The sequence below is a fragment of the Lontra canadensis genome, unplaced genomic scaffold (assembly GCF_010015895.1).
Source record: "Lontra canadensis isolate GAN:19392208 unplaced genomic scaffold, GSC_riverotter_1.0 scaffold2, whole genome shotgun sequence".
Lineage (NCBI taxonomy): Eukaryota > Metazoa > Chordata > Mammalia > Carnivora > Mustelidae > Lontra > Lontra canadensis.
In genome coordinates, this window is record NW_022630996.1 from 8,453,426 (window position 1) to 8,525,514 (window position 72,089).

The 72,089-nt window shown below is 37.1% G+C and overlaps 1 protein-coding gene across 1 annotated transcript; it reads right to left on the bottom strand.

Annotated features, from left to right (window-relative positions):
* Positions 1 to 13,866: 13,866 nt before the first annotated feature.
* On the bottom strand, positions 13,867 to 56,901 carry AKR1D1 (aldo-keto reductase family 1 member D1). The gene is made up of 9 exons (XM_032868341.1): positions 56,735 to 56,901; positions 43,385 to 43,552; positions 39,993 to 40,109; positions 34,080 to 34,157; positions 30,504 to 30,626; positions 25,484 to 25,593; positions 24,472 to 24,637; positions 16,311 to 16,393; positions 13,867 to 14,148 (listed from the first exon to the last, which is right to left on the bottom strand). Exons 1-9 carry the CDS (start codon positions 56,825 to 56,827, stop codon positions 14,106 to 14,108), a joined length of 981 nt encoding a protein of 326 aa, XP_032724232.1. The 5' UTR covers positions 56,828 to 56,901; the 3' UTR covers positions 13,867 to 14,105.
* Between the last annotated feature and the right edge of the window lie 15,188 nt (positions 56,902 to 72,089).

Sequence of the window (72,089 nt, forward strand, 5' to 3'; positions counted from 1 at the left end):
TACATACAATAGCTGTTTCTGTGTAATGTCTGCTTGGGTCATTCTGTTAGCCCTACCCTTAGTTAGGCCAGGGAGGTACCACTTGGCTCGGAGGAATTTCTCAACTCCCACTTTGAGTCAAATAGGTTCCAAATGGACCAGGTTTGGCTAGAAGGGGTTAGTTAGTCTCTTCTTCATACATTCTTATGGATGTCAGCTTGGGATAATGGAATGCCTGTGGAGTAACATCTTGGCGCCTGGCTATCAGGCAGTGGGGAAGGACACAAAAGTATGAGGACAACCGTAAATATTAAGAGAAAATTGGGAACCCGTGGTTTGGCAAGAAAAGTAGCTTTCCTGAGTTTAAATAAACCATTTTATGTGTGCCTTAATGGACTGGTTTTTTATTTGGTTCATCATTAGAACTAACTTATGGATCACAGATTTGAAACTTCTCATCAGAGTAGAATCTTTGTAGAAAACAGTGAAATCTAGAGTCTTAGATCCTTTTTGATAAGTTTTGATGTTAGGCTTTGTTTTAAATACTTGGGAAGGCTGAAAATAAATTCAACAATTGGAAATTGATAGTGGTGCCCATGCTAAAAAGGGAAGAAAGGAAGAAAAAAAGTGAGTTGAGATAACAAATAGAACACAAGCTCAAACGTGAATCTTATATTCTGATTATGAATTATGATTTGAAGCTCTTGGCAGGATGATGTCATCTTGAGTCACATATTCTTGAATTAAAGAATTCACAGGAAGCTGTCTCCTTTGTTGGTGATCTGTTTTGGGGGCCTTTTAGTTGACCTCAGGGTCAATGTCTCTAGCCAGTTTGTATGGCCAGGTTGTAGACTTAAGTTCTTTTCTCCCCTTCTCCTTTCTGTGGCATATATAATGTGAAATCTATCATTTTAACCATTTTTATGTGTACAGTTCAGTGACATTAAGTACAGTCACATTGTTGGGCAACTGTCTTCGCCATCTCCAAAACTTTTGCATCTTTCCATACTGAAACTCCATACCCATTAAACGCTAACTCTCCATCCTCTCACTCCTCCTAGTGCTTTGCAACCACAATTCTACTTTTTCTTGTGTGAATTTGACTACTCTAGGAATGTCCTGTAAATGGAATCATACAGTATTTGTCTTTTGTGACTAGCTTATTTAACTTAACAGAATGTCCTCAAGGTTCATCCAAACTGTAGTACATCTAGACTAGCTACTCTGTGGAGGAGTATTGCTTGTGTCCCTTTTGCATATGTGGCTGACATCTGCTGTATATAATGAACTACATAAATAAGTTAATACTCAGTGAGATGAATTTCTCATCTCATCTCATCGAATATTCAATTTCTTCTTAGAGCTTTGGGAATGATGTGAGCTTTTCAGTTTAACATGAGTACTTTGCATACATTAAAAAATTTTATCTATAAGTAAGTTTTCATCATTGATTATTGAAGATATTTCTGCGCAGGAAAACAAAATCCACTAAATTTTTGTATTAGCATGTAAGTCTTTTGGCAGGAGACTACTTTAATTCAACCACAACATTTTTTTAAAAAGATTTTATTTATTTATTTGACGGAGAGACAGAGTGAGAGAGGGAACACAAGCAGGAGGAGTGGGAGAGGGAGAAGCAGGCTTCCGCCGAGCAAGGAGCCCGATGCGGGGCTTGATCCCACAACCCTGGGATCATGACTTGAGCTGAAGGCAGACCCTGAACATCTGAGGCACCCAGGTGTCCCAACAACAACATTTATTTATAAATAATGATTAAAAGATATATCAAAGCTTGGAATAATAAAATGAAATTCATTTGTGTGTGTTCAAATGATTCTTTAGGTAGGTTTCAGTTCTTGCTTACAGCTTCAGTTTTTTAGGGGTTTATAAAAATTATGAATAAGGCAAAATTCTGACAATAATTAAGGTGTTTTTTTTTTTTTTTCTTACAGAATCTAGATTAGGTAATTGCCTTTCTATTGACCATAAAGCTTTACTTTCTGTTTGGTACAAACTAGTGGGAGTCAAATAATGCATTTTCCTCACTGGTTTTAAGCTTAAAAATGAGATTTCTTTTGGTGATGGTAGATTATCTTCAATTTTATTTGATTTCACAGAGAAATTGGGAAAGTCCTTGATTTTCATAGCATGGCAACTTCATATACAACTTTGAAGACACAATATCTGCTATTAAGTATAGATGTTAATTCTTAAGCCTCTGATCACATGGCATGCTTTGGTGTCAGGTAACTATATCTGAACAGAAGTGTTTATGAACAGTGAAAGAGGTTCAGCATTGTTACAAATTGCCAGAGGTTGGGGTTATGGTTATATCTGTTAAGGAAGGAAAAGATCTATTTAGGACCTGGCTTCTAAGTGATGGCTTTTGCAATCTTCATCTATAGCAACCAACTTTTGTATCCTTCTGAGAGAGAGAAGATTAAAAGGCAGAGAAGTAAGACCTATCTAGTTATGTTTGTTCATGAGTACTAATTATCTGTCATCTTATCAAGTTTATCTTGGCAAAAATAGACCTCATTACCATTTAAAGGCATTTTCATCTTTTAATCTGCTAATTGATGACCCTACTACAGTTTTTGTAAGAAAAAGAAGGGCAAATTAAAGTGATGTTTAGTGACCAATGTGTTGTGCTTTATTTTAGGGAAAAAAAAAAACAAAATTCAAGAAGAATATTTTAAAGATTTTATTGGCTTTATTCAACTATTCATGAGTCAGGCAGCATCCAGTCTAGCAGATGGAAAGGGAGCCAGCCGAGTAGCTGCACAAGATGAAAAACTTTTATAGGCAGAAGGGAACAGGAACAGGGAAGTTGTAGTAGGCAAAAAAGTGGATTGGTTGGGTTTGGCAGGGGTGTGTGAGGCAGATTACCTAACTAGTGCTGATCAGATGATTCCTGACTGACCGGTTTAAGATTTCATTTCGGAGAGAGCCGAAACTATAATTAAGTCTTGGTTTGGTGAGGTGAGGCTTGGCATCAGAGACTCCATTTTGGGCCTGCTGTCTTGGTTTTAACACTTACTTGGAAAATTTCTGGGTATTCAAAGATAACTCAATAATTAATTTAATATTAGTTTAAAGTTTTATAAGTAAGGATTTGGGTGTTATAATTTATGCTGGCATAGTAAGTCTGTATGATTTATAGTATTGTAAGGATCCTTCTTATAAAAATTATCTATTATAATTTAGTTTGACATGTAATTTTAATATTTTATAATCTTATATGAATTAGCTTATTTGACCATTAAAATCAGTAGAGGAAATTTAGAAAACTCAAATTCATTATCCTTTTTATTAGAAAATAAATCCAAGAAAATATGCTAAATCATTTTATACTAGTAAAATCAATGAAGTGACAGGTACTTCTGAGCCAAAAGTATTAAAACAGTCTAACTTATCCAAGGAATCATTTTGCTTATTATAAAAAACTTTTCCCTATATAACTATGTGTCAGATAGTAAAATTTTAAAATGTTTAAAAATAATTTTTGCTGGGGCGCCTGGGTGGCTCGGTAGGTTAAGCCTCTGTGCCTTCAGCTCAGGTCATGATCTCAGGGTCCTGGGATAGAGCCCTGCATCCTGCTCTCTGCTTAGCAGGGAGCCTTCTTCCCTCTCTCTCTCTGCCTGCCTCTCTGCCTACTTGTGATCTCTCTCTCTCTCTCTCCGTGTCAAATAAATAAATAAAATCTTAAAAAAAATAATTTTTGCTTTCGACATGTTTCCAACTAACCAACTAGTTAACTGCTGAACTCATAGTTAAACTTTTAAAAAAAAACTTTTCCTGTTATCGCTTTATCAAAACATTTGTTTCTTAGACTCAGTTCATTTAAAGCATAAAAAAGAAAAACATTCCTGGAAATCTTTGAGTTTCTCTTGATGTTTATATTAATATTGTTTCTATTAGATAATTAGAATAAGAACTTGCTCCATTAAATTTCAATAAATCTTATAATTTCATTTATTTTTCCTAGAGGTAGCTAAGATACGTGTTTGCCTGAAAAAAAAATTACATTTGTAAAGTGGGAAATTTTATCAACTCTTGGGCAAGTTGGAGTTGGGATGGTGATAAGGCAGCAGAACAGAGACAGAGATGTTGGTATTTATAAAAATATTGATCCATTAAAGAAACAAAGACATATAATTTTATATCATAAGGACCCTCAGGGAAAAATTATTATTGAAATGTAAGGAATTTTATGAGTTTCTTCTGAACACAGCAGCATAATCTCTCCTTTTTCCAGTCTCTTAAGTCCCTTACAATAACGATCTCCTTTCTTTAGTGTCTTGTGTAGGGCAACACCAAAACAAAAGGGCTCAGGTAATTGCAGCAGGAATAATGTTCCTTTCTGCTTCTATAGAGCCGCTGCTATGATTCTGCTAGGCTACTCTTTTTTTTTTTTTTAAAGATTTTATTTATTTATTTGACAGAGACAGATCACAAGTAGGCAGAGAGGCAGGCAGAGAGAGAGAGGGAAGCAGGCTCCCTGCTGAGTAGAGAGCCCAATGTGGGACACAATCCCAGGACCCTGAGATCATGACCTGAGCCGAAGGCAGCGGCTTAAACCACTGAGCCACCCAGGCGCCCGGCTAAGCTACTCGTAAGCCTGTAGCTGTACCTTGATGAGATGAGACAGAGAGCCTCATGCCACATCAGAACCTGGGAGGAGGTTTCTTCATCTCAGCCTCCTAGGGAAGTGAGTGACATGGCCTTCTAGCTGTTTTTTGCAAGCCTCCTATGCACTCATGTTTTGGGAGGATCCAGGATGTTCAGCCAAGACTTGGATCAGCTGTGGTTCAAGCTTTGTCTCTGTGGCCTATGTGGATACATGCAGGGTCAATAGGTATCAGCATGTTGCTGTTCTTTTACATTACATAGTAAAAAATCTGTCTTCAGGGACTTATTCTGTGGGACATATGAAGTATTCTAAAGAGATCTACTACCAGGGCAGAATGCGGTTCCCTGTTAAAAGAGCCTGGGAAGAGAGGTGGAAAGTGATGGTGCTAATATAGTTAGATGCAGGTGTATACCTGTGCCTGAGGGCAGACCTCTTCAGGCCACACACCTCTGAAGAATGTTCCTAGAATTCTGGGTGTCATCTGTGCATTTGGAGCCTCTATTCATTTGGTCCTGCTTCCTACACTCTGAATCACCCAAGGCCATTGTAGGCAAAACCCTGTTGCTGTCTTCCTTGCCACTGGCTGGTAGAACCTATGTGTCATTCTTGTTTCTTAGCCTTCTATAGTTGGTCCTGGTGTTTAAATTTCCTTTCAGAGACTCCTTGCCCAGATGGTCCAGAGTTGGCAAGAAATGTGGTTTATGGTTTTGATGATGACATTCACATATTTGGCTTCCTTGTCTCTCCCAGGGAGATGTTAGAGGATACTATTAGTTCATACGTGACATAGTCACCTATGGGAAGAAAAATCTCTTCCTCTACCCATCTTAGATTCTCAGGCTAGGGCATGCAAATTGGACTGACAAAGGATAGAACAACAAGAAAAAAATGAACAAGTTAATTCATGTGTGTTGTGCCCATAACACATGGGAGTACCCAGAAATAAGTAATGCAAAGGTTTGGTTAGAATTTGGGCTTATATTTCTTCTTTGCAAAGGAACAATAAATTTTTGGAGACATGACATGACAAAGGGAAAGAATCCTGAGTCTCTAGAGGGGCAGCAAATTGTGGAATGGCAAATATATGGGAGACTAATGGAAGGTAAAGTCTGGTTAGTAAGGTATTATGTAAATTCCTCTGGTGCCATCTCGAGGCTGATAAAGATCTAAAGTTGTCTCCAGTGATTAACTTTGGTCTTTCTTGGTAGAGAGGGAGGACACCTTTGTAAATTGATGTTTCCTTTTAGGGAGCAGGAGGGCAAAGAGTTTTCCTTCTATCTGTTTCTTCTCAGTTGCCTTTGGCTTAAAATAATTCTTAGTCAAAGTGGGATCTTACGGAGTAACAAATTCTGGTGTCCTTCAGTCATAATACACTGGTCCTTATAGAGCCACAGGACTTGATGTGCCCTCTTATTTCCTCCTTCTGTTGTCAACTTCTCTTCCCCTGCCCCACTCCATAGTTTTATCCCAGGAGTAAATGCCAGAATTGGCTTTGCGCTTGCCTGCCTCTCCCCCTCCTTCTTCCCTTCCCTCCTTTCCTCCCTTCCTTCCTTCCATCCTTCTCTCTTTCCCTCTCTCTCTCTTTCCTTCTTTTCTTCCTTCCTCTCCCTCTGTCTGTCTGTCTGTTGTGTGGTTCTTTGAAGTTACCCCAGACTGTGATCTGTTTTTCTCTCCAGTCTCAATACTGTGTTACTATCTACCCTTTTCTGAACTAGTATTCACTTAAATTAGAAAGAAGTGGGTTTTAGCTTGAAGAACAATATAGCTGTTGTCTGCCCTGGGGAACCATGTATACGGAGGGAATGGCTCTAATGGAATGTGAGGTCATTAGAACCTCCAATTTTTCTTTTTCTCTCTCTCTCTCTTTCTTTCTTTCTTTCTTTTTTTTTTTATTGACTAAGTTTAAGGTATATCTGAAATTGCTGTTGTGCAAGTCCTTTGGGCTACAGTTTCTGTTCTTATTTGTCAGTCCAATTATTTTTGCTTTCTATCCTCACAGATTCTTCTTCACTGATGGTACCCAGTTTTTATTCTAGAGATGCTGTGGATTTGAGCTATCTAACTGGATCTCTGCTTAGTTATTTCAAGAAATTTAGGGCAGGAAGGAAATTAGATTACTATTAAATCTAATCTTTCAGATTGCTTCTATTTCTTAATAGCTATCTGTTATTTATCAGAGCAAAGTTCTCTTGACTCATGCCATAGAAATAATTTAAAATTTCTGTTTCCTGCATTAACTCATTTTCACTGGGACTCATTTCCCCCATGTACTTTAAAATACTGAAAGCATGAAAGCTGTTACTAGTTTAACAATCCGAGGGAAGATAAAATGCAAAAGAAAAGGTATGGATGAACTGTAAAGGGTGAGTGGTTTACTATAAGTGCTGTAAAAAATGAACCTGAGTGGATTAACTTTAATTTATGTACAATGAGCTGAAATTATGGCATTAGGAATCAGCACATCATAACATCTAGCAAGAAAGACTCGTGTTAGCAAGGTTTCTCAGCCTGGGCACTACCGACATTTTGGCTCAGGTAATTCTTTGTTGTGGGGGCTGCCCTATGCAGAATGTTTAGCAGCCTCCTTAGCCTCTACCTACTAAATGGTTATCACCTCCATTCACTTCCTACTAGTTGTGACAACCATAAATGTCTCCAGATGTTCCCTAGGGGAGGATGGGATGAAACTGCCTCCAGTTATGAACCTCTGTGTTAAAAGAAAGAACCACTACTCAAAATAGCTTTTCTAATACTAGATGATAAAAATGTGTAACACAGAATTGTATGTCCATTATATCCAATTCAGTACTTTAAAATAGAATGTATCTTGTCATAATCCCATGAATTATTTAAAACATTGATTGATGATATCTGAGCTCAGCATGATTAAAAGTGGAACGTGAAAGCCAGGGGAAAAAGTTCTAACACTAGAACTTGCAATAAGACAGGAACTCTTATAAATAAGACTAAATCAAGGAAGAAATAAAAACCAAAATTCAGAATCCCTAGAAAAATATAAAAATGGATTTATCAAATTTTAACTAAAGCAGTTAGTTGCTCAGAGTAAAGTTCATTATATTTAATGTTTACAATGGTTAATATTTATATTACTAACCAAAATAAACAACAACAACAAAAAAAAAACCAAACCAAAAATCAATGAAATAAGTATTCAACTTAAGAAGTTAGAAATCTATGGACAAGGGGAGAAAAATAGATGAGAGATCAGTAAAAGAAAATAAGAGATTAATAAATCAGGAAACCGAAAAACAGCAAAACTAATGAATTTTCTTTTCCTTTGGGAAATTTGCTTTAAGTGAAATTCTGAAGAAAGCAGAAATAACTTGATAGACCACTAATTAGGTAACAGGAAAAATAAAAAAGATAGACATACAAAATAAGAATGGAAAGGGGGAAGTAAGCACGTATTTTTAAAAATTAAAGGGAGCAGAAGAGTCTAAGAGTGTAAGGGCAGAGTTGAGGGACTTTTGTTTACTGATGTATCCCATCTGCCTAGGATAGAGCCCAGCAGAATGGCACGCAAAAACCTTTGTTAACTAAATGAACAAATATATTTACACTTGCTGTTGACGTTGACTTGAACTTGATGTTGATAAGTTTTGAGAAGATGAATTTGCAAATTGATCCTAGAAGAAATAGAGAATGTGCGGTCTCCCTATGGACACAGCTGAAATTCTCAGGTAAATTCCACCAACACTTGAGGAACAAATAATAATTTTTTATTTATTTTTTTGAAGTTTTATTTAAATCCCAGTTAGTTAACATAGTGTTATCTTAGTTTCAGGCATACAGTATAGTGATTCAACACTTCATGCAACACCGGGTGCTCATCACAAGTGCCCTCCTTCATTCCCATTACCTAATTCGCCCGTCTTCCCACCCACCTCCCCTCTGGTAACCATCAGGTTGTTCTCTATAATTGAGAGTCTGTTTCTTGCTTTGTCTCTCTCTCTCTCTTTCCCTTTGCTCACTTGTTTTGTTTCTTAAATTCCACATAAGTGAAATCACATGGTATTTGTCTTTCTCTGACTAATTTCACTTAGCATAATACGCTCTAGCTCCATCTATGTTTTTGCAAATGGCAAGTTTTCATTCTTTGTCATGGCTGAATAATAGTCCATTGTATATGTATACCACATCTCTATCTGTTCATTAATTGATGGTACTACAACTGCTTCTATATCTTGGCTACTGTAAATAATGCTGCTATAAACATAGGGGTGCATGTGTCCCTTTGAATTAGTGTTTTTGTGTTCTTTGGGGAATTACCCAGTAGTGTGATTGCTGGATTGTAGGGTAGTTCTATTTTTAACTTTCTGAGGAAATTCCATACTGTTTTTCACAGGGGCTGTACCAATTTGCATTCCTACTAACAGTGCATAGGTGTTCCTTTTTTCCTACATCCTTCCTAACACCTATTGTTAAGTTTTTGAGTTTAGCCATTCTGATAGTTGTGAGGTGATATCTCATTGTATTTTTGATTTGTATTTCCCTGATGGTAAGTGATGCTAAGTATCTTTTCACCTGTCCCTAGACTATCTGTATGGCTTCCTTTTTTTTTTTTTTAATTTCAAGTTTTTATTTAAATTCCAGCTAGTTAACATACAGTGTAACATTAGTTTCGGTTATAGGATTCAGTGATTCATCACTTACATACAACACCTAGTGCTCATCACAAGTGCCTTCCTTAATACTGATCACCCATTTAACCCATCCCCCCAGCACCTTCCCTCCATTAACTCTGTTCTCTATAGTTAAGAGTGCTTCCTGGTTTGCCTCTCTTCCCACCACCCTGCCATGTTCATTTGTTTTGTTTATTAAATTCCACATGTGAGTGTAATCATATAGTATTTGCTTTTTCCGACTGACTTATTTCACTTTGAATACTTTCTAGCTCAATCCATGTTGTTGTAAATGGCAAGATTTCATTCTTTTTTTATGGCTGAGAAATATTCCATTGTATACAAATGTATATTGTATATATATGTATATTGTATATTGTGTATATATATATATATATATACTATATGTATATTGTATATATGTGTATATTGTGTGTGTGCATATATATATATACATATATATATATATATAAAATATATTATATATATATATGCCACATCTTATTTTGCCATTCATCAGTGGATGGATATTTGGGCTCTCCATAATTTGGTTATTGGTTTTTTTGGGGGGAGGAGGCTGGCTATTGTTGATAATGCTACAATAAATATGGCCTTTATGATAGTGAGATACGTTCCCTCTTTCCCTACTTGTTGAGGGTTTTTATCCAGAATGGATGTTGTACCTTTCATCAAATGCTTTTTCTGCAATTAAGAGGATCATATGGTTCATATGCTTCCTTTTATTAATGTGGTATATCATGTTGATTGATTTGTGAATATTCAACTGTATTTGCAGCACAGGAATAAATTCCACTCAATTGTAGTGGATGATTGTTTTAATGTACTGCTGGATTTGATTTGCTAGTATTTTCTTGAGAATTTTTGCAGCCATGTTCATCAGTGATAATGCCTATAGTTCTCTCTCTCTCTCTCCCTTTTTTTTTTTTTTTAAGATTTTACTTATTTATTTGACACAGAGAGAGAGAGAGCACAAGTAGGCAGAGCAGTAGGCAGAGGGAGAGGGAGAAGCAGGCTCCCTATTGAGCAGGGACTTGATCCCAGGACCCTGCTTGACCTGGGCCAAAGGCAGTCGCTTAACCAACTGAGCCACACAGATGCCCCTACAGTTCTCTTTTTTAGTGGAGTCTTTGTCTGGTTTTGGAATGGGAATAAGGCTGGCCTCATAGAATGAATTTGGAAGTTTTCCTTATATTTCTATTTTTTGAAATGGTTTGAGAAGGATAGGTATCAACTCTTCTTTAAATGTTTGGTCTAATTCCCCTGTGAAGCTATCTGGTTCTGAACTTTGGTTTTTTGAGAGATTTTTGATTACTGATTCAATTTCTTTGCTGGCTATCAGTCTGTTCAAGTTTTCTATTTCTTTCTGTTTCAGTTTTGGAAGTTTATATGTTTCTAGGAATTTATCCATTTCTTCCAGGTTATCTAATTTGTTGGCAGGAAATTTCCATAACATTTTCTTTCTCTCTTTTTTTTTTTTATTTTTTTTAAAGATTTTATTTATTAGAGAGAGAGAGCATGCAAGCAGGCAGAGAGGCAGACAGAGAGCGAGGGAGAGGGAGAAGCGTGTTCCCCAGTGAGCCGAGAGCTTGATGTGGGTGGACCTTGATCCCAGGGCCCTGGGATCATGACCTGACCTAAGGCAGACACTTAACTGACTGAGTCACCCAGATACCCCAGTTTTCTTGATACTTTCTTATAATTATTTGTACCTCTGTGGTGTTGGTTGTTATTTTTCCTCTCTCATTTGTGATTTTGTTTATTTGGGTACTTTCTCTTTTCTTATTGATTAGTCTAGCTAGGAGTTTATAAATTTTACTAATTTTTTTCAAAGAATCAGCTCTTGGTTTCATTGATCTCTTCTATGGTTTTTGTTTGTTTTTATATTATTTTTTTCTGCTTGAATCTTTATTATTTCCCTTCTGCTGGCTTTAGGCTTAGTTTGCTGTTCTTTTTCTAGCTCCTTGAGGTGTAAAGTTTGGTGGTTTATATGAGGTTTTTCTTCCTTCTTGAAGTAGGCCTGTATTGCCATATACTTCCCTCTTAGGACTGCTTTTGCTGCTTCCCAAAGGTTTTGAACTATCATGTTCCTGTTTTCATTTGTTTCCATGTATTTTTTAAAAAAAACTTCTTCTTTAATTTCCTAATTGACTCATTCATTCTTTAGCAGGATGTTCTTTAACCTCCATGTATTTGTGGTCTTTCCAAATTTTTTCTTGTGGTTGATTTCAAGTTTCATAGTGCTGTGGTCAGAAAAGATGCATGGTATGATCTTAATCTTTTTGTACTTGTTAAGACCTGATTTGTGACCTAGTACTTGACCTATTCTGGAGAATATCCCATGTGCACTTGAAAAGAATGTGTATTTTGCTGCTTTAGGAGACAGTGTTCCAAATATATCTGTTAAGCCTCTTTGGTCCGGTGTGTCATTCAAAGTCATTATTTCCTTGTTGACTGTCTGCTTAGATGATCTATCCATTGATGTAAGTAGGGTATTACATTCTCCTACTATTATTGCATTATTATCGATGAGTTACTTTATATTTGTTGTTTTATATAAGGAACAAATAATTTAAAGCATCATTTTATCTTTGTCTTGATCTGTACATGGTGTTTTCCCTGTAGGTTGTTTGTGTCCAAATTTTCTCTTTTTATAAGGCACCTGTCTTACTGGATTGGGAGCCACCCTACTCCATTATGAGCTCGTCTTAATGAATTATATATGCCATGACCTGCAGTGACCCTATTTCCAAATAAGGTTACATTCTGAGGTGCTAAGGGCTAGGAATTTAAGGTTTGAATTTGGTGGGGAGGACATCATTCATCCCCAAATAGATGGGAAGCTTGTGAAGGGTGAGAGCAGAGGGAGAGGGGACATGCAGAAGCTCATATCAGACCGTTACTCTTTCCTGGACTTCCTGTTTTCTGTCTTCAACTCCTCCCCCCTCATCTCTGTATAACTAAGATAGGGTTCCCCTCCTCTAATCTTTACAACTATTTTTTCCCTTGAGAAGTGGTAGGACTCTTTCCAAGTGCCTGTCTTTTAAAAATGGTTTGAAAGGTATGGTCGCTCCTCCACACTGGCCTCCTGAAATATTTTGAAGAAGTTTGATAACAGGGAATAGGGCTTAAGTTTCTGTTCTTATACTATGATACCCCTTTTTCTTCCCTTTTCCCAATGCTAAGTGTACAGTAAGAACTTAATCAAAACTCTTTTAGTTGAATTGAATTCAGATGATTCTTCTCTTTCCCTGCCTTTAGCAACTAAATGGAGATTCACGTGGTTCAACAAATCATCACACTTTATTACTTCTGGTAAACAAAATATTTTCCAACGAACAGCATTACATTAGAAGCAGTGGATACAGTGAGTAGAGATCGAATTAAAGTGCTGATTTCTCAGAAGTGTATGCTTTCAGGTCACTGAAGGTTATCTGGAAACAATTGGTCTTGGAAAGACAAAATTTTTGAAGAACTCTCTTGCCCTATGAGAGCGACTTAACATGAATGAAAAAAAAAAACACATTGCTCTAGTTGAATTGACAATTGGTATATCTCTATTGCAGAATTCTAATAACCTTCTTTTTCAAAAATTAAAAATTTACATACAGTAAAATTACCAGTGTTCTTCAAACTTGCTACTTTCTTGAAATTCACATAGTTATCCTAATGACACTTTCAAAGTCCTAAGTATGATAATTTTAGGAAGTGTCTTTTTAATTTTAACTTTATTTTTTAAAAGATTTTATTTTTAAGTAATCTCTGTACCCAACACAGGGCTTGAACTCACAACCCCAAGATTAAGAGTCATATGTTCCACCGAATGAGCCAGCCAGGGACTGGCTTCCTTTTTAAATGCCTTCTTTTAAAATAGTCATCTTTGGGGGCACCTGGGTGGCTCAGTCAGTTAAACATCTGACTCTTGATTTCCGTTCAGGTCTTGATCTCAGAGTCATGAGTTCTGGTTTCCCAGCATGGAGGATATTTTAAAAAATAGTCATTTTTGAATTTTTTTTTTTTTTTATGATTCAGGGTTTTATTTGTGTCTGTTGATTGTCTCAAGCTACTTGACATAATGGTGGATATATGATGAGTAGGGCAAGAGTGATAGAGAGTGGAAAAATGGCTCGCCAGTTATGTTCATTCTCAGGCCCTTGAAAGCATGCAAGAGAGAACCAGCAATTAGCCATCTCTCAAAAGCTAAATGAACACACACTGGATGGAACCAAACAACAACCAAATCATTATGTCTTTGCTGACCACTGTGGTGTTTAATTAGCTCTATTTTATGACTTTTCTATGCTTAGCTCTTTCTCCTTACACAAGGTGTAGCAAATCACTTCCTTGTTAATAATGCTTGTGAGGATCTTATCTTGGCTGTGTCTGTGTTACAATCAATGGTCCAAATCATCAAAGTCACTGACAGCACTTGCATGCACTAGCTTACCACCTTCTTTGTCGCCCTGTTAACTGCTCAAGTAAGGACCTCAGACTGCCAATGGCAGGACTCACATTCATGAGTTATTTGTCTTTTATATTGCCTCTGCTATCTTTTCTAAAGCCTAATTTTTTTTTGTCTGGAAATCAGAAGACCTTGATCCAATAAAATATTAGCTTATAATTTACAAATAATTATTTCAACAGATTTAAACATATTTTTTTCTTCATATACCTAAGCCAAAGTCATTTACTCTGCACAAAACTTAAGCATGTAACATCACCACTTTATCTAAAGATAGGAAAACTTTTAAAATTTCTTCATCTGGGGAGCTACCCGGCCCAAGGTTCTGACATTCATGGGAGGGAAAAATCAGTTCAGGAGCATTCTGAAGTCAGTATTCATCATGAAATGGGTATTCAGGATGATCACACCACCTGTCAAAACAATTCCCGGAAGGGAAAAAGTTCACTGCAAGCATTGCACAGTTGTATGTGTTACTAGCCTCCTTCGACAATTTCACTGACCCCTCCCTCTCTCCCTTATTCATTTCCTCTCTGTTCCTCTGTTTTCCCTCAAGCCAGCATCTTTTACTGAAACCCTGGGTAAGTACATGTGCATGTGTGTGTGTGTGTGTGTGTGTGTGCGCGTGTGTGTGTGTTGGAAGGCTGGCTGCCTCCCCCTCAACACTTTGCTCAGAAAAAGAGCACAGGAGATGAGTAATGCCTGCCTATAGTTTTTCATGCATCTTCTCAATTCCTTCTTCTCCTCTGCTGTTTGGACACAGGCTGCCTTCCATGTTAAATATCCACATAAACATTTCTCTTTAAATTTCTATGACCCATCAGTACCACTCTCTTCTCAGAGTTATTACCTGCCCTTCTCACTGGACCTCCTGAGAACTGAAAATTTGAGACCTAGAAAGGTGATCAGTGAAGTAAGTTTCCACAGTAGTGATGATGATAATGAACCTATCCCTTAAACAACAGTGATGGAACAGTCAATAAAAAAGGACTGGCGTGTATTGTGCCTGTCATGGACCATGTCTAAGATTCAGTTCTCTGCAAGTACATGAGCTTTAAGTTAAAATATAAAATACATAAAAGCTCTTCAATGTCAATGATCAACTGGATGAAACACAGAGAAGAATCATGGCCTAGCATCCCTAAATGGTTCAGTTTTTTGATCAGTGTGGCCTACTGTTTGTTTCTTCTTGCTGATCTTTCTAGTTATTTCATGAGTTATTTTCCCAGTGTTGTGGGAATTAGGTATTAGATATGTCAAATGTCAAACTAAATAATGTCACCAACTAACTGTAAAAATACAACAACAACAGGGGTGCCTGCGTGGCTCAGTGGGTTAAGCCTCTGCCTTTGGCTCAGGTCATGATCCCAGGTTCCCAGGATCGAGCCCCGTATGGGGCTCTCTGCTGAGGGAGCCTGCTTCCCCCTACCCCCCCCATCCCACCGCCTGCCTGTCTGCCTACTTGTGATCTCTCTCTCTGTCAAATAAAAATATAAAATCTTAAAAACAACAACAACAACAACAACAACAACAGTATATTGGTGGATTGGCTATCTCTTACTATCTCTTAATTTAATGATATTTATTCAATAGAAATAATTCATCTTCAAGAGCTATTAATTAACTAATAAGTATTTGGTTTGGTCTGTGTTTGTGTTTACCTTTTTGTTCCCAAGGCTAGGTGGTACCTTTTGATGCCAAATAATGTTTTTCCTTGGCAAATTCACATTAGGAGGCTGTTTTATTAATTCAGAAATTGGTTCAGAAATTTGATATTAGCATAGTCAGTATACTTTCTGACTCATGAGAAATAGGGGACCAGTAAGATTAGTGTTCAAACTGTATGAACCACCCTAATGAGCATTTTCCAAATGCTCACTTAGAGAGATTACAAACAGATTACTATCCAGGTGATTCCAAGAACTGGAAATAGTAATGAAAAAAAGAAAAAAATGTGTATACATACATATGTATATGATAATCATATCTGTATGAACTGTAGTCTTTTGTTATTTTAAAGGCCCTGTACTATTTAGAGAATAAAGGGCTACTTCAGTTGATTAGCTGAATTTAGCAACATTTTGAGGGAGTGTAAGGAGTTTTGCTTGTGGGAAGTCCGCTAATAGGTGGGGTTAGAAGCTACACATCTTACAGGCAAGCATTTGCTTAAAACCTTAGGTTCTTATCTTCTAATGTGGTACTCTTTCTACTATGCTCCCATGTCTCTTTTTTGTTGATAATTTTGCTCTAAATTGTGCATCACTTTGATTTTTAGGAAAAATTAGATAGGTTCTATATTTGTATTAATATATATATATATATACTATGACTTAATTCTCATCAAGTGATTCAGCCTGTCATTCCCTAACATAAGTCATGGGATGTCATAAATGTCAGAAATCTTTTAAATAAACCTTGTACCTTGTAGGAACTTCCTAGAATAAATGTAATTGACCTGGACCTGTTTAATATTCAGAACATGCTGCCCACTGGCCTTTATCCTTGTGATTTCTATGGACCTAGGATAATCCAGTACCACTGGGCAGTACTTGATGAATGGTCCCTCCATACTCACATGAGCATCTCCACGAAGCGGACATTTTTATTCAAGGCTTCAATGTCCTTCATTTCTTCTTCAGTGAGAGAAAAGTCAAAGATCTGAAATAACAGAAGTAGAAGACATTATTGAAGGTAGAGAGTGGGTCAAGCCTGGGATCAGGGAATGGGGCCAACAGCAGAAGCCCTTCAAAAATTTATAAGCATCCTTTTTTTTTCTTTTTAATGAACATGTTTAAAAGAATTATTCACCATGACCAAGTGAGATTTACCCCTGGGCTGCAAGGGTAGTTCACATATTCACAAATCAATCAGCATGATATACCATATTAATAAAACAAAAGATAAGAACCATATGATCCTTTTGATAGAAGCAGAAAAAGCATTTGACAAAGTATAGCATCCATTCCTAAAAAAACCCCTCAACAAAGTAGGGATAGAGGGAACATACAACTCAATATCATAAAGGCTATATACAAAAACCCCACAGTTAAAATCATCCTCAATGGGGAAAAACTGAGAGCTTTTCCTCTACAGTTAGGAACAAAGACAGGGATGTCCACTCTCATCACTATTATTTAAAATAGTAGTGGAAGTCCTAGCCTCAGCAATCAGATAACAAAAAGGAATAAAAAGACACCCAAACTGTCAAGGAAGATATCAAACTTTCACTATTCACAGACAATATGATACTCTGTGTAGAATACCCAAAAGACTCCACCAAAATATTGCTAGAACTGGTACACGAATTCAGCAGTTGCAGGCTACAAAATCAATGTTCAGAAATCTGTTAGGTTTCTTTTTTCTTTTTACTTTATTTTTAAGATTTTATTTAAAAGAGAGAGTGTGTTAGTGGGGGAAGAGCAGAGGGAGAGGGATAAGCAGACTGCGCTAAGTGAGGAGCCCAATGCATGGCTCTATCTCAGAACCCTGAGATCACGACCTGAGCCAAAACCAAGAGTTGGCCATTTAACCGACTGAGCCATCCAAGCACCCCAGAAATCTATTGCAGTATTATACACCAATAATGAAGCAGCAGAAAGAGAAATCAAGGAATCAATCCCATTTACAATTGCATCAAAAACCATACCTAGGAATAAACCTAACCAAACAAGGAAAAGAACTGTATTCTGAAAACTAGAGAACACTTAGAAAAGAAGTTGAAGATGACACAAAGAAATGGAAGAACATTCTGTGTTCATGAATCGGAAAAAGTAATATTATTAAAATGTTAAATCCACCCAAAGCAATTGATACATTCAATGCAATCCCTATTAATATACAATTTTTCACAGAGCTGGAACAAAAAATACTTAAATTTGTACAGAACCACAAAAGACCCCATATTTAAAAAAAAAAAAAAAAGACCCCAAATAGCCAAAGCAGTCTTGAAAAAGAAAAACAAAGCTAGGAACATCATAATTTGGGACTTCAAATATATTACAAGGCTGTAGTAATCAAGACAGTATGGTACTGGCATAAAAATACATGCATAAATCAATGAAACAGAATAGAAAACACAGAAATGAACCCACAACTATATGGTCAACTAATCTTCAACAAAGCGGGAAGGAATATCCAATGGAAAAAGAGCATCTCTTTAACAAATGGTGTCTTGCTGGACAACTTTCTTACACCATACACAAAACAAATTCAAAATGGATGAAATACCTAAGTGTGAGACAGGAAACCATCAAAATCTTAGAACACAGTCAGTAACTTTTCTGACATTGGCCATAGCAACTTCTTATGAAACATGTTGCCAGAGGCAAGGGAAACAAAAGCAAAAATGAACTATTAGACTTTATCAGGATAAAAAGCTTCTGCACATTGAAGAAAACAATCAATAAAACGAAAAGGCAGCCTATGAAATGGAGGAAGATATTTGCAAATGACATATATGATAGAGGGTTAGTATCCAAAATATATAAAGGCCTTGACACCTAAAAAACAAATAATCCAGTTAAAAAATGGGCAGAAGACATGAATGACATTTTTCCAAAGAAGACATACAGATGGCCAACAGACACATGAAAAGATGCCCAACATCATTCTATCATCAGGGAAATACAAATAAAAACCATGATGAGATTCCACTTCATATCTGTCAGAATGACTAAAATTAACAACACAGGAAACAACAGGTGTTGGCAAGAATATGGAGAAAGGGAAACCTTCTTACACTGTTTGTGGGAGTGCAAGCTGGTAGTAAAGCCACTCAACACAGCCATGGAAAACGGTATGGAGTTTCCTCAAAAAGTTAAAAATAGAATTACTCTATGATCCAGCAATTACACTCTTAGATATTTACCTAAAGGATACAAAAATAGTGATTTGAAGGGATACATGCACACAGATGTTTATAGCAGGATTATCAACAATAGCCAAATTATGGAAGGAGCACATATGTCCACCAACTGATGAATGGAAAAAGAAGATGTGATACATATATACAATGGAATATTACTCAGCCATAATTAATGGTGAAATCTCTCCATTTGCAATAACATGTATGGAGCTAGAGAATATTATGCAAAGCAAAATGTTAGAGAAAGACAAATACCAAATGATTCTACTCATGTGTGGAATTTAAGAAACAAAATAGATGAGTATAGGGGATGGAAAAGAAAAAGAGAGAGGGAACTAAACCATAAGAGAGTCTTAACCATAGAGAACAAAGTTGTTGGACGGGAGGGGGTGGGGATGGGCTAAATGGGTGATGGGCATTAAGGAAGGCACTTTTTGTAGTAAACACTGGGTGTTATATGAGTGATGAGTCCCTAAATTCTACTCCTGAAACCAATATTATACTGTATGTTAACCAATTAGAATGTAAATAAAAAATGGATACAAAAAATAATTGTTAGTTTTTTTCTTTCAGTTGTCAGGTATTTTGTTTTAATTCTTCATTTATGTTGAAGCTCTGTAATTAGTGACATACACATAAAAGATTTTCATGCCAAAAATTTATGAATGTAAATTATGTACTATTTGTTGGTTAATTGAATATAAATAAATACATTTAAAAATAAATAAGTAAAAAAATAAAAATAAAATTATGAATATCTGCAAATGTGAGAGAAGTTAGGCTGGTGCTGGGGAGCCATATCCCCATGCAGAGTCAGGGTTCTGTTCTGCTCTTTGTCTTTGAGATACTCCTGGTGGGGCCATCTTGCAGGACATTCCAAATAACCTATAACAACCTATGTTCAGGACATCTACAAATCCCAGAGTGAGGAATTGTTTATTGTTGCTGGATGAGATGCTAAATTTTTGACTTTGGACTATGGCCTTTGTGCACTTGTTTTTATTTTTTTTTATTTTATTTTTTTAAAGATTTTATTTATTTATTAGTCAGAGAGAGAGGGGGAGAGCGAGCACAGGCAGACAGAGTGGCAGGCAGAGGCAGAGAGAGAAGCAGGCTCCCCGCTGAGCAAGGAGCTCGATGTGGGACTCGATCCCAGGACGCTGGATCATGACCTGAGGCGAAGGCAGACGCTTAACCAACTGAGCCACCTAGGCGTCCCTGTGCACTTGTTTTTAAAAACATTCCCTAGTCTCTAAGTTTGCTTATGCATATTTTTAACTTTTAATTTGCTTTGTTTTATCCTCTTAATCTTTTCTCTCCTTATATTTAATATATCTGCTATCTTTTAAATCTGTTGCATTTTCATTGTTTTATTTTTTCTTAGCTTGTACATTTTATACTCTGGTTTTATAATTGTCCTTTATTAACATTTTAATATTTTATTTTAGCTTATTTACAGTTTTAACACTTGGTTTATTTATAATGATCTTCTCTTACTTCATTGTTTTAATTTGCTATCCCTTAAATTTTATTTTAGTAATTTATATTTATCAATTTTAATTATATAAGTGATACATAAATATATGCTTTTTTGTGAGAATTAAAACACTACAGAAGTATGTAGACATGCATGGAATAAGAAATGAAAGGTCCTCTTGTTACCCACCACTCCAGTATTTTTCTTCTTCCCAAACATTCCTTCTAAACGTCCAACACACTAAGAGCAAAATACAATAATTGTATCATATCTTTATTATTCTGCAACTTACTTTCATTCACATAATATGTCTCGGTGATCTTTTCTATCAAAATAGGTAGACTGACTTTAATTTAACCACTGCATTCATAGTATAGATGTAACATGATTTACCTAACCATACCCCCATGGATTGCTTCCAAGTGCTCTTTTCAGGGAATGCTTTTCTTTGATTATTATCTAAGTATTGAGTTTTTGAGATTGTGTCATGAATCAAACGTCTGCATTACATAAAAACAGTCATGAATGACCAATGACTTATAAAATAAAACCTTACTCAAACTTTCTTTTTGCTTAACATTAGGTCCACTTTTTGAGTGTTGTTGAGTCATTTTCTGTCTTCAGTGAATATATAATACAAAGTGAAGTTGCAAATCTTGGCAAAGATGCAGGATTCCATGAAATCAATGAAAGTGATCTTAGTTTGCCTTAATTACAGGCAAAATGTTTTTCAAGTAGGAATCTGATGCAGTTAAAGTCTAGTTGATACATCAAAAGAGTGTTATTTGGAAAAAAAAAATCAAACTATGTATAATCTTCAGATGAAGCCCTGTGAAACTTTACCATAATTATTCTTTTTATGATCACTTACAAAAATCTTTGTGAAGTAGAGAATGCCACATTCTGTTATCACATAATTTTGTCAAGCATATTTTAAAATTTCTTCTAAGATTTAGTACACATATACAATTGTAACTTAAATTTTGTTGAATATGAAATAATTAAAATTATTTCATAATTTTCTGTTTTAATTTCTTTTAAATAGGCTCCACACCCAACATAGAGCCCAACACAGGGCTTGAACTCATGACCCTGAGATCAAGAACTCTTGAGCTGAGATCAAGAATTAGATGCTCAACTGACAGAGCCACCTAGGCACCCCTTCAGTTTTCATTTTAAGGTAAACTTCCAAATTCTCCCTCCATTCTTTTTATGCAATGTTTTTCTTTATTTTATGTGGATTGATTTTCATTTTTTTATGACCAAAATTATCCAAAGTTATTCACTTATTCAGGATCTCACAAACTTAGTTCCTGATATTTTGCTTCCCCCACTCCCCAAACTGCTTCTCCTATAGTAGAGACTCAAGAAAGAGAAAGTGTTAACTGTATTAAATGCTGTTGAAAGATCTACTAAGACAAGGACAGAGAAGTGATTATAGGATCTAGCAAGGTGGAAGTCATTGGTGAACTTGACAAGAAAGCTTGGTTTCAATGGGTTTAAGGGAGAATGGGGGAAAGAGGCTTATAGGTAATGAGAATAGAATTCTCTTTTAAGGGTTTGCTGTAAACAGAAAGAAAGAACTGGATAATAGCTGTAGAGGAACATGAGTCTAGATTGGAATATACCTTCCAAGACTGGAGATCACAGCATATTTGTATGTTGATAGGAGTTATGCAGTGGAGAGATAATGCAGGAGAGAGAGGGGTATTTTTGAGGGGTATGAAGGAGTTATTAGGTATTGGTAACTGCAGTTCCCAAGGAATAACAATGGGAACTAGTAGCTGGAACATATAGGACGAGATCATTGTGGGCGAGGAGGTTAAAAAACTATCAGGCCGTGTTATTGGAAGGACTATCCATATGTATGTTGAATTCACTAAGAATGTGATGGGAGTAGTTTCAGAGAGAGGGATAGTGAATCAAGAGATAAAACCTTCAAGGAATGGGGGTCAGTGGATGATGGCAACAAGGCAGAAGGTGGGTGGTAAAATTTGATTTCTTGCTGTTTTAATGTTAAAAATATCCTGCTTTTTAATTTTCTTCATTCTTACCTTTAATTTGATATAGTTTTTGTTTTTAATTTATGATTTAACTTTTTATTGCACAATTTTTATTTCTATAACTTTTTCTTCTTTTATTGTAAACATATTTAATTTTCCCTTTTCCCTTTATGTTCTGTGGTTATTTCCCATTCTTTTAAAATATTACTTTAACTCAGTTCTAAAAGAGAATAATTTTCTATTTTGTCAATTCTTGGTTGTACTACCCAACAAAATTTCTGGTTACAGGGCAAGTATAAACCCTATAGAGTGGAAATTGGCTGTGATTTCCACTGCCATTTTCCTTGTAGATCTGTATCTCTTTCATATTTTCTTGTGGTATGTGAACCTCTGAACTCCATTTCCTTATCATTAGGGTTATGGAAATATATCGGCTATCACAGAAATAGTTGCAATAAATTTTTTAAAGAGAATGATAGTACTTTTACTACAAAATTGTGATTTACTTAATAACATAAAGTCCAGAGGCTTTAATCTTCCATTACACAGAACACTAGTAACCACTCTCATTTTCTGAATAATAAACTTTTGAATCCATGAAAATATTTGTTTCTGATGCCTCAAAACTTCTTTTAATTTTTGATGAACTAACACATTAGCCATCTAGATATTTTATTCTTTTAAGATGGCTAAAAACAGTGTCAACCCCTTTTGGTAAGAAGTATTTTCTTACATGTTAAAACACTGTCAGTAGTGATATAACTATTAATCATTCTTTCCTCTTTTTGCTAATAACAGAATCCCCTTTTTCCTTTTATGAACTTCTCTTCCATCACCTAGTAGGGCTGTTTGTCACATGAATCCATTTCTAGTACAGGATTAGGGATGTAGCCCAGGGGGCCAATCAAAGTATCTTACTCACTGGATACGGTGATTAATATGGGAGTGGTGCATATCCCACAAAGGGATAATCAAGGATTGATAGAGATCATTATAGGAGCCTTTTCCTGTGATCATCTTCACTGACTATTAGTTATAGATTAGCCTAGAGCTGTCATGTTGACATGTTGTGTTACCATATGGAGAGAGAGAAGGTTGGGTAGAGGTAGTGTAGAGGGAGAAAGGGAACTCAGTCCTTTCATAAATCATTTGAATATGCCTGCCCAGTCATGCCTGATTTATCCATGGACTTTCCAGTTATGTGGCCCAATAAATCATGTCTCCCTTTAGTAAGTTTGAGTTGCATTCTGTCATGTGGTAGCAAAAACTCTGAAGATAAATTGTCTAATATCATGAATATTTTTCCATGGCAGTACTTAAATTTTCACTCTATTATTTTAAAAAGGCTATAGTATAATATATCATTGTACAAATATAATTTGTTTTACATTCTACTAATGATTGTTTCCAGTTTTTTAAAAAAGTAATAAACCATGCTGTAGTAAATATCCATATATGTGTGCATGAATGTGTAAATACAGTATCAAGATTGTTGGGTCAAATGGATATGTGGGCTTGAATTTTGATAGATCTGGAAAAGTGACATCCTGCTACTTCAAATTGTATACCAATTAATATTTTTAACAGGAGTATATGAAAGTGTCTGTTTTTATATACATTCAATGTTCTGATTATTTTCCTATCTGAGGGGATAAATCTTGTCTCATTTTTATCAACTTACTTATTGGGGTTATTAAATTTATTATTATTAAACTTATTAAACTACTTATTTATTTTATTTAGTAAACTTTTTAATACCGAGATTATGAAACTTATAAATTGAGACAAAAACAACTTATTTTTTGAGATTATTAACTGATGAGTAATTAATTAATTTTGCATGGTACTTTTCTATGGCTGTATTTACCTAGCAGTTTAACCTTGAGTACTAGCAGAGTAAACAATCACTCCCTTGTCTAGTGGCTTCTTCTCACCTGTAAGTTATGATGCTGATACAGATTATTTATAGAGGAAATAAAGGCAATGAGCATTCTTGAAGTCTAACGATCCTTTTCAATAATTTCCAAATTTGTCCCTAACTTTTACCAGGGACATTAAGAATGTGGAAAGTTTACTATTATGAATTTCAAATTTTATACCTTCCATTCCTGCTGTGCTGGTGGAGAAGTGAGTAGGTAGTGCCAAGAGTCAATAGGTAAGGAAACAGAAGACATAAGGGACTAGGTAATATACAAGCAGTAAAGCAATCCCCAAAGTGCTGGGAACTGTCTCAGATTCAGCTAAAGTTAATTCATATCTACAGAGTGTGGGTTAGGGAGCAGGTGTAAAATAAAATATGAAGGCATTGCAAGTTTCTTATTAATCTGAACAGAAAGTTCTAAAAAAAACCAAACAACTCCACTTTCTACATTTCCAGAAGCAGTTCTCTTACTTGAAAGTTTTCTTTGATCCTTTCAGGGTTAAAACTTTTAGGAATAACAACCACTCCTCTCTGGATGTTGAAACGTAAAACAACTTGAGCTGCTGTCTTACTGTACTTTTTTCCCAGTGCGTTTAGAAGTTCATCCTTTAGCAAAGGTGGGGAGGATACATTCACCCTTGGAAAAAAAAAAAAATCAAAACCTGCATCATATTTAGCTCAAGTAATGAGAACATCATCTTCAATCACCCTCCTTCTTTGTCTCCCCACCCACCTGGTCCCCTACCAGGACACTTCAAGTCTCTGTCACCAATTTCTCCCAGAGCAAAGCACTCAGTGAAGAGTTGCTTTTAGCATGAGAATATCAAGAGAGGCAAATTGATAGAGCTGTCTCTTTCAGAGGGTAAATAGTATTTCTTTGATGGGTCTCAGAGAGAGAACTGATTTGGAAGAAGGCACAGGGGAGGCAGGAAGACCAAAGTGGAAGAAACAGAGTTACATACAACTCTTAGAGTCATCCTCATGTAAAAAATTTCTACTTAAATCTGTGGAACATATCACATCAGAAGTGCTACCTTTGAATCCAGAGATCAAAAAATCCTAAATTTTGAGGATATGGTCATGGAGACTCTTTGTCAAATAATAATACCTAAACTAACACTTACTGAACATTTCTATATTTCGGGCACTGTTACGTGATATGTAATATATTTATATATAAGTATATTATATAATTTATATATAAGTATATTATATATAATATACTTATATATAAATATATATAAATGTATTAATATATTAAGATATTTAATAGGTTATACATACAGTATAATCAATTCTTATACCACATTTGTGAGGAAGGTTTTATTAGCTCCAACTTGTATATACAGAGAATGGCTTGAAGAGATTAACTTACTTTCTTAAAATCACAGAGCCATATAGTTATGCCAATCAAGTAATTCATATTAGTCTCATACTCTACATTGAAGGAAACACTGCTGAAGAGACATACAGCATTGCTTACCAGCTTGGATTCCTGGAGGTACCCAGAGGGCTGTATGCAATAATGACAATATCATGTTGTTGGCAAAATTTCAAGAGTTTTGGCTGGGTGAAATATGGGTGGCACTCGACCTGCACGGTTGCATTGGAAAGCAGGACACGAAATTAAAATCTTGTAGTGAACGCAGTTTTACACAGTTTTTAAAAAGTTTTTCAATAAAACCCACTTATGAGTATTATGGATAATGAGGCAACTGCTAAATACTTTTCCTAACAAGGAAGTTTACACTGTTTCTTTGTGAGATTAATTAAAACGAGGTTAGTGAGGTCACCATCTGTGGAATAATTCTAAAGTAAGTGAGTGGGGAACAAATTCAATTTTGTAAAGTTATCATAGTTTAAAACTTTGAGGGAACAGACTTAATTATTTACAGTCACCATTCCAGCAAATACAATTTTCTGTAACCAAAAAAAAAAAAAACAGTCTCAAGGTTCAGATTACAGTCTTGGTAGTAGAAGTGACATGTTGCAGAAGCCCTCTCCCTGTAGCTCTCAAGCATCTAAGAATATTTTCACAAGGGGTAAAGTATGTATAAAATGAAATCTAAAGATGAATTTTGTCGTTTTGGCCAAGAGTTCTTTACACCACCCTGTGCAGGCCTATGTTCATCTTTAGTATCTTACTGGCAAGATTCCTGCACTAAAAATACTGTGTCAGAAAGTTCTTCTCAAAATTTCTTCTTAACCACCATGATAATTTTTGACCTATTCTTTTTTTTTCCTTTTTAAATTAAAATCAACCAAGGTTGAATTGAAATAATTGAAGCATATATTTATTATCTTCATTGTCTGGAATAGTGAGTATTTGGCAAGTTTTATTTCTAGAAGGTACAAGTAGATGCTGCTTATGAAATGGCAAAAGTAAACTGGGCCTCTTCGTGGTGGGTCTCCTCTTTCTGTTCTCTAATTTGATTAACTTTTTTTTTCCCTCTGACATAATCTTGTTCCCTTACCCTAAGAAACACTTGTGGGATTTCTCCCCTTTGGAACATTTCTTAAATAATTCTACAAAGTAACACACAGACTAAAATAAGGCAGGAATCACACTTCTTAGTGTTTCCTTCCTTTACCCTCTCCGACTTCCAACATCGCTCCCTACTTTTTCAATTCCAATCTTGTCTATTATTGGTAGACTGGTCTTTCCAAAACACGTATATCACATCATTCCACTGCTTAGAAACTAAGTATGAGTTCCTTAACTTAATGGCCACCTGCTCATTCCAAACACAACATTTCATTTTCTCACAAGGACTCCTTTCTAATCAAATTGGTGTGCTGTTGCTTGTCTTTGGCCTATTAAATATGTAGAAGTATGTATGCATATATATATGTATGTATATATGTGTGTGCTTACATACACATCAAACAGTTTTATAACCTACCCTTTTAAAAAGGACCGCATACGGCTTGTGGCAGAAGCTATGGGTAATAAGGCTATTACAGTTAGAAGTAAAACAGGTATGCACATTTCGGATCTGTGACTGAACTGAATCTGTGAACTGAAGCTTGGGACTACACAGAGAGTTGTGTTGGGCAACATACTAGAAACTTCTGCTCAACAAAAGCTTTTGAGTTAACATAGAAACTCAACAACATAACTTAAAATAATATATAAATCTTTGGATTGATAGTTGTCAGGTAAAAATTTGACAGCATATCACTAAAGGGACAACCAGTAAGGGAAATGCTGGGGGTTGGAGTGGATAAACTACGATCCAAGGGCTTATGAATTCACAGAGAACCATATTCCTTCTTCTCAGAGTGTTTATCTCAGTTTCTAATTATTGATAACCTTTGTGATTGTTTGATTAATGTGTGCTCCCCACTAGACAGCTAGTGTTCCAAGAAGAAGGGCTTTATCTGTCTTTTGTCACTTATGCGTGCCTAGAACCTAGGAAAGTGCCTGGCCTAGGGCAGGTGCTCAATGACTGTTGAATGAAAATGTTATGATACAGAGAGGACCAAGTTAGCACCTTAGGAAGTATTACTGATGCTGGGGACTGTTACAGGAGGGGCTTTGTCAGGACTGCGGCTTGGTGTGGTCATTTCAGGCCAGTGAATAATCCTTGTTTTGAATGCTGGCATGGGATGTTCAGTTTAAGGTAGAAGGTAGTAATGGTTTCTGTTGTCACAGTGCCTTGATGTCGTCATTGCCCTGGAACTTGCTCATTTCCAAGGAGAAGCATATCTAAGCACACTTGCTTCCTTCTTTGCTACAGACAGGTTATAGCAAGATATCCTTTGTGGATGGGCCAATGGAGATGCAGTCTTTACTTTTTCTTGCATACTATGTAAAATTGATGTCACATGTCAGTGTCTTGACAGATCTGGGGCTTTTACCACACTATTTGGTAGTACAGAACTTCAGATATCAAAATCTCACATGGTGAAGTTAAGCTGGACAGAACCTGTGAAGGAAGACATTAACCCCATCCTGTGTCTTCCTGTAAAAATTGGTGTTGCGTTTTCCATTTCATTAAGTCACTCAAAAAGTGTTTATTGATTCCTATCAGAACATCTGTGATTTCAGCATAATGAATAGGGTTAGGAAAAACTGAAGAACTTGGAGATCCTACTGTTCTCCCCACCTCCCTCCCTTCGTTTGTTAGTAGAGTTAGGTGTGTGAGATTAAATGGCCTGAGGTAGATCCACAGTCTACTTTGAATTAGACTGGGAGAATGCTGCATGACAAATTGTCCACCAGGAAGCCTTTCAGAGAGACTAAGCCAGGGATGGAGCCTGGAGACACATTTGTTTGGATAGACACCATGGATAGTACTAAGGAAGCTTGGAATGCTCAGGCTCTGAGAATGAGTATAGAGTAAGGTCATATTCTATGGGCCCTTGTTCATAAAGTCTATGAAAAAATATAAAAATTTGCAAATTATACTTCAGATTTATTCTAATGGGAAATTTAGTTTCCTCTTCCTTAGCACGAGGAGACACACTGTCAATTCTTACTCCATTTTTCATTCTGAGGTCAAAAATCACCATCTTTCTTAGTATATTTGTAAGAAGAAACATGTATCATTTTAACCTTTTATAACAAAATATTATTCTTGTAGGGTGCAGGAGGGAGACGTGCTAGTGAGGGTTAGAGTAGGAACAAAGGGATAGATGGAGATCAGTTACGAAATCAAGGTTTGTTGCTCTTGGCTCCTTAGAGCACGTGGTATAGTGTTGGCTTAAGTGTCATAGGAAGTGATACTTCTAAACACAGCAATACCTGTCTTTTAGCTGGTAATTGTCATGATAGGTAATAATTCATTCTTTCTGTTATGAACTCAAGACTGTTTCGAGTTTCTAAAAACAATGAATCAAGAAAACAAGTCAACCATAACTCCAGTATGTGAATATTTACCCAAAGAATGTTTTTTAGATGTAGCTTCTTAGTGTTCTATGAAGTAGGGTGAAGAGAGTATCTTTATCCCCATTTAACTAGTGGGTAACAGTATTTTGTTGTGATTATAAAAGTAACATATGCGCCCTACAGAAGACTTGGAAAATATAGAAAAGCATAAAGAAGAAAACAAAATTCCCTTGTAATTCTCAGCCAGAGATAACTACAGTTAGTATTTTGATATATTTCTTTCCAATATTTTTTCTATGCATGTTTTTAAATAATATATTCACATCAATATTGAATTACACTTTGTATCCTGGTTTTTCTCCTTAATATCATGGCCATTACTCTTCCACTCAAAAATGATTCGAGAACATCTTTAATTAAGATTTTACATTATATGAGTTTTATAATTTAAATATTATCCTAATTTTTCATATTTCTGTTGTTTCCTTTCCATTTTTTTTTTTGGCCTTTAAAAACAGTGCTGTGACAAACACACCTAAAGGCTTTCAGATTTTCTTTTTCACAAGGGTAAATTCTTAGGAATATAAGACTATGAACATTTTTTAAGGCTCTTTACACTTATTGCCAAATAGCTTTCCAGTAAGGACAAACAAATTTGTACTTGCCAGCAGCACTTTATCACTTGCTTATATGGAACATTACATTAAAAAATAAAAGCTTTTCTAATTTGATATATGATACAAAATAATACTTGTAATTACTAGCGCAGTTGAACATTTTTTATATGTTTACTAGTCTTGAAATTTGTCTTCTCGAATTTCTATTCACAGTTCTTTTGCTCACTTTTCTGTTGAGTTTTAGTGTTTTTGATTAGTTTTGATTTTATTGTTTTTGATTTAGTTAATTTTTTCATTAATTTTTATTAAGCTTTAATTCATAAGGATATGATCTCCCTTTCTACTATATTTAAAAATATAATTATCCATTTTTTATTCTTTGTTTACAATATTTTTAGAGTTTGTTTTTATACTATTCAATATGTCAGTTTCTTTTATAATTTTCCAATGGCTTCGTTTCTACCTATAGCTCTAGAAAACTAAAATCATTTTGTAGTGTTCATAAGTGACTTCCTGTTTCATCTTTAACTCCTGATTGAAGAGATACTAGGAGTATGACATGAGGCAAAGATTTGTATTTGTTTCTATACAATTAGCCATTTCCTCCAAACTATTTACTGAAAACTTCATCTCTTTGCCATTGACATTAGTTTGTGTTACTGTTTCTACATTAAGTTTTTATTATACTTGGGCCTGTTTTTAAGGTATTGCTTATTTTCTATTAATTTGGTTATCTGTTGGCTCTTACACTAATCTTACATAATTTTAAGTACTCTGCATGTCTTAGTAGCTGGCAGATCTAGTTTCTCCTCATTACTTTTCCTCAAAAATATTTTTGGATTATTTTTGCCTGGATCTGAACTTGCAAATCTTTTTTTAAGAGACATAAATTGAGAGAAATAAAAAGACTTGTTCTCAGGGTCTTATGATGAGATATATGTAGAGTGACCACAAGATTTCTGACTCCTAGTCCAGGGTTCTCCTGGTAAATAAATATTGGAATCTTCTCCCACCCCTCACTCCCCCCTCACCTCCCACCTCCTAGCAAACTATACCTGGTTGCTGACTGGCTTATGTTTGAGTCCTGGTTTGTTCAAGATGAGTTCCAGCTGCCTGCGGTTAAAATTGGATACTCCAAGAGATTTCACCAAGCCAGCATCTTTGCAAGCTTCCAAAGCCTGTTGAGTAAAGGTCAATGTGTTAAGAAAAAAGCCTCAAAACAAATGAGAATGTTTATGAGAGTGACGATGAATTCTTTAAGAAAGAAAGTCCTTGGGTATGTTAATACACATTCTGTGAAGAAAAAAAAAGGTGGGAGAGACAGGCAGGAATTCTATACTTGAATTAGTTTCAGAAATACTGTACAGCATATCTTTCCCTTGAATTTCACAATGTATACTAGTCCATTAAGAATGATTTTACTTCTTGAAATCTGTTGAGATTTGCTTTATGGCATGGTACCTGATCCATTTTTAAAAAGGTCTGGTGTGTGTGAAAATGTATAGTCTCCTTTTATTAGATATAAATCTCTCCCCTCTTGCTCTGTCTCTCTCATACACACACACACACACACACACACTCACTATATACAAAATTAGGTCTAGCTTTTCTTGGCTTCTCAATAATTTAAAGGGACATGTAAGAAATTTCCCACTATATTAGAAGCATTTATCAATGTCTTCTTACAGTTTATCAACTTTTGCTTTATATATTTTAAAGATATTTTATATGGTACATATGTGTTTAAAAACTGGTATATTTTCTTGGTAAATTGAATCTTTTATCTTCATGCTATTTACATTTCCCTATAAATTTTAGAATCAACTTTTTAATTTCTTTTGGTAATTTGACTGTGATTCTATTGAATCTTTCAATTCAGTTTGGGGAAAATTAACATCTTAATGTATTCAGTCTTTCTATAAAAGAACATGATATATCTTTTGACATAGAGTTTTAAAAATTGTTCTCAGTAGTGGTACCTGGCCAGCTTAGTTGGTAGAGCATGTAATTCTAATTTTTTTTTTTAAGATTTTATTTATTTATTTGACAGACAGAGATCACAAGTAGGCAGAGAAGCAGGCAGAGAGAGAGGAGGAAGCAGGCTCCCTGCTGAGCAGACAGCCTGATGCGAGGTTCGATCCCAGGACCCTGAGATCATGACCTGAGCCGAAGGCAGAACAGAGGAAATAAGCCACCCAGGCACCCCTGTAATTCTATCAGACAGCTTACTTTGCATAAAGAATGTTATTAAATGTATTGAGATTTGTTTCATATCTCAGACCATAGACAATTTTGTTAAATGTTCTATGTGCACTTGAAAAATAGCATTTTGTTATATTTTGGTGATGTAGTCTATAAATGTCAATTAGATCAAGCAGTTGATAATGTTCAAATATCTTCTATAGATTTTGTCTACTTTTTAAAATCCTTGACTATTATTGCAGACTATTCTCTTTCTCTTTTTAGTTCTCTTCATTTAAGTGTCATGTATTTTGGAGTTCTGTTATTAAGTACATAGATATTTAGGATTAATCTCTTCATTATTATAAAACAAACTTCTTTATCCAAGCTTGGTAATACATTTTGCTCTGAAGTCTTTGCTGATATTAAAATAGTTACTCCAACTATCTTTTGATTACTGTCAGCATAGTGTATCTTTTTTATTCTTTTACTTTTTTCCTTAAGATTTTACTTCTAACCTATTTGTGTCTTTTTATTTAAAATGGATTTTTTTTAATCTATGTAGCAGGCTTTTGCTTTTTATCTATTCTGATAACCTCTGCCTTTTAACTGAGTTGTTTAGACTATTTACATATATTGTGATTATTAATATAAATGAGTTAAATCTCCCATCTCGCTCTTTGTTTTTTATTTTTCCCATCTATTCATTTTCTCTCTTCTCTTCCTGTTTTCTCCTTGATTTGTTTTTGTTTCTTCAATTTTTTTCCCTTACTTGCTTGTTTGTTATACTAAGGAAGTTTTAACATTTTCTCTGTATGTTTGATATTCTGAAATTTCACTGTAACGTGTCTAGGTAAGGGTTTTCTTTTTTTCTTTCCTTTGGCAATCCATGCCCTTTATCTCTCTCTCTCTCTCTTTTTTTTTTTTTTCCCAAATATTACCTTTTTTTTCTTTTTTCTTTCCTTTTTTCCTGAGGTTCCTATTATATGAATACTAGAAATTCTAATTTTATCTTTCACATCTCTTAGCTTTTCCTTCATATTTAAAAAATTTTCCTGTCCTTTCCTTCTTCATATTGGGTGATAGTGTTCCTCATTCTGATCTTCAATCTGATAATTTTTTCTTTGTCTGTATCTATTCTATTTTTATCCCATCGATTGCATTGTTTTACATTTTTCTAATTATTATTTTTGCTTGTTTTTAAAAAAGATATATTCTTGTTCTTGTTTCATATTGCTAATATCTTATCTCCTTGAATATATTAATTGGTTTAAAAAGTTAAAAGTTGTTGGTTCTCTGTTCTGTTTATGTTCAGATCTCTAATTAAAATATGAAGTTTCTTTGTAAAATAAATGCCTTGTAATTTGGGGCTGTGAACACATTTCTTTTCCTGGGGATACTGGCTACGCTATCAGTCTGTCACTTGGAAGGGAATACCACACTCCAAACCTAGTCATCTACAGTGAGGTCAAGAATGAGTTTATGGTCTGTTGGGTGGAGAATCCCAGGCACCAGAAAATGCAGTCAATGCCTCCTCACCCTTCAAAACAATTCCACAATTCAGCTATTATCTATAGGGTGGAAGTCCATTAGAAAGAGGTACTTTTTAGAGTGTAATTTCCCAGCCTCTGGAGTTTGGAATGGGAGAAGGAGGGAAACAATTACCAGAGGTCAGATAGTAACTTAGGTTTTTCTCAGCCTCTCACAAGTACAGGTTTTCAGTGCTACTCTGATTTGATTCCTGAAGACATCTGAACACGAGTCTTAAGTTTCTGCACGGGTGGAGCAGACAATATTTGCTCCAAGCTATAGCAGAAGAGAAGAAACAGCAAAAAGAACTCTAAGGTCCTCTCCTATTTTATCCTCTTAGAGCTTATTGGGCTGCCTTCTACTCTAGGTAAAAGCTGTCATATTACCTTATAAATAAACCAGTTCAAAATATCTGTATCTTCCACCCCAATCATGAATCCATGCAGGTTTTCTCATTACTCTTCCCTAGTTTTCCTACTCTGATGATCCTGGGGAAGGAGCTTGCTCAGAATTGGAACCAGAGTTTTTTTTTTTCAGTTTTTCATGAATCATTTAAAGTTTGTTTCTTTTAAACATATTATTGATTTTTGTAAATTCAATTTGAGAAACTTCAAAAATTTGTGAATTTATCCCATTTATACACTTTTTATTTATAGTTACATTAGAACTTACTTCCTCTACTTTTTTTTTCTTTCTACACTTCTCTCTGGCATTTTTCTTTTCCATCAAAACAAAATCAAGAATTTTTCAGTGCAGAGAAGTGGGAATTTTACACATCTTTGCTTATGGTTAAAAATACCTGTTCTGACTATTACTTTCCATTAGGAGTAAAGGCTGCATCTCTCCCTTTATTGAACAGGAATAGTCAGATCACAGTTTAAAAATGTAGTCTTCAAGAAAAGAGACCCATTTAAACTTACCTCCCAAGTGGCACACAGATTTGACTTGTGATATAACCATTTGCCATTCTCATCTTTAGGATAGGGTTCATCTCCAGGCTACAAAAAAATGAGTATAATTTATTTTATTTATATCTGGGAATTAAAATTATGGAATTTGAGTTGTCATTATACCATATAGCCTGGCCCTGAGAAAGCAATTCAATTTTAATTATTTTTATATTTATATATAATAAATATGACACATTAGTCTCATTATCTCACCCAGGCATTCATTTTCCTTTATTTATTGACAGATTATTATTGTTCTTAAACCTTGACGTTCTCTCATAATGAAAGGAATCTGTTCAATTCCCCCGCGCCCACAATGACCCCAGCCACACTTACAGACAAAACTCACAGGTGTCAGTACTTTGCCCTGTTTTTCTAGATCATGGTGCCCTACATTTTTGGAAAGTGGACACCAACTACAAAATATATTCTCTAGCCTGATCACAGCCCACATCCCAGATGAGCCTTGGACAGAGCCCCTTGAAAAACCTGTTGTCTTCTGCTCTACCTGGCTGAGCCAACCCCTTCCCCTTACCACCAACCCCCCCAACCCCCACTCCTGGCAATGGATACAGCTATAACCCTCTCGGATCCTTTGAAGTCCCTTAAGAGGCCCAGGCTGACAGAAACTTGGGGGCCAACATTTCTCTGGATGTCTGGTCCCTCTCCTCCCTTGGAGAGTGAATAAACTGTCATGTTTATTGCTCTACTCTTCGTGCAATTCTTTGCCACACTCACCACCAGCCACTCTAACAGTTAATAATAAAATTACTCAAAAAAAGGAGTAGAAGTTGAGAATTAAGACTTTTATGCTCAGTATTTTGACCTAACACTAACCCTTGCCAAATTTGAGAACAGCAAATTTGTTACTCTGATAAGAAACCAAAGATCATCATGAAGTGTGAGAGGAAGTTCTTCAGCTAAGAAAAGTATAGCTAATGAGTGGAATGCTCCCTACATATAAGGGAAAACTCAGCCCATTACTTCTTAGTTCTGACTAATCTGCCCAATGATTCTCTTCTTTTCCTTTCTGGGCCCTCCAGGAGTTTAGCATCTGTTTTCGACTTCACAAAGTATCTCAGTATCAAACCTAGTTTTTGGGTAATCCTTTTCCAACTAAGACTGACCATTGATTTTCAGATTTTTCCTTTTTTACTTATCTAAAAATGGGACCCTTCTCTTATGGGCTTGGAAACAGGATAGAGAGAAATAAAAGAAGATTTCTAGGTTCCTTGGTTGACTGGTGGTGATCATTCCCTGAGTTTAAGCTAGCCATCAAGAATTTTGTTTTGATTATGTTGAGAATGAAATGGCAATTAGACATTCACTGGGTATTTGAGGAGGCAATTAAACAGAGTAATCTGAGAGAGGCAGAGAAAGAAGTCTTGACTGTAGACAAATTTGGAAGTCCTCAGCATATAAACTGGTATTCAATCCATTTGACTGATCACCTTTAGAGAAGGTGTGGCCCAGTAAGACAATATTAAGAATAGAGTACTGGCATAATGACATTTGGAGGTTGACAGGGAAGAATCTGTCAAAGCATTCTGAGATGGTGATATCATAGAACCATGAACTGAAAATGTTGAAAGAAAAAGGTAGTAGCCACCTGTATTGAAAGAGATCAGATAATATGGGGACAAAGTGTCTTTTAGATTTGGATGGCAGGATGGAAGTCTCTAGACCTTAATAATGGGAATTTTTTTGTTGAAAATCAAGCAACTGGACAAAATCAATTATACTCTTAAAATTTTAAAAAAGTTTCCCTTCTGTCATCTCACCTGAATGAAACTTCCCCTCTGGTGATAACATTTTCTCCATTATACTCTTTAGTGAGAATAATTTCTCAATTCCTCTGTCTCACTGAGAACAGTAAAAGGGCTGATTTCTCCTCAATGCCCCATAATCATTCATGTTAATTACCCTTTCTATCTCTGATTTCTAAGCTCTTTGAACTTCTCAACACTTATGACCCCACATTTTTCATTCCAGTCTTTCTCCATATTTCTTGCCTTTTGCATTTCCTAGTTTTACTTCTGTTCTGAAATGGCTTTCTTTATGCCTTTGTTAGGAACTCTGTTAAATAATTTTTACTTCTCCAGATTTTAATTAAGTCCTTATGAAGACTGCACCCATGTTAAATATTTCTATGATGCCTCCCTTCATCTGTGTCTACTTTACCAATCCATTCATCCTGATAAACCCATTGTCTTTGTCCTTTATGCCTGCTCCTTATGGTAAGATATTGCTAGGAGAATAATCCAACCCTCTAAAAACCCATGCTACTGACTCTCATTCTTGCTCAGCAGTAACTTCTTTCTTTTAAAAATGTCTTATCATGGGGTACCTGTGTGGCTGAGTTGGTCAAATGTCAGACTCTTGGTTTCAGCTCAGGTCATGATCACAGGGTCCTGGGATTGACCCCTTGTCCAGCTCTACATGGAGTCTGCTTAAGATTCTCTCCCTCTTCCCTCTGCTCCCTCTCCACAACTCATGCTCTCTCTCTCTCAAATAAATCTTTAAAAAGATCCTTAGAAATGTCCTATTGTGATTTTTTTATTTTGTTGTTCTAAAATTGTATCTGCTTGTTAACTTGACATTTAAAAAATATTAAAGTGCAAAAATATTTTAGCAAGAAAGTTTTCTTGTTAAAAATATGATGAGATTCAAAAAGCATGTGATATTTTGGCTACAAAGATTGATTTCTCCATTATAGGAATTACAGGTTCATGTGAGAAGTAATGTCATTATACTGTATAATTTCTTACTGTTAAAAGTTTTACTGTCTCTCTGTATCCTTGAGCCTTGATCCCATCTAAGAATAGGAGTGGAAATTCTCTGTTTACCTTTCCCAAAAAGATTTTACAAATCATTAGTCAGCCACAGAGAAGTAAATTTCATTTTCTCACTTTTAGATATAGGCTCTTTCCAAATCTTAAAGACTTAGCTTAGAAATCTACCATTTGAACATGAGTGAAGTTAGCTGGGTGAGGATGACGGCTAAAGTTACAACTCCCAAGAACCTGAAAATTTAAAAAATCACTATAGTCCACAGAGTATTGGGATTGCTAGGTTTGGAAAGACAAGGCAGAAGGCAGTGTCATGTAGGAGAACAAGAATGGGGTTGGTATCAGGGAACCCACCATCTGGTCCCATTCTAATGAACTTTAAACCTGAGTGAGTTACTTCCTTGTTTGGGGCCTCAACTTTCTCTTCTGTGAAATAAGGTTATTGGGATATCTTATTAATAACGTTCCCTTCCATGTGAACATTTCAGAATATCATCTTTCATTTATTATCTATAAGATGTTAGACATTGTGCCAGCAATGTCACATATATAATTTAATGACTCCTCACACTTGTCAAGGTAGTTGCTATTGTCTCTATTTTACTGATAAAGAAATTGAAGTTCAGAAAGAACAAAAAGAAAGGAAGAAAGAAGGAAAGATCAAAGTGACTGTTGCTAGTAAATAATAAAGCTGAAATTCATTCCCCCTTCTGCATGACTCCAAAGCCCATACAGACTTTTTCTACTGCCTGGTGTTTAGGTGATGTGGAAAGTGATCAGGTAATAACCTGACCAAGTCATCTGGCTTGTATATGACACAGCTGGGATTCAAACTAGGCAGCCTGCCTCTGGAGCCCATGCTCCGTACCACTATGTTAAGTGGCCTCTAATTAACTACAGTTGATATCTGTTATTTTGTTTTCTATCATACCTACTCTATCCCCTCTGGAGGAGCTCTTTCCATGTTGTTTGGGTGGGCTGACCCAGCTCTTATTCTTGGTCATGGATGTCAGTAAGTCACTCATCTGGCCTTTAGCAAAGATTAGTCAGTAATAGGTACACGACCAAATGAAGGCTAGCTGGTATTTCTCCATGAGGTTTACTGTGTGGTCTCTCTTTCTCTGAATTCTCACATTGTGCTGACAATGTAGGTTTGGCATATAAATGGCCATTTTGCCATCATATAGAGAAGGATTTTTGAGAATGAAGCCACCAAAACAGAGATGAGGGGCTGGATACATAGTTTGAACTTCTGGATCCAGCTGTGCCTGAATTAGATACCCCTTGGAATTCTTAGCTCCTTTTTTAGCTAACACCAATTTGAGTTGGATTTCTGCCATTTATAACAAGTTCTAGCTAATACAAAGATGCTGGGCTATGGCAAGTAGTGGGCCAAAAATGGGAAATTGGTTAGGTCAACATGGGTTTGTGGACTATGAGAAGTATCTCATCTCCAGTTGCTGGTAATCCCTGCTCTGTAATAGCATAGAATCTGTTAAATTGTTGCTTTGTTCTGTCCTGAGATGCAGACAAATGGGCTACTAAGACTGGAGCTTTAGAGGACTTAGTAGAAAACCACTGGGTGTTAGAATTTGTTGGTCATTTTTGCAGTCTTCAGGTAGGTCTTGAAGAAAGAAGTGTTTGTTGCTACTGGGCTTGTAAAATGAGAGGTAAGATGTTATTTTTCTAGAATGCATACTCTGTACTTCAGGATGTCATCCAAGATGACAGAGGTTCAGATCTGAGCCTTCAGCAGACAGAGAAGTTAGTGACAGCCAAAGCAGGAAGGTAGGAATCCTAGAGGGACGTAATGGACTTTGGGAGAATTCTGATTGTTTTCGAAGACACAATGTCAATCTAGCCACAGATGTCCTACTGGACAAAGGTGCACCATCCAGTGAGATACAGACTGGGTGCAAGGAACACATTAGCTGTGCCTGATTTATATTATTTCATGTCAGATGGAGGTCAGTAAGCTGAAGATGGGGCAGATGAGTAGAATAAAGAAGTTCTTGACTAAGAGACAGAAACCATAGGCCACAAGTTAGATATAGGAAATGTGACCCTATTAGATTTCTAGTTTTAACTACTCATTCATGGACCTGACTGAATGTGAATTTACTGAAAGCATATTACATTTTAAGGGATATTTCTTTGTCCATGAAATCTGAACTTATCTATGAAAGCCTATGATTACCAAGGCCATCATGAAGTCCCCAATCCTATATGTACATGAGGTAGGATGCAAAAGGGCAATGTTTCCCAAAGTCCATGTTGGATGTGACCACAGAAGACATCCGAGAAGGAAAGTATTTCCAGAGGACAAAACAGGGGCAGCCAGGTTGACTACATAAAGGAATTCTGGCCACTGTACTGGCAGAGTATTTGTTCTTCCTGACTAGCAGCAGGATCTGATTTACCCTGTGGACAAGTGGCCAATTTTGTTTTTCAATCTCTCTTGCCCTCAATGAAATTTTAAGGCAGTGACAGCTCTTTAGCAGGGCATATACAGGTGTGTTGTGGGTGGTTAAATTAATAAGCCCATAGACTGAGAAAGTTCAAAGAAGGAGTGAATTTGAACTAGAAGAATAGCTATCACATATTTAATCTGTCCTTGGATCTGGCTCCAAAAACCTGACTATTCTTTGAGCTATGTCCTTTTGGAGGGAGTGGGAGGTGAGCAAGTTTCCAGTTGTATATATTATCTTCCATTATGTTCTGCAGGGACATTTTCATGACTGTGTGAACAAGAAGAAGGGTGTGTCTGAATGCTAGCTAGCTAAAATATAGAGGGCAGTCAGGAGACTACATGTTGGTTTGACGGAGAGGGTTTAAACTACAGTTGTAAAGGGCAGATATATTAGCAAGTGCATTGGATTATGAATCAAGAAACAAGGGTTCCAGGACTGAGTCTGTTATACATAATCTTTGTAGGCATTTTTTGGCGTTGGTCAGTACTATCTGATTTATAGTAACAGAACGCCCTAACACTCTATGGTGGTAAGTAATAAACTGGCTTCATAGCATCACAGGCATAGCTATGGCTAATGGTTGCCAAGGAGCAGAGACCTAACCTTTAGGCATCTGCACTTACCTTGAAAGCCATGGGTATTTCAATGATGTAAAGATCCACATAATCTAGTTGGAGGACATTAAGTGTCTTCTCCAGAGTTGGGCGGACCATCTCTGGGTCATGCCTTGTAGCCCACAGCTGAAAGAATAAAAAGATGATAGTTAACTAACATCTACGCTTTTTTTTTAAACAACCATGCATCCCTTTTTTCTTAACAAAGCACTCCTATACATTATTCACTCTTTTCATTTTACAAAAATATCTTTATGCTGCAGTGTCATCTCGGTATAGGATGAGTTCATACAACTTTTGACACCTGGAATATACTTTATCCAAAAACAGTACCAGAGACTTGAAAATCCACCTGAAGCACAGAGTACCTAGTTCAGGGACGAAGTCTTGCCCTGCTCTCTGTTAATTTCTGAATTGGCCTTCAATACTTTTGCTTTTCCTCATTGTGTAGCTAGGGAACATGGATCTCACTAGAGGGTTGGGCTTAGCACTTTATTTTCATGACATTGTGATAAAAGATGTGCTTTAGTGGAACAAGAAATATGGTTGTGTGAGTGACTTCACCGGATCCTTCACCTTGGGACAGGTGGTGCAGAAGCTGGTGAAACTTTAAGTTATTGCAAACGTTTAGATATCCTTTTTCTGCTCCTTTGTTCTCATTTGGTCCTACTCAGACCCCAGGGAAATTCTGACAATTCATACTATGAAATTACTGGCTCTCTGGCTAAACTAATAATATCACCAAAATAGTGGTGTGGAGGACCCAGCCTTGGCCTCTCCAATAAAGGTCAATAATTTGACAGCTATTCACAGATGAAAATGGGGGAGATGTTGATCAAACCATACAAACTTTCAATGACAAGGCAAACAAATTTTAGGGATCCAATATAACTAACTAACTAAATATTATTAATTTAGTTTTATATAATAAATATATTTTATATAATATGTATTTTATATAATTCAATTAATTATATTAAACACTTTCTAATTTAGATATGAGATATATAAATATAAAATAAAATCTAATATAAAGCATAGTCATTATAGTTAACACTACTATATTTTATATTTGAAAGGTGCTAAGAGAATAGATCTTAAGTGTCCTCACCTCAAAAAGGAAATGGTAATTATGTGATATGATGGAGGTGTTAGCTAACACAATGGTGGTAATCATTTTGCGAAATACAGAAGTGTATCAGATCAACATGGTATACCCCTTAAGTTTACAAAATGTTATATGTCAATTATACCTCAATGAAGCTGGAAAAAATAAAAGAAACTTAGCTTAACAAAAGAAAGAAAGAAAGAAAGAAAGAAAGAAAGAAAGAAAGAAAAGGAAATTACTCAGTCTCTAAAATATTAGATAATGAAAGATTAAGGCTTAGATTGTCAAACTGGAGAGTGTATCCCCTCAGGGTCTACAAAGCATAGGGTACTGAGGGAGCCTCAGAACCTTGGGATAAGTTTATACATTTTCTTGGAGCATCAAATTTGTTCAAAGTGTTTTTTGGGGAAAAAAATTAAATTTCTGTACCCTTTTTGTCACAAGTAAGGGCAAGCAAAATTGGTAAAATTTTATTTTTCTCTATGTTGGACAATAATTTTTTTTCTTGCCTTAAATGCATACAGAAGCAAAAACAATGTAGAAGGAGTAGTGGAAAAATGTGTTTTTGTCATTACTGTGGGCCCATTTGGCATGTTATTGCTGCCATCGCATCGAGCTGAAAACTCTTTCTTATACATGTTATTTTTATTCAACAAACACATATAGTCCTAGCTCTGTGCCAGGTACTATGTTTAAGTGCTTTATAAATGTTAACTCATAGCAACTTTATGAAACAGATGACATAATTTGGTTCAATTTTTCTAATATGATAGATATTGCAACAACATTAACTGTTTACCAGGGGAGATAAGAGAAGTTTTTTGGTTTATTTTTCTCAGTGGTAACTTAAAAACCTAATTTTTACACTAAAACAAAATGAAACAAATAAGAATATATCATGGGGGGGGATGTAAAAGTCTGAAAAAATTTTTGAATAAGACATAAATCTTCAAAAATATTCCTCGCTTTGGGCAGGCTTCTTTGGTCTAAGTTCTCAGGATCTGAGTTCAAGAAATTTTTCATCAGGAACATTTGGGAGCACCAGGTTAATCTTTGGTATTTACTCTAAGGAGAGACTGTAATAATAAAATCTTAAGGAATCAAAATTGTAAAGCTATGATAAAGTAAAAAGCTTCAGGCTGATATTTTGGGACAGTGGCTGTATGTGGCCCCTTGGAATGATAATCTGTAAGTGGCTGGAGACTTGGGGCACCACAAACTCCTAGGAAGCTTGGCAATGAGCCTGAGTAGGAAGCTAGGAGGAGGGGGTGTCTGGGGAGTGGATGAAGTCAGAAGCAATATCTTGTTCTCTTTTAGAACACTCAGGAGAGTTGTATTACATGTTCTCCAAAGTTGTACAGCTTAATTTCTGCAAAGCTGCCTGGAAATATGCAACCTGTATTTCCACAGGCTTTATCTTGATGCTTTATCTTTCTGATTGCTCTTCAGTGGATAGTAATTTCTAACATTGGAAATTTCAAAGGCTCAAAAGTAATGATATAAATGAAATGTCATATATCCACACAATAGAGTATTATTTGACCATAAAAAAAGAAATGAAATTCTCATACATGCTATAACATGAATGAACCTAGAAAATGTTACACTAACTGAAAGAAGCTAGATGCAAAAGGCCACGTATCATATGTTTGATTTGTATGAGTTGTCCAAAATAGGAAAATTATAAAGACGGAAAGCAGATCAGTGGTTGCCAGTGATTGGAGGGGGAGAAGGAAAAATGGGGAGTGACTACTGGTGGGTATGGGGCTATTTTTTGGAATGATGAAAACATTCTGGAATTAGGTAGTAGTGATGGTTATGCAACTTTGTGAGTACATGAAAAGCCACTGATTAAACTGGTGAACTTTATGGTATGTGAATTGTAGCTCAATAAAAAAAAAAAAAAACAAACAAAAAACAGTGAAACAGTGATCTATGGACAAATAGGCATAGGAAAAAAAAAAAAAAGAAGGCTGCCCTTTTAAAGAAAGCTTTGGCAAATGCTTATGTTATATGAACCACCACCACCCCCACTGCCTCTACTCCCCAGTTCTTCTGCTTTGTAGATCCGGATCTTCCCATATTGTTTTAAATCAATGCCCATGTATGAAGAAGGAGTTTTGCCCTAACCTTCAACAAGCTAATTAATCAGTCCCTGAATTCTAGGCACAAATGAGGAATTTGGGAGTTGAGAACTCACTATTCTTGGTGAGCCCAACATTCTTTAACAGAGAAAAGTGATACAAGACCCATTATTAATATAAGGAATTGGAGAGTGAAGGGAAGATCTTACCTTTCCACAGTAGAAAATATCCTCTCTCCGCACCTTTCCTTCTTTTATCTTCTCCCTGATGGCCTCCCCCACTTCGTGCTCATTCTGGTAGATGTAGGCCCCATCAATGTGCCGGTACCCTACGTCGATGGCAATCTTCACTGACTTCTCACAGGTCCCCTTAGGGGTCTGAAAAGGCAAGGTGGGGAAGAAGAGAAATGGACCTTTCCTTTAATCATTCTTCATCAGGATGCTCTGCACATAGACATTGTTTTACAACAAAAGACAAATTCTTAATTAGATGTTGTGATTGGAAGATGGTGTTTGGAGGTTGAGGACACTGACCTCACAGGAAATTTCCTTTCCACCTTCAGTGGAGGACTCCTTTCATACAAAGTCTGCCCTAGCTTTGTGGCCTCAGAAATGAAACTTGATCAGTTTTACCACTGACAAGAGATTTCATGACATCTATGTTAGAGGAAGGCACAAGTTCATTGAAGAAGGCTCCATTATAAATCGAAGTTTTGGATAAACCAAGATACATTCACAGGATGGAATATCATTCAATAGTAAAAAGAAACGAAGTACTGCTATAGCCACATGGGTGAATATAAGGGAAATTATACTAAGTGAAAGAAGCCAGATGAAAAATAAAAACATTATAATCCCATTTATATAAAATGCCAGAAAATGGAAACTAATGTATAGTGCAGATGCGGATCAATGATTACCTGGGGTGGGGGACAGGGGGTACAGGCATGGGTGGCAGGGAAGGATTATAAAAGAACACAAGGAAACTTTTGCAGTGATGGATATGTTCATCATCTTGATTATAGTGATGGCTTCATGGGTGTACATATGAGTCAAACTCATCAAAATGAATACTTTAAATAAGTACAGTTTATTGTATATCAATTATTCCTCAATTAACTGAGAAAGAAGAGTGTTGGGGGGCATGTTAGATTTTCAAGATATATTTTTATTAAATTTGGTAGCCAAATGTTTGTTCATTTTATTAACCTGCATGAAACATATGAATATCCTCTCTCCCGGACGTTGATAGAACCAAAAAACCTGACAAACTCTTGACACTGGAAGTATAAGTTATCCGTGTTTCAGATTGCATATAAATCACTGTTCTTTAATTATGATGACATTTTAAATAAACATGAGTGTGTCTCATTTTAGTTACATTTTTTTTCTTAAGGAAAAATGGAAACCTTGGTGGATATTTCCATCAAGACAAGCATCTAGTCTTGCCAAATAAAATGTTTAAATCATCTTTTAGGTTGTGTGAAGGAAGAGAGGGTTAATCTTATTTGTAGATTTTAATTGATCTCTTATTCAGATGGTGATCATTCTGATCTTGTTCACAAATGCTGAGAACTACTTGTGCTTGTTTCCGTATCTTCAGTGTTCTAACCAAATGCTTGACAAATCTCAACAGACCTGTGAATTCTGGCCCACAGAAGTCGATTTATTGAGATTGAGGGAGACAAGAAATCTCTTACATTTCTAGTGACCTTATAGTCCTGGGCTGGACATAAAAAGCACTGGAAGCATAAATTATATTTTCTTTCCCTACTTCAGTTGAAAGTCATCACTATTAGGAAAATAAGAGGATATGAAAAATGAACAAATTGGCTACACAGATGGTATTAGAAAATAAGATTCATAGTCACAAATATCAAATAGCTAGGAAAAGAGACACACATTCCAGGAATGTCAGAAATACCTCTTCTGTTTTTTTAATTGACAGCATGATTAATAGAGCTTGAATAGAAATTGAGGCCAAAAAGCTCTGCAAAACACCCTGTAAAATGAGATGTTAAGGACGACAGCAAGTGTGACAACAAAAGTATACTCGAAGAGGAGGCTTGGGGTAGAATCCGGAAATTTAAGGGAAAAGATAAAAATATACTTCCATTATCAGTATATACATAGTATTAATGAAAAGAATAAGACTTCATGTGGAATGGTAAATACAATCTCAGAAATAACACTGAAATTTTTGTGGCTGGAATTGGTAAATGTAAGTATAGAACATGAATAGATTTAATACAAGGGGAAAACCCCAAAACAATGCATATTAAAATATATGCTTATATTTTCAAAGATCAACCCAAGACAAGAGGCATAGGGGAGAACATTTAGGATAAAGAAGACGAGAAAGACAAAGATTAAGTTAGGAGCATGGTATTAACCAATAGCCTGAAGTAACATACGAATGATGCTTTATTTCATAAAGACATGGCACAGAAGCAAGTTATAGTAGTGAGAGTCTTCTATTATTCGGCAACCATGAAAGAGCCTTTTCTAAAAGCTGAATATCTGGTACAGTCTTTGCTTGCTAAAAATATTTTCCTTCAGATGGCAGAAGCAGCAATGAGGTGAATTACTATTTTGGACTTAATTCTAATCAATATGGAGGAAGTAGTTGGAAATATGGATGTGAGAAAAATGCTTCTTTATAATTCTTAAATGTAGCATAAGAGAACTGTATGTGCATTCTGATAGATTCTTTAAGAAAATTCACTTTAAGGAAAACTCAGAAAGATCAAATAGAATACCATATTCGGAGACTTAAATAAATGATATGATAGTAGAATCTTAAATGCAAAATTTTGACCCACCATTAAGGATGATATCAGTGAAATAAAGAATTCTGTTTCCTAAAATGGTCAACAGCACCCTTCCTCCACTTAAAAAAGGGGAGAGTCCTATAAGGATGCACTGCCACCTTCCAGGCTGTAACGCATACTCTAGTCAACATCCATTAGAGGGTGTTGTGTCCCCAGTAAGTATACACAAGTCTGAAAACACAATAGAAGTGGTTTAGCTTAGCATTACTCCCTTTGATTCACTTAGAAAATGAATACTTCTCACCCATGAATTTAAGGCTCTGTGGATCATAGTTCCTAGTCTTAGTTCCCAGGGGGAACCCAGGCTCCTTATTTCAGGAGTTCAGTATGTGCGGAAAGGTGTTGCCATACTGGCAGGCAGGGGTAAGTAACTATATCCCAGGAAGAGATACGCCTCCTTCACTGATACATGATAAGCCAGGGAGGAAAACACTGGGCACTTAGGCCATCCAATGATATACCCCTTCCCACTTTTGAAAGTTAATGGATAAGAGCAGCAGCCATGATCTGAGAAGGAGAAGTGGACCAGGGACTCAGACAACTTGAGAGATAAGAATTTAGGTTGTGATATTTCATAAGCCACCTAGATCAGAAGAGATGTTGGTTAAGGAGGAGAGAAATCTAGAATGGGTAGTCCAGGAGGGAGATAAGTTGCAAATTGAAGGCAGCTTTCGTCACAGGAGCTACTTCATCCTGCTAACCTACCTCTTTAAAAACTTTTCCAGGAGACAGACCAAACAAAATTCTGGAAGAGCTTTTCCCAGGGGTGAACTCAGCATACAAAGCCAGTAGGTTCAGGTGGCACCAGGGGTAAAAGGTAGTGGCTGTCGCAGTGTACCACAGGATAGAGGCAGTCATTTGCTCAGCTGCCAGCAGGGTTGGCTTCTGGTTACTCACATCTGATCCCCTCTTTGAATGATACTGGATACAACAACCAGGCTCTCTCACCTCAACTTAGCACAATCCTATAGCACCATTTCAGAGCTCCCCGTGGGACTAATGAGCAAATGGCTCACAGTGCCATTCTTTTTTTTTTTTTTTATCATTTTTTAAATTTATTTTCAATATAACAGTATTCATTGTTTTTGTACCACACCCAGTGCTCCATGTAATCCGTGCCCTCTCTAATACCCACCACCTGGTTCCCCCAACCTCCCACCCCCCACCTCTTTAAACCCTTCAGATTGTTTTTCAGAGTCCATAGTCTCTCATTGTTCACCTCCCCTTCCAATCTCCCCCAACTCCCTTCTCCTAACTCCCCATGTCCTCCATGCTATTTGTTATGTTCCATAAATAAGTGAAATCATATGATAATTGACTCTCTCTGCTTGACTTATTTCACTCAGCATTATCTCTTCCAGTCCCGTCCATGTTGCTACAAAAGTTGGGTATTCATCCTTTCTGATGGAGGCATAATACTCCATAGTGTATACTCTTCAAAGTATAGGGATAGAGGGAACATTTCTGAACTTCATCAAATCTATCTATGAAAAACCCACAGCAAATATCATCCTCAATGGGAAAAAGCTTGCAGCCTTCCCGTTGAGATCAGGAACACGACAAGGATGCCCACTCTCACCACTCTTGTTCAACATAGTATTAGAAGTCCTAGCAACAGCAATCAGACAACAAAGAGAAATAAAAGGTATCCAAATTGGCAATGAAGAAGTCAAACTCTCTCTCTTCGCAGATGACATGATTCTTTATATGGAAAACCCAAAAGACTCCACCCCCAAACTACTAGAACTCATACAGCAATTCAGTAACGTGGCAGGATACAAAGTCAATGTACAGAAATCAGTGGCTTTCTTATGCACTAACAATGAAGATACAGAAAGGGAAATTAGAGAATCGATTCCATTTACTATAGCACCAAGAACCATAAGATACCTGGGAATAAACCTAACCAAAGAGGTAAAGGATCTGTACTCGAGGAACTACAGAACACTCATGAAAGAAATTGAAGAAGACACAAAAAGATGGAAGACCATTCCATGCTCTTGGATCGGAAGAATAAACATTGTTAAAATGTCTATACTGCCTAGAGCAATCTATACTTTTAATGCCATTCCAATCAAAATTCCACTGGTATTCTTCAAAGAGCTGGAGCAAATAATCCAAAAATTTGTATGGAACCAGAAGAGACCCCGAATCGCTAAGGAAATGTTGAAAAACAAAAATAAAACTGGGGGCATCACGTTACCTGATTTCAAGGTTTGCTACAAAGCTGTGATCACCAAGACAGCATGGTACTGGCATAAAAACAGACACATAGACCAGTGGAACAGAGTAGGGAGCCCAGATATGGACCCTCAACTCTATGGTCAAATAATCTTCGACAAAACAGGAAAAAATATCCAGTGGAAAAAAGACAGTCTCTTCAATAAATGGTGCTGGGAAAACTGGGCAGTTATATGTAGAAGAATGAAACTTGACCATTCTCTTACACTGTACACAAAGATAAACTCAAAATGGATAAAAGACCTCAATGTGAGACAGGAATCCATCAGAATCCTAGAGGAGAACATAGGCAGTAATCTCTTCGATATCAGCCACAGTGCCATTCTTTATAACAAACAGACTGACTTTTCTTCCTCCCCTGAAGGTCTGATTCACGAGACTATTCCCCACTAAGCCTCCTGCATGCAAGTCTCCTTCTTAGACGCTGTTCTCCAGAGTAGCCAACCCAGCACACCAGGGTAAAGAAGGGTTTCTGAAGCTACAGAAAGTATTAATCATACATTAAGAGTGATAAACGTGACCACATTAAAGCCAAGAAACTCCTTTGTCAACACATCATTAAAAGTGTAAAAAGACAAATAGGAAGAGGTATTTTCACATAGGTATAACTGACAAAGGACTGATACCAGATCGTTTACAAATCCACAATCAATAAGAGAAGTCCAATAAAGAAAAATGCACAGAAGGCACGCTTTGCAAAAGATACCAAAATGTTTAATAAAAATATGAAAAACTGGTCAGTTTCATCTAGAGTAAAGGAGATGAAAATGAAACCACAATAAGAGATCATTCCACGCTTGCTAGAACTGCATAAATTAAAATGACACCAAATGTTGGGGAGAATGTGGAGCAGGGGTACTCTCATACATTGCTGGAAGGAGTGTAAATTATATGAATAGCTTGGAAATTATTTATATTGACATCATCTCCTAAAATTGAAGATACTGTACTCGATGGGATAGCAGTCCCACTCCTAGGTGTGCATCTTAGTGAAACTCACGCATGTGTACAATAAGACCTGTGTAGGAATCTGCAGCCATAGAGTCTGCAAAGCCCTAAACTGGCAGCAATTCAAATGCCTATCAACAGTAAAATGGGGGTGCCTGGGTGGCTCAGTGGGTTAAAGCCTCTGCCTTCAGCTCAGGTCATGGTCTCAGGGTTCTGGGATCAAGCCCCATATCGGGCTCTCTGCTCAGTAGGGAGCCTGCTTCCTCCTCTCTCTCTCTGCCTGCCTCTCTGCCGACTTGTGATCTCTGTCTGTCAAATAAATAAATAAAATCTTTAAAAAAAAAAAACCAGTAAAATGGATGCTGACATATTTTTATAATTAAGCAATTATAGAGTAATAAAAACGGTCAAAGACCATGATTTTTTTAAGATTTTATTTATTTATTTGGGAAAGAGAGTGAGAGTGAAAGAGAGCATGAGAGGGGAGAAGGTCCGAGAGAAGCAGACTCCCCACGGAGCTGGGAGCCTGATGTGGGACTCGATCCTAGAACTCCGGGATCATGACCTGAACCGAAGGCAGTGGCTTAACCAACTGAGCCTCCCAGGTACCCAAAGACCACAATTAATAACATGGGTGAATTTTACATTATATTTAGAAAAAGAAGCAGAAAAAAAGTACGTCCAGTGTTTCTATTCATATAAAGTTCAAAAATTGTATAGAAATGTTACAGTTGTATAACTGTTAGAAAAAAGCAAGAAAATCATCACCATAAAAATTAGAAGAGCAGTCCTGTCATGAGGGAGGAAGGCTTTCAGGTTAAAAAAGACACACCCAGAGTTTCTGGAGTTTGGTACACTCTAATTTTGGATCTTATAGCAAAGAAATATTAGCTATCTAAGTGTTTGTCCCTCCTTAAGTCCATTGTCTTTCAAAATGTTAACTGTTAAAAAAAGAAAAGGAGGTAGATCAAAAATAAGAGGTAAGTGACTCAGTAAGTTTCAAAGCTTTAGATTTGAAGAACTTTGGTCTAAAACCTCATTTTTGGCCTTGGGTCTCCCATCTGTTCTCCTTAGCCTAGATCTGAGTGGTCGCCAGCTTTGGAGAGCTTCTCCCAGGGGTTTGTGGCCTTCAGCCAAGTTACTTCCTTCCAAGGCTCCAGCCAAATTAGTTTCTCACAGCTACCAACCATGTTCAACTCTTTGTTCTTTTTTGCCTGATTTATTATGGAGGCCTTCTCACCTGATCTCTATGTGTTCTGTCTCTTCTCATTTTAATTCAGTGTAACTTGGGCATGTTAATATTTTTGAAAAATAAACCTATGTTTTATACCCTGGTATGTTTTTGTTACACCCAATGGCCCCCCCCCCATACCATTTTTTTGCAGCTTGGTGTACCGCACTAATTAACTATGGAGAGAAATGGTATATATGTATATATAATGGGGTGTGTGTGTATATATATGTATACATATACACCATATTCCATATATATCTATAGATAGATAGAAGGAAGGCAATATATACATATATAAACAAAATGCAGAGGTCATTTCTTGGTGTTTGATTTTTTAAAGCCAAGGCTTCTGTGGCAGGTGTGTGAGGGTGAGGAGATCACATGTACTGGAAAGAACTCAGAACATGCCAAAAAAATAAAATAAAAAAACCCCCCAAACCTCAGAACATACACTATATTAAAAGTAAAAATAAACACCAACTGAATTCTTGGCCCTCAGAATATTAGCCCACAGAGCATTTTACAAAACTCTAAATGAGCTGCTATTACTTAAAAATTAATAACTACTTTATAAGATTTCCTGAAAACTGTTAGAAAATCAGGCCACACTGGACCCTTGCTTATGCATACAATCGGCTGTAGTGGAGAAGGTCGCTATCCTTGGATTGGTCAATGGACCTCTGGTTCTGCTTAGTCTTGCTCTCATGCCTGCTATTAGAATGGAAAAGCAGGACAAAACAGAGAAATAGATTTAGCTCCCCAGGACACTTGATCAAACTTCCTGCCTGGTTCCTGGTCTCTTTAGGTAGAGGCTATAGAACCACAATCACAAGACAAAGATTTTTTGCCTTTGCATCATCCAGCTTCAGCAAGAATCCTGATAAGTCCGTTTAGGAACAACTCCCACCCTCCATATCTGATCCCCATTCCTGTCTAGTCAGGTTCATCATCTGCCACCATCAGCCTAGGTGATGTCTAGTTGGCTCACAAGAATCCCCCCTTATCCCTGATGTTTCCTCACAGTAATTTTCCATCCACTGACCTCGGCTGTAAATTCTGACTTGCCCATACTTTATTCAGAGTAGAAGCTCAACCTCTCTGCACCCCCTCATGCAAAATCCCATCACAGTGGTTCCTAGACCTATCACAACAGCACGTGCCTGTGAATAAAGTTCTCCTTTTCAAGCTGTAACAAGTGTCATTGCATTATTCTTTTCCTTTAACAGGTGGTTCCCAGTGTATAATAAATATGCCTGGTATGAGAACAAAGTGAAACAAGGTTCCTTGGGTTGAGAAGAGGAGGAGGATTTGATGGGCATTGAGGAGAAAGCATGGGATATTTAAAGGATGGCAAAATCCTGAGAACAGTCCTAAGCCTGTGCCTCCCATCCCCTTCCAGCTCAGGGGCAGAATGGACTGGATGTTTAAGGCTCCCCCTTGGTACTCATGAAAGGTTTGGACTTCACCTCTCCTTTGCCCCAGATACAAAGCCTTCGGCTCACTCTCCAGACTGTGAAAACTGCTTGCAGCTACAGAAATCTCAATGTGGACCACCCAGGAAGGAATATCAGATCATGTACGACCCCCAATCCACTTCCTAGGACTTGATCTACCTTGTAACTGATTGACTCATTGCTACTTTAACTTTGAACCAGTTTCATTTCTCTTAAAGCAGTTCAGCTTTTCCTTATATTTTAGTCATATGTGTCTCTTTCTCTGTAAAAATATTTACCAGTGGTCCTGGACTTGTGTCATTTGCACATCTAGTAACATTCTTGAGTTTTACTCGATGTTTTTGATAAAGATGGGCTATTAACTCCATGGGCTGATGTTCATAAAAACAGAGTTAATTTCTATCAAAACTGAAAAAAGGAATAAGATCCAAAGGAATAGACCTTTTCAGATGGAGCTGTAGGGAAATCTGTTGGGAAGCTGTTATAAACTATTGCATTCCTGGATGAAAATATTCTGGGAAGCTTTCAAAAGGAAAAACGTCACCTAGATAATTTGCACGTTTTTAGGTTTCATTAGCCATCACCAGGTGGTGTAATGCACAGAGTGTTTGGTGACACTAAGTGCTGGTTCCATCTTAAATTCTCTGAGTCTATAGGCATGAAACACCTTTATAAGAAATTTGGGCACAATAAGAGAAAGAAAAATCTTTTTGAAAGCCAGGAGAAGCTGGCCTGAGGCCCCTCAAACAGCTTCATGGTACTGTTCCTCCAAGTTGCTTTTCCAGTTCCTGTCTCTACACGCTCTGGTGGAATCTGACCTGGGCAGAGGTCAGACGAGACATTGTTAGCCTTTCTGACTTTGGCCTTTCATGTCTGCTCTCACCCTTTCTGAAGTAATTCCTTGAATTCTGAATTCTGAAGTAATTGAATTCTGAAGTAATTCTGAATTGAATTCTGAAGTAATCCCCTGAAGATGTGACTGGATCTTTCCCTGGCACTCTCCTGCTCTCTAACTTCTCTGTAAAAAGTGAACAGGATCCCAGGACAGATACTGACTGACAGGACCCCAAACACAAAACACAAATGAATTTCAGGTAAAGAGTTACCTCAGCCTGGCATTTGCCTTCTACCCTTTGTTGTGGAATGAGGGTTTGAAAAGACTCTCAGGCATGCCAAGTTGAGGAAACTAAATTTTGGCATCAGACTTTGCCTTTAGGACTAAGACTGATTCTGAAGTTAAATAAAATTGAGTACTTTTATTTCAAGGTGGCTGACTTGGACACGGATAGTTCTAGCCTCTTCCTCATCGATCCTGGGAAGATGATAAGGGAGTTAGCACTTGCATAGGTTGGAATAGAAAGCCACGAATCTGCTTTATGTGAGATAATCCATTCTTCCCACCCCTCATCTCCCTCTGCAGTCCAACAAACCTTCCAGATAAATGTGGTATATTTTTCATTACATCAGAGTTTCTGATTTTGTGAGACCATTAGCTCCATTGATTACTTTCCAGTTGGTAATATTTCTGATCACAAATGTAGTTGGTGTGTGCGTGATCTCCATTTCTCATAGTATTCTTCTTACATCATATTGTCTAACTGATGTATGTCTTATCTTCTGAAGTGAATTATAACTCTTTCTTGGGGAAATAACACGTGATTCTGAATGTCTCTAACCTATAGCATTGAATATTACTAGACACCCAGAAAGTACTTAATAGTACTTATTGTTAGGCACGACACTTTGAGCCCAACTGAATTTCAGGATACACACACACACACACACACATACACACACACACATTCTACATACTTTCAGGATGTATATTCCTATGTACTTTCATAAATAGAAATACACAGAAAGTTATAGAAATTTGCAGTTTCATTGACATTAGATATATTCTTAACAGGCAGTAGAGTATAGGGATTAGAACATTGGATCTGGATGCCTCAGTCAGTTGAGCGTCTGCGTTCAGCTCAGCTCATGATGTCAGGGTCCAGGGATAGAGCCCTGCTTCGGGCTTCCTGCTCCTCTGCAAGCCTGCTTCTCCCTCTCCCTCTGCCTGCCTCATCCCTTGCTTGTGCATTCGCTCTCTGTCAAGTCAATCAATCAATCAATCAATCTTTAAAAAAAAAAAAAGAATATTGGGTCTGGACCCAAAGTATATTTGTTCAAATCCAAACTCTGTTCCCTAGCACTGTAAGTTTGGAGCAATTTTCTCTCTCTATACTTCAGCTTTATCATCTGTAAATGGGGTTACATGGTATATCTTTCATAATGTCTTGAGGATTATATTAGAAAATACATGTAATGTGAAGTCCTTAAAGGAGTTCCTGGTGCATGTTAAGTGTCCTCAAAATGTTAGCTATTACTGTCATGTCTATTTACATCTTCCTAGCCTCACATGCTCACAAACATAGAGATCCCCTTTTATAAACTAATTAATTGGGAAGCATCAGCTGAATACCCATTGCTTATTAAATACTACCTTGGAAATACAGAACTGAACAAGACATTCTCTCTTTCATAATGGATTTCACAGTCTTGTGGGGCAGATTGTAGAGAAACAAGGATTACAATCCAGTGTGATAAGATCTACAGTAGACTCAAGTAAAAGAGTCCATGTGAACACACAAGAGGGAAAAGCTGTGGTAGCTGGACGGATGGGATTCTAAGGAGTGGTGTCCTTGAGCTGAGTCTTGAAGGTTTGGTAGAAGTTGGCTAAGTGAAAAGCCAAGAGAAAGGGTGTTCCAGGTAGAAGGCAGCATGTTCATAAGCATGGAGATGGGAGAGTTGTTCCAGGATCTCAGGCAGGTATTTTTTTTACACAGAGGGAAAGGTGGAAGAGTGGTGGTGGATTATGCTGGACAGATGGGTCTTGACTGAACCTTGAAAGCTCAGTGTGCAAGGTAAGGAATGTGGTCTCTACCCTGTAATTGAAAGAGAGCCACTGAAATAATTCAGCACAGAAGTGACATGATCAGATTTGGGTCTGAGAAAGATCCTGACAGCCCCAGTTTGGATCATTAATTGGATGGGAGAAGATTGGGAGAATAACTTACTGATAAATTAAGAACCTAAACTAAGGCAGTGACAAAGGAGATAGAGAGAGTGGTATGAATTGAAAACATATTTCTGAGAGAAATTGAATAGCAATCATTTGGATAGAATGTGGACAAGGAGAAACATGCGGAAGAGAGCAGAATGTAGGAATATGGTCAGACTTCTGGCTTGGGAGGCTCAGAGTGATAGTGTTATTTTCTAGGAGGAGAGTTCAGGGGCAGGGGGAAGGAGAGATGGATAGTGTAATTTTGTCATATTGAGTTAGAGGTGTCTGAGGAAGACGGAGCATATACTTGACTATCCAACAGAATTATCCAAAGAGCTTGTTAAATGCAATCTCTACCCCTTAAGGTTCAGATTCAGTAGAACAGAGGTGAAGCCTGAGGATCTGTATTTTTTTTTTTTTAAATCCCCAAGTGGTTCTGATGTAGCCAGTCCACAGTTGTATGGGGACATATAACAAAAAAAAAAAAAAAATAGGAAATAGGTGTCTCTGCATGGATGTGGTCGGAGCCGAGGTTGTGAACGAGATCATAGACAGATAATGGGCAAAGTAAGAAGAGGAAGGGGCCAATGACTTAGACCCTTGTAATTGTTCCAACAGTGGTTTTCCTTTGCATTATCAAAAACAAGGGGACTGGGCAATTGCAGTGGAATGTGGGATTGTGATACAAGAGTTCGTTAACTAACTGGTTACTCTAGGCTTATTTTTCTTTTTCTGTCTTCCATTCTCTATGCTGCTCCAGAATTATCTTTCAAAAGTACTGATCTCATGATGCTTTTCCTTTGTTTCTAAACTTCACATAATTCCTCCTTTTATACAGAGTGAAGTTCCAGCTCATTGGCATGGCATTCAAGGTCCTTTATGATCTAGTCTCAACCTGCATTTCCAGAGCCAGCTGCCGTTGCCTCCACCACTAATTCCTTGTGCCAGCCACTGCGGGCTTGGCCTTTGCTGGACATATTATTTATCGTTGTGCCTCTATAATTCTCCTTTGCCCCAAACACCCTGCCTCAGCTCTCTTTCTCTGCCTTCTAACTTGTAGTTAGCTTTCTGGAGGTCATTCCTATGTAATCACACAAATCTGATCTAATGCTACAAATCTGGTAGCATTTCTACACATATGATGGTTTATTCTGGTAATCAGCATTAAATTTGAATTGCAATGAGGAAAGCAGAAAGATATTTTTCTTACAAGTAGAAACTGTTTAAATGGCAATCCACTCAATCCTGAAGGTCAAATTTAACAATTCTCTTGTCTGTGTTTTCAGAGAAATAGTTTGTAGTTCTAGGATAGCATTTATTCTTATCTTCATCATTCTATAATTAGCTATTAAAGAATCTGCCTCCTCTATTTGATTTCTAATACCTAGGTAGCACAGACACTGTTCCCTTCATATCTGAAGCTTCTATAGCCTAGTGCTTCATACCTGGGAGGTTTTTACTAAGTATTTGTTAGACTGAACTGGAAATTCTCAAATAAAAGTTTAAAAAACCCCACAAGTGGTAAACTCAGAAACTTCATGTGCCTCAGTTCATTCTAATAATCCGTATTCAGCTAAATTTCATCAAAGGAAGAAGAAAGGTCCCATCTTCTAAGCTTAAAGATAATTTTAAATTATAAACTGATATAGTTTTAACCTCTGGCTCAGTACTCATAATGCCAAATAGTACTCTGGAGATAACTTTCATTATAAAAAGTCAATCAATGAGATCCACTCAAAATGAGTTAAAGATTGTGTTCTAGGAGAGTTTCAAAACATTAAAATAAAAGAGAGAGAAATTTACCAGTTTAGGCTCTGAATATGTCCCAAGACCGATGACCGGAATGCTGTTTCCATCACTTAGAGGAATGCGGTGATTTACAGCGCTGAGGGACATCCTGGAGAGACTCTGGGTTTCAAATTTTATCAGTGATTCTGGATGCCTCTAGAGGAGTCTCTTTGAAAAGATCTTCTAGGACCCTAGTAATCTAAGAAAGGAGAGCCAGAGGGAGGAGCAGTGGGAGGGAAGAGAGATTAGCAGATGTATTTCTCAACCTGTTTTTTTTCCAGGTTGTTGTGAAAAGCCAGAGCTTGTCCTTTGAACTTTATCAGAGGCATGTAAATAACATAATCCATTGAGAGCTGATGCTTACTTCTCTATAAAGAGGGAAACCCCCAAAAGAAACAAATCTAGCTGGCTTCTACCAGTCAGGATGCTTTCATTGGCAAGTAACTGGCTGATCTCAAATTCTCTTAAATTATAAAGGACATTTATTGGTTCATGTTTCTGAAAGCTTCAACGTTAGGGCTGGCTTCAGGTGAGACTACAGCAGTTTCCCAGGACTTAACCTGGAGATTCAGATGCAGCAGAACTAAAAAGGGGTCTGGGATTTTATTACCTACTTAAGTTTGGGAAACACGGGGCTGGAGGAGTAAGTGAGGTGGCCTGGAACCAGTTTCTTAACCTTCCAGTCCATGTCTTTGCCTCCTTGCTCTCTCAGCAGACTCACCCCTTACTGTTAAAGAGTGGTGACTGGTCCTTGGAGTGACATGGTTCCAGATACAACCTACACAAAAAAGAGATTTTTACTTTCCCCATTGCTCACATAGCACCCTAGCCATGATCTTTTGGTCTCTACTGCCTTTTCTCCTTCATGTATGCATCTCTAAGCCAATCATGATGGTCAAAGCGGACATAAAAGATTGATCACCTGCAGACAACTAGAAGCCATTTCTAAATTTAGAGTTGGGGTTTATGGCCTCTGGGTAGAATCTGGAGACTGTTAAGGAAAAGGAAAGAAGCAGTGGGTAGAGAAACAACTAACAAAAGCTTATTAGAGTCTTCCTCCAAAGGATTGTTTTGTGTATAAAATGTGAGCTTTGGACCCTGTGACCTCAAAGAGAACTGTGTTCAGGGTGGTGAAAGTGTGCTGAAGTTTCCCTAGAATTCACTTGCGCTCTCCCTGGGAACTGCCATTTTTGTTTATATACACATGACCAGCCAGTGGATATGATAATTTGAAGTAGGTCGGGGCAGCGTGAAACATGGGCAATAGTGGTCTTCAACATCGTTTGTAAATTGATCCAACAAATACTAATTGTACCTCTTTGTGTGCTTACATGCTGGCTAGTATATGTTTCTCTATTTATTAGTATTCACTCTTTTGGCATTTAGCTCAATGAATTTCTTGGATATTTAGATTCATGATTTTCATTTAATTTGGGAAGTTTGAAGGCATTATTTCTTCAAACGTTCTTTTAGTTTCTTCCTGTTCCTCTCCATCCGGGACTCCCATTATGTATATGTTGGTATACTTGATGGTGTCTCATAGGTGTCTTAAGTTTGGTTTAATTATTTTTTCATTCTTTTCTCTTTTTTCTTCTTAAACTGGATGATCTCAATGGATCTATCTTCAAGTTCCCTAATTCTTCTGCAGGCTCAAATCTACAGTTGAAATCCTTCAGTTAGTTTTCATTTCCATTATCATACTTTTAATCTCCAGAATTTCTATTTGGTTCATTTTTATAATTTCTATCTCTTTACTGATGTTCTGTATTTGGTGGGATGGGGTTTTCCCACCAAGTTCTCTCCCTGTGACTTACTTTAGCTCTTTGAGCATATTTGAGAGAGTTGATTTCACGTCTTTGTCTAGTAAGTCCAATGCCCCAACATCATGGACACTTGTAATTTCCTTTTTTTCCCCTGTGAAAGAGCCATATTTTCTTGTTTCTTTGCATGCTCTGTAGTTTTTTGGTTGAAAACTGGAGATTTTTAATATTATACTGTGTCAGTTCTGGAAACCAGAGATTTCCTCCTCCTCAGGGTTTATTGCTACTGCTTGTTTGTGGGTTGTTATTGGTTGCTATTTTACCATTTCTCTAAACTATTTGTTATGTGAAAGTGGTGTTCAGTGAACTTAGCAGTCATGGTCACTTGGTGTTTTGACAGTTTCCCTCAACACTTGGAGCAAAAAAGAAAAAAAAATTCTCTTAGTCTTTGCACATTGGCTTCTTTGGGGCATGAGTTCAGTGCTTACCCCCACTGCTTACAATGCTGCCTTAGTCTTTGCTCCCAGCGTGCATGGAGCCTGAAGGCCAGTCAGAGATAAATATATTTATTAGATTAAAAAGCTGAGGGTCTTCTCAGGCCTTTTTGACCACGTGCCTAGCTCTGACATTTTGTGTGGCCTTCTTGATTAAAGTGCCTCCACCCCCCACCATCAGGTATCTCCTTTCCCAATTTCTTCTTTCCCAGGCTTTTCAGTCTATTGGTTGTCCCAACTAACCCCAGGCTTCCAGAGCCAAAATTTCTTTCTTTTTCTTTAAGTTTGTTTATTTAAGTAATCTCTACACCCAATGTGGGGCTCTAACTCATGACCCTGAGATCAAGATCTGTACGCTCCACTGACTGAGCCAGCCAGGTGCCCCTAAAATTTCTGTCTTTAAATGCATACCACAAAAGCCTCCTGGGCAGCTACCTTTGTCCTAGGAATGTTTCGAGTTAGGCAACATAAAAGCAAACCCTTGTACGTTCCTTCACGGAGCCACCAGATAAGCTGGGACTCACAATGACAATTCTTTGAGAATAACATCTCCATTGTTTCCTGTGGCACTAGCATCCTGTACCAGGAGTGTGGGCTTAGTCCTCATGGCTGCCATGGATCAGGGTTATGGGGGATGGTCAGCAGGCCATGTGAGGTCAAGAGAGGCCAGCACTCTCTCTTACTGCAAAGCAGCAGCTTCTTTCTTCACTAAGCATACTCCTGATTGTTTTAAGTTCTTGACTAGACTCCAAAGTTCTGCAAAAAATGAGGCTGACACTTTTGTCTGCTCATTAGTTGTTTTTTGTTTTTTTTATTTGCAATTTTTTATTTTATATTTTTTTAAATTAAATTTTATTTTTTCAGTGTTCCAAGATTCATTGTTTATGCAACACACCTAGTGCTCCACACAATACGTGTTCTCCTTAATACTCACCACCAGGCTCACCCAACCCCCCACCCCCTCCCTTCCAAAACCCTCAGTTTGTTTTTCAGAGTCCGCAGTCTCTCATGGTTCGTCTCCCCCTCCGATTTCCCCCAATTCACTTTTCCTTTCCTTCTCCTGATGTCTTCCATGTTATTCCCTATGCTCCACAAGTAAGTGAAACCATAGGATAATTGACTTTCTCTGCTTGACTTATTTTACTCAGCATAATCTCCTCTAGTCCCATCCATGTTGATACAAAAGTTGGGTATTCATCCTTTCTGATGGAGGCGTAATATTCCATTGTATATATGAACCATATCCTCTTTATCCATTCATTTGTTGAAGGGCATCTTGGCTCTTTCCACAGTTTGGCGATTGTGGTCATTGCTGCAATGAACATTGGGGTACAGATAGCCCTTCTTTTCACTACATCTTTATCTTTGGGTAAATACCCAGTAGTGTAATTGCAGAGTTATAGGGTAGCTCTATTTTTAATTTCTTAAGGAATCTCCACACTCTTTTCCAAAGTGGCTGCACCAATTTGCATTCCCACCAACAGTGTAAGAGTGTTCCCGTTTCTTCACATCCTCTCCAATACTCCTTGTTTACTGTCTTGTTAATTTTGGCCATTCTAACTGGTGTAAGGTGGTACCTCAATGTGGTTTTGATTTGAATTTCCCTGATGGTTAATGATGATGAACATTTTTTCATGTGTCTGTTAGCCATTTGTGTGTCTTTTTTAGAGAAGTGCCTGTTCACGTCTTTTATCCATTTTTTGACGTGATTATCTGTTTTTTTGGGTGTAGAGTTTGAGGAGTTCTTTATAGATCTTGGACATTAGCCTTTTTGTCTGTAGTGTCATTTGCGAGTATCTTTTCCCATTCCATAGGTTGCCTCTTTGTTTTGTTGACTGTTTGCTTGCAGAAGATTTTGATCTTGATGAAATCCAAAAGTTCATTTTTGCTTTTGTTTCCTTTGCCTTTGGAGACATGTCCTGAAAGAAGTTGCTGTGGCTGATGTCGAAGAGGTTACTGCCTATGGTCTCCTCTAGGATTTTGATAGATTCCTGCCTCACGTTTGAGTTCTTTTATCCATTTTGAGTTTATCTTTGTGTATGGTGTAAAAGAATGGTTGAGTTTCATTCTTCTATACATAGCTGCCCAATTTTCCCAGCACCATTTATTGAAGAGACTGTCTTTTTTCCACTGGATTTTTTTCCCTGCTTAGTCAAACATTATTTGACCATAGAGTTGCTGGTCTATATCTGGACTCACTACTCTGTTCCACTGGTCTATGTGTCTGTTGTTATGCCAGTACCATTCTGTCTTGGTGATCACAGCTTTGTAGTAAAGCTTGAAATCAGGCAAGGTGATGCCCCCAGCTTTGTTTTTCTTTTTCAACATTTCGTTAGCAATTTGGGGTCTTTTCTGGTTCCATACAAATTTTAGGATTATTTGTTCCAGCACTTTGAAAATGCTGGTGGAATTTTGATCAGGATGGCATTGAAAGTATGGGTTGCTCTGGGCAGTACAGACATTTTAACAATGTTTATTCTTCTGATCCATGACCATGGAATGGTTTTCCATATTTTTGGGTCTTCTTCAATTTCTTTCATGATTGTTCTGTAGTTCCTCAAGTACAGATCCTTTACCTCTTTGGTTAGGTTTATTCCCAGGTATCTTACGGTTCTTGGTGCTATAGTAAATGAAATCAATTCTCTAAGTTCCCTTCTGTATTTTCATTGTTAGTGTATAAGAAAGCAACTGATTCTGTACATTGATTTTGTATTCTGCCACATTACTGAATTGCTGTATGCGTTCTAGTAGTTTGGGAGTGGAATCTTTTGGGTTTTCCATATAAAGTATCATGTCATCTGCGAAGAGAGAGCGTTTGACTACTTCTTTGCCAATATGAATACCTTTTATTTCTTTTTGTTGTCTGATTGCTGTTGCTAGGACTTCCAGTACTATGTTGAACAACAGTGGCAAGAGTGGGCATCCTAGTCGTGTTCCTGATCTCAAAGGGAAGGCTGTCAGCTTTTCCCCATTGAGAATGATATTCACTGTGGGTTTTTCATAGATAGATTTTATGGAGTTGAAGAATGTTCCTGCTATCCCTATACTTCGAAGAGTTTTAATCAGGAACGGATGCTATATTTTGTCAAATGCTTTTTCTGCATTAATTGAGAGGACCATGTGGTTCTTCTCTCTTCTCTTATTGATTTGTTCTATTACATTGATTGATTTGTGAATGTAGAACCACCCTTGCATCCCAGGGATAAATCCCACCTGGTCATGGTGGATAATCTTTTTAATGTACTGTTGGATCCTATTAGCTAGGATCTTGTTGAGAATCTTGGCATCCATAGTCATCCAGATATTGGTCTGAAATTCTCCTTTTTGGTGGGGTCTTTGTCTGGTTTGGGGATAAGGGTAATGCTGGCTTCATAAAAAGAGTCTGGAAATTTTTCTTGTTTCTATTTTTTGAAACAGCTTCAGGAAAATAGGTATTATATCTTCTTTGAATGTTTGGTAGAATTCCCCAGGGAATCCGTCAGGTGCTGGGCTCATCTTTTTTGGAGGTTTTTGATCACTGCTTCAATCTCATTACTAGATATCAGTCTATTCAAATTGTCAATTTCTTCCAATTTCAGTTTTGGAAGTTTATAATTTCCAGGAATGCATCCATTTCTTCTAGGTTGCTTAACTTACTGGTATATAGCTGTTGATAATAATTTCTTTCTTTTAAAAAAAATATTTTATTTATTTATTTGTTTATTTATTTGTCAGAGAGAGAGAGTGTGTGTGTGTGAGCACAGAAGCAGGCAGAGCGGCAGGCAGAGGTAGAGAGAGAAGCGGACTCCCTGCCAAGGGAGGAGCCCAATGTGGGACTTGATCCCAGGACCCTGGGATCATGACCTGAGCCGAAGGCAGTGGCTTAACAGACTGAGCCACCCAGGCATCCCTTGATAATTCCTGATGATTGTTTCTACTTCCTTGGTGTTGGTCATGATCTCTCCCCTTTCATTCATAATTTTATTAACTTGGGTCCTCTCTCTTTTCTTTTGGATTAGTTTGGCCAGTGGTTTATCAATCTTAATAACTCTTTCAAAGAACCATCTTCTAGTTTCATTGATGTGTTCTACTGTATCTCTAGCTTCTAACTCATTAATCTCTGTTCTAATCTTAATTATTTTCCTTCTTGTCCATGGGGTTGGCTTAATTTGTTGTTGATTTTCCAGTTCTTTAAGATATAAAGAAAGTTGGTGTATTCAGGATTTTTTAGTTTTTTTGAGTAAGGCTTGGATGGCTATGTATTTCCCCCTTAGAACTGCCTTTGCCATATCCCATAGGTTTTGGACCAATATGTCTCATTCTCATTGGTTTCCATGAATTGTTTAAGTTCCTCTTTGATTTCCCGGTTGATCCAAATATTCTTGAGCAGAATGGTCTTTAGCTCGCAAGTGTTTGTATTCCTTCCAAACCTTTTCTTGTGGTTGAGTTCCAATTTCAAAGCATTATGGTCTGAGAGTATGCAGGGAATAATCTCAATCTTTTGGTATTGGTTGAGCCCTGATATGTGGTCTATTCTGGAGAAAGTTCCATGTGTGCTTGAGAAGAATGAGAATTCTGTTGTTTTAGGGTGGAATGTTCTGTGTATATATAGATGAGGTCCATCTGGTCCAATGTGTCATTCAAAGCTCTTGTTTCTTTATTGATTTTCTGCTTGGATGATCTATTACTGAGAGTGGTAAGATCCCTTACAATTAATGTATTCATATCAATATGACTCTTTATTTTGATTAACAATTGGCTTATGTAGTTGGCTGCTCCCATATTAGGGGCATAAATATTTATAGTTGTTATATCTTCTTGGTGGATAGACCCTTTAAGGATGATGTAGTGTCCTTCTGTATCTCTGACTATAGTCTTTAGCTTAAAATCTAATTTATGTGATAAGAGAATCACTACCCCAGCTTTCTTTTGAGGCCCATTGGCATGAAAGATGATTCTCCATCCCTTCACTTTCAGTCTGGATGTATATTTAGGTTCCAAATGTGTCTCTTGTAGACAGCATATGGATGGGTCCTGTCATTTTATCTAGTCTGCAACCCTGTGCTGTTTTATGGGATCATTTAAGCTGTTCACGTTGAGAGTGATTATTAAAAGAAAGCTTTTATTGACATCATGTTGCCTGAGAAGTCCTTGTTTATATAGATTGTCTCTGTAAATTTCTGTTCTATGTCACTCTTGGGTTCCTCTTTTATAGAACTACCCCCCCCTTGATATTTCTTGTAGTGCCAGCTTTTTGGTCACATACTCTTTTAAATCCTGTTGGTCTTGGAAACTCTTTATCTCTCCATCCATTTTGAATGTAAGACTTGCTGGGTAAAGTATTCTGGGCTGCATGTTTTTCTCATTTAGTGCCTTGAATATGTCTTGACAGCCCTTTCTGGCTTGCCAAGTTTCTGTGGACAGGTCTGATGTTACTCTGATGGTCCTTCCTCTGTATGTAAGAAATCCCTTCCCCCTAGCTGCACTTAAGATAGATCTCTTGTCTAAAACTATGATTCATGAATTTCACAAATAAGTGTCTGGAGGTCTTTCTAGACTCATTGGTCTTGGAGGGGTTAGTGTCCTTTCTGCCTCTAGGACACGAAAACTTGTTACATTCCCCAGATTAGGGAAATTTTCATCCAGAATTTGCTCAACTATATCTTCCAGTCTTCTCTCTTTCTCCACCCTCTTAGGGATCCCAATAATAATAATAATTGGAACATTTCATGGCATCATTTATTTCCTTAATTCTGTTTTCATGGCTTCTAAGCTGTTTGTTCCAAGCCTCCTCCTGATCCTTCTTCTCTATCATTTTGTCTTCTAGATCACTAATTCGATCTTCTGTCTCTGTTACCCTAGCTCTCCACTGCTGTCTTCCACCCCTGTGGGGATCCAGAAGTGTATAATCTTACATCTCAGGCTGATTTCATGGGTGTTCAGAGTGTTCTGGTAGATACTTAACTCACTTTAAGGGACTGGTTGAAACAGGGTCTCCTACTGCTCTGCCATCTTGCCCCTCCTCCCCTCATTAGTTGTTTTTTTAGTTGTTTAAAAGGACAGAGCCCTGGAGTTCCCTATTCTGCTACTTTCCTCTTTTCATTTTTTAAAAAAGATTTATTTATTTTGAGGAGGACAGAGGAAGAGAGAGAGAAAATCTTAAGCAGGCTCTGCCCCCAGCATGGAACTTGACTTGGGGCTCCATCGCATGACCCTGAGACCACCACCTGAGCCAAAATCAAGAGTTGGACACTTAACCAGCTGTGCCACTGAGTCATGCTTCCTCTTTTCATTTTTAAAAATACTTTTTATTTCTGTTTTGAGATTGGATTATTTCCATCGACATATTCAGGTTCCCTAATGTTTTCCTCTCTCTTCTTTCCTCCATTCTGCTACTGAGTCCATCCAGTGAGTTCTTTTTTCTTAGATAGACTTGATTTTTTTAGGGAAGTTTCAGGTTTACAGCAAATTTGAGCAGTAAGTACAGAGGTGTCCTATCTGTTGCCCTACTTTTCCCACTATCAACATCCCCTACAAGAGTAGTACATTTGCTACAGTTGAGGTACATGTTTGAATTACTATCCACCAAAGTCCATAGTTTCCATTAATATTCAGTGTTAACATTGTACCTTCTATGGATTTGGAAAGATGGATAATGTCATGTATCTGGTATCATACAGAATAATTTGACTGCCCTAAAAATCCTCTGTGTTCTGCTTATTCATCCTGCTCTCTGTCCTAATCCCTGGCAGCCACTGATCTTTTTCCTGTCTCCTGTTTTGTCTTTTTTTCAGAATATTGTACAATTTTTCAAATTGGTTTCTTTCACTTAGTAATACACACAGGAGTTGCTCCGTGTCTTTTCCTGTCTTGATAGCTCATTTGTTTTTAGTGGTGAATTATATTCCATTGTCTGGATGTACCACAGTTCTGTCTGTCTGCACCCTGATGCCCACTTTCTGATGGGTGAAAGATACTGAGAGACTCCAATGGTACATGAGTTCTGCTTTTTTTTCCCCACTTCTATCTGCAACTATTTATTTTTCAAACTCCTGAAATAACCTTTTCATATATATTTCACATTTTTTCCTATTCAGTGACATTTTATCACATTTTGACTACTCAGAAAAACTAAATCTTTGTTCAAAAAGAACTAAGGATTGGGGTGTCTGGATGGCCCAGTTGGTTGGGCATCTGGACTCTTGATCTCAGCTCAGGTCTTGATCTCAGTGTTGTTGGAATCATGCATTCTGTAATTCTGGGAAAGCTATCTTTGTTCCCAGAAGCCTTAGACCTCTTTCCTCTAGACCCTTTGAACATCTTATAGCTGGACTTCAATTGTCACTTAGTGTGTGTTATTGAGATGTTCTCATTCTTGTTTTTATGTTTTCTGGATAGGCTGAAGATTTCCCCTGCAAGGCTGATGTTCTTTCATGGCAAAAAACAAACCAAACCAAACCAACCAACCAACCAACCAACCAAACAAACAATAAAAACACCACAAGAACTGCTAGAGAATGTTTCCCACCTGGGATACACCTTCCACAATCTCCAGTCATGGAGTCTCCTACTTCACTGGACAAATCATACAAACCATAATGAAATCTTCCAAACCCCTTGGAATTCTGTCAGTATACAACCTGCTGTTGATCCCTTGTTTTGTGCTACTATGGCCAACTACTGTTAAGTCTCTAATGTCTTATGTTCAAGCCTTTGTTCTATAGAGCATGGTGACCAGGTATTTTAGAAATGTCATCAGAGGAAGACAGCCTTCAAGCCCCACTGAAAGGGACCTTACCAAGTGTTCTTGACCACTGACACTGCTGCAAAACTAGAAGGTATCGAGCCTTGGGTACACATCTCACAGTTGAAAAATGCTGGTCCTGTACAGGCACTGGAGATCCCTAAATCAAATTGACCAGGAAGAGAAGTAGCTGACATCAAGGTAGCTATCAGCTATCTCTGACATCTGTCAGCTGACATCTGACATTGGGCAGACTACTTCTGATATCTGTCAGCTGACATCTGACATCTGACATTGGGCAGACTGCTTCTGCCCCAGACAATGCATCAAGACTTCATACTTTAATTAGACATCAAAGCGTTTCTCCTTCTTTTCCTTGCCTTTACTCTGGCATTGGCCTTTGAAGATAACACCCTCATCGTTATCTCCCAGATCATTCCTAAGCAGTGGTGAACTCTGGAGTTTTAAACAAACTTTTACTTCAGACTAAGAGAAAAATATAATTTTGCCCTTCACTTTCAAAAGTAAAATAAGAGATCTCATTGGTCAACTCCCGCCCCTGAATTTATATCGTTAGGTTAGAAAGGACCTAGAAGGAGGTGTTCATGATTCAGGATTCGCTTTTTTGGTAAGTCTTTACTTCCCTGGTTAGTTGTAAATGTAATTGAGGCTATAATGAACAACCTCTTCTTATTTCTTGAAATTATTGCAGGATCTGCTGCTAAAGCAATAGCAGCCCAAAGAAGATCCTTAAACTCTCTGGCCAAACTTCTTAATAAGATAGTCCCTGATTATCTTTTAGCTGAGCAAGGAAGAGTACTCATCTGCTCTACACTTTGACAATAGAAAACAACACTTCAATTGATGTAGCCCCAATCTCCTTTCCCCAAAGGGTTTCCTTGTCACTCAAATGCAGTCCCAGGCTTAAAGATATATGAGGATATGAGACTCCCCACTCTGAGGGACATGATGGACCTAGAGCAGGTACTAACAACTCTGGCAACACAATGGACCAAAACCAAAAGATTGATCTTTGATGTTTTCTTGTCAAGAAAGATCTGGATCAAAGGAAAGAAGTCTAAAAGGAGATTTCACAATGGAAAAAGCAAGTTTAGTTAAAAGAGTCTCTTTTAAAATGGGTCAGAAGACCATATGGGAGAAGGAACTTATTCATGGTCTTATCAGAGGGACCAGGCATGACCTGTTTGCCAACTGCAAGCCTTCAGCCTGGATTTAAACTCCCTCTTCACCATGACCTGAATTGTTCCCATGCTTCACATTTAAAGAAGTCAACACAATTTGACAAATTTCAATCTATTTACATATTAACTCAACCATCCTGGTTAACTTAGTTTTAATTCCTATTTTGTATAGTGGACCTGACTGAGAACTACTCATAACTTTTTGCTTTTATAACCCTGCCCTCTCTTTGTCTTCTTTGTAATAAAATTTAGGTTTCTATCTGAATCCATGTTTCCTGAATTGCAATTCTAATTGTCCAAATGCCTGTCTCCTTTAATTTTTAGTGAATTGTTTCTTGGTTGATACCATTTTGTTTGAGATTTTATGAGAGACTTCTAGAAAGAGAAAATGATGATGGCAGTATAGTGTTTGAATCTTTTCAAATGCCCTCAGACTGGAGAGAGAGAAACCAGGAGGGGGAAGAAAAAAAAAAAAAGAACAGACAACTTCAATAAAATTGGTGACAAAGTAAACTCCATGAAACTTAGAACACCAGTCGGTGGGGATTTATGCCCTAAAAATGTAGGATCCTGTGTAACTCAGATTTAGTCTATGTAGAAGTTGTGGATGGAGCAGGTAGAGAAGTTCTGATATCCAGAAGGTGTCCCCAGAATGCAGAAATTTCCCTCCCCGCAAACTCTTGAGTCATTAAAGAGAGCACCTACATCTGACTGGAAGCCTCAGGAAGCAAATCTGAAGAGAACCACTGAAATTGAGAAATGGAGCACCCAGTATATGGGTAAACACAAAAAGTCCATGAATACTCCCTAAGGTTTGCAGGAAGATCAGCAAGACTTGAGGGATTGTAATTCTTTAAGGACCTCAGGAATGTCCAGGAAAAACTCACTTCAGTAAAAGCAATATATTTTGAGGAAAGTACTGCTGGGAGTAGAGTAAAACACTGAGAACAAGGGAGAAAAATGTTCTAGCTACGGGCGGAATGGACCAAGAGAAAGCAGATCTCAGAACTGCAGAAGTGGCTTCATGGGGAGATCCTAATTTGGATTCTTGATGGTAACAACAGAGGCCTCCCCTAGTAGTGAAGATAGGAAAACTATTCTGGCTTACTCCCACCCTCTATAAAAAAACTAAATACAGAATCCTTCTCAGACAAAAAATAGAAGAAAACATTTTACTTAAATATGAACAACAGAAAAGGATTGCAATCAAACCACATAGAGAGATGTCAAAAGAACATGATGAAAATGAAGTGCCTAATATCAACATATACAAAAATCACACCAGAAAAAAAGTGATCATTCAACATTTTAAACTGCAAACTAATATTACAAAATGTGTTAGAAATTACAACTATATCTTTTTATCCTGTTTTCTATGTTTAGTATACTCATAACAAAAATGTATGTTTTTTCTTGTAGCCAGACAAACTGATTATAAAAACCATGTAGAAAATATCTGAATAGCAAGGAAAACACTTCAAGAGCAGGAGTGAGGGGAACTAGTTTTAAAAGGTTTAAAAAAGTGGGTGATCTTACAAATATATAGAGAAAATGCTCCTATATTCAAAATTCAAAGACAATAATAATAAAAATATGTGTTCAGACATTTAGGACATTTAAGTTGGATCAGTATTCCTAGTTAATGAACAGCGTTTAAAAACTGAAGAAGAGTAATAACACAGTAAGTGACTTTCAAAATTGAATGTTCCGATTAAAAGAAAGAACCAAAATACTAAGATTGGTACTAAAATAGTAAGGTTAATTCTTCTGACAAATTTTTAGTGCATACAATGTGCCAGGCATTATTCACATACTGGAACACAGAGGGATCTGTTAATATAAATGATGGAAGCCAAGATGGCAGGGTGTGAGAGGGGAGCAGTCTTTCCCTAACTCTTTGGAACCCAAATAGGTGCACAAAATCACAGAAAGATTTACTGAATTGAGATTCCTCCCCTTTCTACTCTGAACCCTCCTAACATCTCCTGAAGTGAAAGTTTACCATGTGGTGCTAGAGAAAGGACACTGTTAAACTCAGTTTAAAAGACACATGCTGAAAATAGCCAAATGGCTAACAGCTACATGAAAAGATGCTCAACCTCACTAATCATTACGGAAATGCAAATTAAAACCATGATGAGCTATCACCTCCCAGCTGTTAGAATGGCCACCATCAAGAAGACAAGAGATAACCAGTGTAGGTGAGAATAACACTCTTGCACTGTTGGTGGGAATGTAAATTGGTGCAGCCTCTATGGAAAACAGCACGGAGTTTTCTCAGAAAGTTAAAAATAGGAATACCATACAGTTCCAGTAATTCCACTACTGAGTATACACCCAGAGGAAATGAAAACAGGGTATCAAAGAGATATCTGCATTCCCATGTTCATTGTAGTGTTATTTACAATAGCCAAGATAAGTAAATAACCTGAGTGCCCATCAATGTATGAATAGATAAAATGTGATGTATTTCTCTCTCTCTCTCTCTCTTTCTCTTACTCTCTCACACTCACACACACGAACACATGAATATTATTTAGCCATGAGAAAGAAGGAAGTCCTGCCACTTTAGAAGAAATGGATGGCCCTTGAGGATGTTATACTAAGTGAGAGAAGTCAGAGAAGACAAATACTATATAACATGTATGGAATCTAAAAAAGCTTAACTCATAAAAACAGAGTAAAAACTTGCAACTAGTAGTAAAAAAGTCTTGGAGATGTAATGCAATATAGGCAATGTAATGATGTAAAGATATAATGAACATAGGCAATAATACTGTATTATCATCACCAAAGTTGCTATGAGACTAGATCTTAAATTATTCCAACCACAAATAAGAAATGATAATTATATGATGTGACAGAGGTGCTAAGTCTGCTACAAAGACCATCATATCACAACATATAAATGTATCAAATCAGGGCACCTGGGTGGCTCAGTAGTTTGAGCATCTGACTGTTGATTTAGGCTCAGGTCATGATCTCAGGGTACAGAAATTGAGCCCTGCGTCAGGCTTTACTCAGTGTGGAGTCTGCTTATCCCTCTCCCTCTCCCTGCTTGCACTCTCTCTCTCTCTCTCTCTCTCAAATAAATAAAATCTTAAAAAATTAAAAAAATAAAATGACCCTTAAACATGTTATAAGTTGTTCAACCTCTCTCATAATAAGGGAAATGAAAATTAAAACTAAATTGAGACATTATTTTTTGACATATTAGACTGTAAAAAAATTTGTCCTATTGGAGGTATGAGGAAGTCGCAATTTTCACACTTTGATGATGGGAATGCAAGATGGTACACTCCTATGGAGGGAAATTTGGCATTACCTAGTAAAATCAAATATGCATTTACTCACTGATCCAGAAATCCCTCTTCCAGGAAACTATCCATAGTTACTTGGCAAAAGCATAAAATTATGTGTGCACAAGCATTCACTGTATAAATTATTCATATTTGCAAAATACTAGAAAAAATCCAAAAGAACCATTTGACAAAGACTATATTTGTTGGCCCTAGAGCTGAGTCTTCAGTACTGCATTCCACAGTTTAATTAAGCCAGCTGCTTCTGCTTGAAGGTTAGACCATGCTGTGTGTGGACATCAGCCCACTGCCATTCTTTCTTTGCCAATAAATGTGATCTCTGGACAGTGGTATTGTTGTTTGGTAAATAATTGCAATAGATAAAGTATTCTGTAAATTTCCACTTTCTGGAAGAAGTGTTGTGAGCAAGAAAAGCAAACCTGTGTCATATGTCCATTTCATGGCCAGTTTTAATGCCTGGAAGTATGAGTCTTCCTAGTTTGCTCTTCTTTCCAAGATTCTTTTTTTTTTTTTAAAGGATTTTACTTATTTATTTGACAGAGAGAGAGAGAGAGATCACAAGTAGGCAGGGAGGCAGGCGGGGGGGGGGGCAGGCTCCCTGCTGAGCAGAGAGCCCGATGTGGGGCTTGATCCCAGAACCCTGAGATCATGACTTGAGCCGAAGGCAGAGGCTTAACCCACTGAGCCACCCAGGTGTCCTTCCAAGATTGTGTTTGCTCTTCATTGTCCCTTGCAATTCCACCTGCATGTGGTGTCTAGTTATTTTAGTATCATTTGTTGAACAGACTTTCCTTTGGCCATTTATTTACCTTTGCTCTTTTGTCAAGGATCAGCTGACCATGTCTGCATGTGTATTTCTGGGCTCTTGATT

What these genes read in the sequence shown, in the direction of transcription:
- AKR1D1 (XM_032868341.1), bottom strand. Translation starts at nt 56,827, where the DNA reads ATGTCCCTCAGCGCTGTAAATCACCGCATTCCTCTAAGTGATGGAAAC. An exon ending in CATATTCAGAGCCTAAACTG is followed by an intron (nt 43,553 to 56,734) that starts GTAAATTTCTCT and finishes TTGCCTTTTCAG; the next exon opens with ACCCCTAAGGGGACCTGTGA. An exon ending in ACCTCCAGGAATCCAAGCTG is followed by an intron (nt 24,638 to 25,483) that starts GTAAGCAATGCT and finishes TTTTTTTCCAAG; the next exon opens with GGTGAATGTATCCTCCCCAC.